We start from the raw sequence: 60,948 nt of genomic DNA, 5'->3' as shown, positions 1-60,948 counted from the left end.
ATCTTCCGACCCATTTTGTTTCACCAAATCTCTGAGATTAAGCAGTAAAGTCACTTGGCAAACTCAGTGGCCAATACAGTTACTGTAGAAAAAACACTGTGAATATTAGCACAAAATCACATTGATGCAACCACACACACATGCTTTATCAGATACTTTACTATTTTGTTTTGACCCATTTGTGAGAACCCGGTATATATTATCTTCAGGTTTTTAGTGCAAATGCGAATATGTGCACCTTGCATACACTTGGATTTTTACCAAGGACTTTGTAGCATTTATTGTCCAAATTTGCTTTCATTACGATGCAGAGATGAATTATTCACAACAGCTTCAAATAGCATATGTGGGTACGATTTAGGAAATAAATCCAACTGATTTTTCCCCTTTATTCATGTCTATGTATTGTATTTATGTTGCGATGCAGTTTAGGCAATTTACGATCCGTCCATTAGCATTATTTTGCTATTATTGTGTACAATATTGAGCCGTTCTTCAAATTCGTTTCAGGAATCCTGCTAGGAAGGCAAAAATGTCCTAGAAAGAGAGGTAGGTGTGTGTGTGTATTGACTGCTGGCAACTGCCTGGACATGTCCCTAGTTTTCTTGGCAAGGATTCTGTCCTTCGTAGGCTGAGAGAAAGAGACTGGCCCAAGGTCAGTCAGTTTCATACCTGCAGTCAGTTTCATACCTTAAGCTCACAACCTCCTGGTTTCTAGTGCTACTTAATCACCACAGGTAACCCTCGACTTACAATTCATTTAATGACCGAAGTTACACTGTCACTGAAAAAGGGGACTTACGACAGTTTTTCCACAGCATCCCTGTGGTCATGTGATCCAAATTCAGAGGCTTGGCAACTGACTTGCATTTGTGACGGTTGCAGGGCCCTTGGGTCACGCGATCCCTTTTGCGGCCTTCCGACAAGCGAAGTCAATGGGGGGAAAGCCGTTCACTTCATGACCATGTTACTCACTTAACAACCACAGCGATTCACTTTAACAACTGTGGCAAGAAAGGTCGCAAAATGGGGCTAAAGCTCAAAACTTAACTGTGTCCCTTAGTGTAAATCTTGAGGCTCAAAATGGTGGTCGTTTTAAGTCGAGGACTGCCTGCATTCCAGACTGGCTCTCCCTAGAGAGGGTTGCAGAGCGGCAAAGGGTAAAAAAACTGCAGCTTTATTCACTCATACAAGTGGCTGGCTATGAGAAACAGAAGTTTGCTGCAGTGCATTCCAGGGTATTGATTTAATAAGCTTCAGCCTGCAATAACTCAGACACCAATCCAATTTCCAATTAAAAATAAGATGGCACATATTTTTTTTGTAGCATCTTACTTTATGCTCCTGTTTCTTTTACACAGCATTGTTGAAACATCGTTTTGTTTTAATATATAAAGTTAAACAAACACTATATAAATTCCTGTCGGTATGGCTTCGTTTCTCTTTCTGAACATGTCTCCACACCATTAAAAAAAATTGCAAGGAGAAGAGGCCTCGGAAAAGCACACACAAGCATTGCATTTTACAAAGGGAGCAAACAGAACAGGCAACCTGCATAGTACACATTTACACACAGCAACAACAATTCCATTGTTCCCTTTCTCCCCCTGTCCCCCCCCTCCCAAACCCAAGTGACAGATGAGGAGCTGCACTAAAGAGTCACATTCAACAGATGCTCTTCCCTTCGCACATCATTCACTTTTCGTGCCCCAGAAATTACAATACAGGAAATCAAGTCGTTAAATAGCTCAAAGGGTAGATCAATTACACACAAGTTATCCTGAGACCATGGAGATTGGAGGCTGTAAGGACCAGAAACACAACACACCAAATTTTAGATTCCTCCCCCGAACACTTACAAGAATTAAGCAAAACAAAAAGATGAAGATTAAATTTATTTCAAAGTTAGCCGGGTGAACAGTGCCTCTTTTTGATAAAATCATTTATAGTGATTTCTATCTGAAAATATGCGTCCAATGCCCTTTTACCTTACTGTTGGGTATACTGACAGGTCCTGGGGACCGGCTGAGGTATTTCTGCATTTCCCTATCTGCCTTAGTTAAAGTACAATGCCAAAAATATGCTACTACTACAGGAAGAAACGAATATACATCCATAAAAATGTAATGATTGTGGGGAGGGAGGGAGACAGAAAGAATATCAAGGAAATACTTAGAAACTCCAGAAAAAGGTCACGGATGAGTTCAAACAGTTCTGCTGTTAATTGAACAAAAGTTTTTAATTAAAGTAAATAACAAGACGACTGCCTTTTGTTTCAAACAAGAGAAAAGGAATGTTTTATAGCCACTCTCTCAATGTAAGCGCGTATGCCGATGTTTGTCAACCATGGCAACCTGAAGATCTGTGGACTTCAACTCCTAGAATTCCCCAGGCTGGCTGGGGAATTCTGGGAATTGGAAGTCCACACATCTTCAAGGCTGCCAAGGCTGAGGAACCCCGGAATAACCCAGCACCCAGGAGAACTTGCAATCTTTAAAAGAAACTAGACCAGGCACTCTCAACTTATATGCAAGACAGACAATCTGTGTTATTTTTGGGGAGATTTCTACAATCAAGAAGGGAATACAGCTTGCAGAATATAAACACACCGAGAAAGCCTGAGTTATATGTTAAAAGAAAAAAAAATCTTGCTCCCCCCCCCCCTGCCATTTCCGAAGACCAATTATAATCCACTTTGCCGTGAGGATGGAAAGCAACAACGTACTTGGTTGGGTGAGCATAGCCCATGGTTATGGATGCAGCAGCTCATCACACAAAAACATTTTTGGTCTCTCTGGTGAAAGTTAAGGGTATCCCCGTGCTGTGAATCTTAACAGGATGTTCTTTCAAGTATCAGTGACAATGAGGAGGGAGCCCATAATGAAACGTTTGTTACCCAAAAGTTTTATTGGCAAAGGAGGGGATCGTGTCGACTAACAGATGCAAATTCAGACATCAGTGCTTTTCCCCAGGTGACGTTTAAGTAAGAAAGGCGATTATTTTTCTCACAACCAAAACGTTATCTTAAAAAAAGGTGAATCCCAACAACCCCCCCCCCCGCCGTTTCCCCAGAACACACTATGAAAATGCTATAATTGAGACAGCAAAGCAACAGAAAATATTACTTGTCTTCATATCTACATGGAGATTATACTGAAAATTTTTACAGAAGGAACTGGACTTCTGTCTCATTTACACAGAAGAGCCTGTCCAGATTCACAAAGGATTTTGTTCTTGGGGGGGTGGGGGGGGGAGGTCTTTGAAAGAGGTTTTTTAAAAACAAAAACAAAAAACAAAATGGCATTCGCTGGACATCTCCCGCTTTTGATAATAATTAAAAAGATATTATTTCTGCCTTTCTGGATTGCCACTGTCGACCGAAAGAAACCAGTGTTTTGAAATACATCATAGGCCATTGTGGGATGACATTAGATTGTAAAGGACATGCCATTTTCTTCTAATAAATTCTGCACAAGAACACTTAAGGGCACTCAAACCTCAATTACAAGAAAAGGAACCTTAGCATAAAATTTTCTCCTTTCAGTCATTACAACATTCAGCCACAATGCATTAGAAACATCTTTTGTTACTCTCTTTTTTTCCCCAATCGGTAGAATTCAGTTACGCTACACCTCACCTAAAATAGCACCCAAACATATAACATCAAGGTAACAAGGGCAGCCATACACGAAGTGTATATAGAAAACCCTGACCTTTTCATACCGTTTCCAAAGCTTTATTCACTCTCCTGGATGACTATAAATAAGTATTTCCACTATGGAAAAGCGAGTTTTAGCACAGTACATTTTCATGACTGGGGAATGGATCTTTTTTTTTTTTCCTTTCCTCTGGAGAATTCTTCCAAAAGGGCAAAAGCTTAGAAAAAACAACAACATTAGAATACAGTTCTTTATAAAGTCCCTTGTAAAAATTAAGAAAAAAAAAATAAGAAAAAAAGAAAAACACAAGGCCCAAAATGATTTATTGCTTTTCTTCAGCCTTTTCCTTGTCTTCTTTCTTCTCCAATTCTTTGCACTCGTCCTTTACAGAAAGGTCTTCTAATTTTTCAGCAATTTTATCAGCGCTATCGTTTTTGTCTGTTTCTGCTAAAAAATGTTGGTGTAGACCATTAGCATTTAATAGGCATTAGCTGGAAACAAGGTTATGGAATGCAGCAGGGAAAACATTGACTTTGTAATAATATATGACTGAGTTCGAACTGTAGGAATAGATATGCCAAAAACGGAACATAACATGAAAACCTTTTGCTACTACGGTTCAAATATAAACATAAAAGAAAATCATTTTCTAATTTGCTTTGCCTGAACATCTAAGAAGAGTTAGGTATATGCAGCATTTTTACAGGTTTCAACAGTTAAAAATCTGTTCAGAATTAAATGTGATGTGCCAAGACAATTGAAACAGAAATCCACAAGGAAGGACATGTTTGTTTTATTCTGGACTGCTACTCTAGCAGACTTTAAAAGCACTGTAACTATTGTAGTCACACGCAGAGTGAGCCTGCCTATACAGATGAAAGCGTAAAGCCTATTGACCAGAATACTGTGGGCCTAAAAATATTGCTTTATCTATAAGGCTCCCAGTCTCGAAACAATTGCTCCATTTCCCCAACGTATTCGACCAGATGGAAAATCATTCTCTCCATTACAACTAAAGGTAACTGATTTCATAGACACAGGTAGTCCTTGACTTACGACTATAATTCTTCCATCATTAAGCAAGGAAGTTAAATGAATCGCACTCAATTTTATGACTGCCTGCTTCAATTGTTAAATGAATCAAAAGACTGTTAAGGGAATACGGCTTCCTTTCATTGACTTTGTCAGAAACCGGCTAAAAAAGTTGCAAATATTGATCATGGGATCCCAGGACACTCATACACACGACTTGCCAAGCACCTTAATTTTTGATGTGTCCATAGGGATGCTGCAATGGTTGCTAGGGTGAAGACTGGTTATAAGTCAAGGACTACTTGTACCATGTTGAATAGCAGCCCACTAACTTTGCATTCCATTTGGCCAATGATACCGGAATATTTTCATAAAGTTGAGCTATCAATCATAAAAGACAACTTGAGATTAAGGACGGATATTTCCCAAGACAAATTCTGAATGTATTTCCTACAATTTATTTTCCAATAAGGAAAAATAAAGAAGCAAAATCAAGAATTGGCACAAAATGAGTATTAAATGGCAGGGCAAGCAAGGGAGAAAGAGAAATTATCTCCTTCAATGGAATGCACGATTCTCCTGCTTACTCCAGGTAATGTGTACGAAGTCTATGCACATCTTACACACTTCTGTAAAATATGGGTGGAGACTTTATCTCTTTCCTACTTGTTTGACTGGTTAGGGACTTCTGCAGAAAAGCTTCAGATCTCTTGAAGGGTAATATTCCTTTTTCAGAGGTAAACGAATACAAACATCTTACCTTTCTTTCCCTTTTTGTCAACTTCACTCCTACATTCTTCAAATTTTGCCTTGAATTTCTGTGCGTCTGTTTGAAAGAAGCAATATCAGAGATATGTTGCAGTGAATTTAAGCAAGCAACTCGAAACGATGTAGGAAAGCATGTGTTTCATTCCCCAGAGGCTAAAATTTGCATGCAATGGATACAATTTCAGCCAAATTTCACCTTCCAGAAGCCCTGTTGTCCTTCTGATGGAAAAAAATAAGTCCCCGAGCAAAGGGTTAAAACAAGCAAGGGTGAGCTCATTGCAGGGAGAGTGAATTTCTATACAACCAAAATTGTGAAATTGGTACGCCAGGAAAAGTTACAGGAATGGCCACTTGAGGTCACTGTAATCTAGCACTAGACAGAAACTGCAAGTACAGGTAGTCCTTGACTTACGACCACAATTGAGCCCAAAATTTATGTTGCTAAGAATTTTGCTCCATTATACAACCTTTCTTGTCACAGTAGTTGAATGAATCACTGCAGCTGTTAAGTTACCAACACAGTTGTTAAGTGAATTTGGTTTCCCCACTGACTGGGACACTGCGACCATCAGAGATACGAACCAGTTGCGAAACCAGATTCACTTAACAATCGTGTTACTAATTTAGCTGCAGCGATTCACTTAGCAGCTAGGGGAAGAAAGGTCGTAAAATGGGGCAAAGCACACTGAACAACTGTCTTCTTAGCAACAGAAATTTTGGGCTCAGTTGTGGTCATTAGTCAAGGACTACCTATGCATCACGCCATCTATATCCCTCTTAATACACTGGACTTTCTGGCTTAACAATGTGACTCTCCTCCTGGCACCTTGAACAGGTTCATGGAACAGTGTGAGGTTTTCCTGTCATTCCTTAAACCACAAGGAGGGGAAAACCACTTTTTTAAAAAAAGACTAATTTCTCCAAAAGAAGTAACTTACTTTCTGCATTTAAAAACCGAATTGCCAGAAGCTCCGGTTTAGGACTCTCATCTGCAAAATCAGCATGTGTGTTCCACACCCAGGCCCGGTCACTCCCCGCGTTGGGCTTCAACTCCATTACAGGTGTGACTAAAGTGAGGAGGGGAGGAGTTAGGCGCAGGTAATGCAACAAGATAATACAAACTATCAAGCAATATTATAAAGCTGTGAAGAACCAGCAAGGAAGATCAAACAGTCTATCTAGAAAAGAACGAATGTCCAATTTTCTATTATCCATATTTAAAATATTGTCGAATATATTTCATAATGTTATCACTGTTATTCAGTTTCTAACAGTCCAACTTATAACTCTGAATACGGTAATTGGGCCCTATATAGTTTCCTAAAATTGTTGAGAGCAGAAGGAAGCTATCAATTTTACTCCAGAGTTTGTTGTTATAAGACCAACATATACAGCAATCTTAAGTAGAAGAATACTAAATTACATACTATAATGGTTTGCACAGATTTTAAGAGTCTTATCTCTCCTCATCAGGAGGCGGATGGTCCCCTTATCTTTGTGCTTCAGGAGTTTTACATCCCCAGTGCCACGTTCTTTCCATTCTGGAAGGTCGTTTTCTGATGCGAATCGGAAAAGTTTTGCTCGCCTTCACGAAAAAATAAAATGCAAAAGAGACAGACAGAGATCAATGGCAATGAATATTCCAGAGAATATAGTGAATTAGGATCTTTTAGCATAACTGAGATAACTAATTTTTTTCAACAGACAACACAAACTTGCAAGTCATAGTTTGGTAAAAGCCTCTAGAGAAACTCCTTTAAAATTTATTTTGAGGATGGTTAATTCAGTTTCAGTCAGGTACAATGGAGTTCAAACACTTTTTAAACAAGTTTAAATTAAATTAAGCTTCATGATGAGATAAAACATAGAAGAAACAAAAGAGGAAAATAAGGAGAAACATGCAAAAAAAGCAGTGATTTCTGACTTTCTTCAGTGCAGCAGATTAAAAAAATAATATACTGACCTTTTACTTTAAATTGCAGAACCTTAAAAGTTACCATCAATTACAAAATCATTTTAATCATCGAAACCTAAGCTCAAAAAAGTTTCATTTTTCCCCCCAGGTTCAAGCAGAAAGTGCAAAAGTGGTTTCCAAGTAGAAACAAAACTAGGTAAATTCTTTAATTCAGAGATTCAATTTCTCCATGTCTGCTAACTCCTTTACCGTCCTAGAGCAGAGTTCCCCAATGTTTCTGGCTCAGGGGCGGGAGGGGTTCTACGAGAGTGGCCAGGAAGTGTGCAGTTCCACTTGCGCGAGTGGCATGTGTGCCTGCCGCTCACTTAAATGGAGTGTACACGCTCGCTGCTTGCACAAGATGTGTGCGCGCGCTTGCATACCCCTCGCAGCCCACTAGTGGGCCGCGACCCACAGGTTGGGAACTCCTGTCCTAGAGTTCCAACACTGAATAGAGTTTAAACAACCCATTTTGTTAAAAGTTAAGCCTGCCACACTATCACATTTCTCACAAAATTGGGGCTTCGGTTTTACACCTGGAAAGTTTACTTCCTGAAAGTTAAGATTGTCTGCTAATTTAATTGCAGAAAGATACAGCTTCAGCTTACATCTTGAAAACCTCCTCCTCGTCTTCCTCCAGAGTTTTGATCTCTTGCTCAGGAAGAGAAACGATGGGCTCAAACTGCGGATCGTGGTTAGAATCATCTGCATTGTCAGTTGCTGAGTCATGCTCCTCATGTGCCTCCTGCAGTTAGAAGAAAAAGCTTGAAATGCATCAAAGGCTTATTAGAGAAGATCATTTCAGAGAGTTAAGGTAGACAATCTCATAAACACACCCATCTGCCTTCCATTAGAAAGCTAATTTAATCCTATTTCATTCTGAAAACAACAGCAGCAGTTTTTTATGGGAGTCAACAGAACTGCAAAATCCAAATCATGTTTTTAGTTATATTACTTTCTAAACTTTAGAATGTTTTAGCTACCTTATCAGTTTCTAAACTTTATAAAAAACCAGTGCCAGCTTGCAACACTTCTAAATATAGGTATATATGGTGCTCAACCTGACATCCAACCTTATTAAACATATACCCTAATTGGGTGGTGAACATACTCCCTCCTCCAAGGAATAAACACTAGCAGATTTGTGAAAAGAGTATATAAAAACATCAATAATAGGATGCTGCCACAAAAAACTGAGGCTCTATTGAGTATTCTTTGGCAATGGTCAGCAGAGAAATAGAGTATAAACAAATTGCACATTCCACTTGTTTGTATTTTAGTCAAAAACCAAGAATGAGAACCAATTAATTGGAATTTGAGAGCTACTATGTAAATGAAGACTTTAAAACCTGAAGATTTTCCTTCTGCAAAATTGAACCTTGTCTGCACTTTATTTTGTACTTGAAAGAAAAATACAAATAAACAAATAAAGATGCCCAAAGTGACTTTTGCACATTGCAACTCTTCTTACAGCAATGTGGTTTACCAAAAGTCTGAAGACCCAAAGACACCTGCTCTTTTCTTTAAAAATTTCAATCATTTGTGGTGGTCGTGCAAGGAAACCCAGAAGTACTGGCAAAAAATTAGGCGCTGGCTAGAGGAAATAACCAAGGAACAAATAGAGTACAAACCAGAGTCCTTCCTTCTAGGAATTTTCGATAAACAAATACCCAAAAAATCGAAGTATATTGTAATTCATATCTTAACCGCAGCCAGACTGGCATTTGCCCAGTGCTGGAAATTATCTTCCATTCCCTCTGAACATATGGTTATTCAGAAAATTTTACAATGCGCCGAAATGGACAAACTAACCCAAGCACTAAAAAATAAAGAATCCTCATCATATTACAACAATTGGAATCCTTTGTATAATTGGCTAAACCAAAGATAGATCATCTCTAGGAAAATTATGGCCGAGGGCCTCCGAAGCAGAGATAAAGAAAAGCACCGCCGATGATACTTTTGAAGAAGAAAGGATCTTACAGAGAGTCACAAAATATGGTTTTATTTTAACTGTTTTCCCTACTCTATCCTTCCCCTCCTTACTCTTCCCTTTCCCCTCTCTTAGGCTTTCCTCTCTTCCCCTCTTGGTCTATGCCAAGGCCTATTTTTCTTTTTGTTGTACATAATTTGTAGTTGTGTTGTTCTTTTAAAGGTAAAACTAATAAAGTATTTTTCCAAAAAAAAAAAAAAAAAAAAAAAATTTCAATCATATAATATAATAAAATAGAAAATATATAAAGCATTGTTAAGATAAGAAATTGAATACAAAAACTGAATATGTAATTATGGTCATATTTGTATGTATGTGTGAAACCTGTAATCATGCTGTTCTCTAAAAAAAGATGTTAAAATGTGGAAAACTGAATAAAACTTGTTTAAAAAAAAATTCCAATCATGGAACCTGAAAACCACTATTTAAGGGAATCACTGCCATTTGCTTAGCCCAACGTTTCTCAAACAGTGGCCTGCGGACCCCTGGGGTATTCATGATATTCACTGCTATTCATGAAATCAAGTAAATTAACATTTTAAGGTTTTCTCCGTTTAAATTTCCAATACAAAACAAATCCATAGATATGAAACCCAGTTCAACCAAACCCACCATTTAAAATAAATTAAACCCCACTTGGGTGGAAATATTTGACAAATCTGGGCTTTAGACAAAAGCTGTCAGGACAGCAGAATATTGTAGGTAAAGTAAAAGCCTACTGAATGAATATTTTGCTATTTTTGCTACTGTTATGCTGCCACAATGCTCTCCTTGAAGGCAAAGGGGTCCTGAGTCCAAAAGATGGGCGAACCTAGGAAGCCACAAAAATGTTTGCCAAAGTTTAAGGCAGGCATAGAAATTTAATATTCTTTTTTTTAATGCACCATCTAAAATAGATCGAAATTTGGATCTTTGGGGGAGGTTTGGGGGGAGGACAGGAGAACACTGGGGCCCAGAGCCACCTCGTAGGGGAGATGAGCACCATTAAAAAACGTAGCAATAATTAATTGATTTAAATAAATTATTATTATTATTGGGGCCAGGCATGGAAGGGAAAACAATAGGCGGGCATCGCTTTGGGGGAGTCAGGGATGGTCGTCCTGATCTCCAGCCAGGGGAAGCCACTCTTCCTCGTGGGGAGAGGCCATTCTTCTCGTGGGGGAGCAATTTGGACGGGGGTGGCTTCGGAATGCCAAGCATGCAACCCCCCACCCCCCGAAAGCCACGGGGCAAGGGAGGCCCCTGGATGGTCTTCCAATCCAGGTGGTCTTTTGCGGGGAGGGGAGGGGGTGCTTGTACTCTTCCCGCCGGAATTCCGCCCACGTCTCTCCCCCGCGAGCACGTGGGCCGCCCCAGAAGGGAGGGGGAGGAAGGAGCGAAGCACGAGGCCGCAGAACCCCGTCCTCGCCGGGACTACAACTCCCCGAAGGCCCGGCCGCAACCGGCAAAGGCAGGGAATGCTGGGAAATGGAGGCCCAAGGCGGCGCTCACGGTGTGTGTGGGGGGGAAATAAGATTCGGTGGGGGGCTAACGGGAGGCCTAGCCCCCCCGGTGAGGGAAGGCCGCCCCGCGCCTGAGGGCCTAGCGGCGGCGCGCGACCCCCTCCTCAGCTCGCCCTCCGCTTCTTCGGCTCGCCTCACCTTCGTCTCGGCCATGGTGGGGCTGCCGCTCCCCCGTTGGGCTCGCTCCCCGTCGCCGCGCGGCTTCCCGCCTCCGCTTCCCGCTCCCGCCGCGAGCTCCGTCGCCGCGCCGCCTTGGCTCCGCCCACGACGCTGTGGCCACGCCCCTCGCGCGGCGCCTGCCGCCGCCGCCGCAAGGGCTGACGGGAATGGAAAAGCGTTTGGGCCGAAACCTCGGCGGCTTGTTTCTATAATAACCCAGCGGGGAGGAACGGCGGGGTTGAAGACCAGCGTGGGGAGGCCTCGCGCGCGCTTCCCGCCCTCCTTCCCGTCGGTCCTCGCGCGACCTCTCTTTCCCCCCCACACTCGAGCCGCGACGCTGCGTGGAGGAGGGGCACGCTCGCCCTTACGTACGCGCGTGCGCGCACGAAGGCATATACGGAATTTCCCCCAAGCCTTGCTTTGGAGGAAAAAAACAAACCCCAAAAGCCCAAGCGAGGCCGAGCGACGCTGCGCACGCGGCGTCATGCCGGCCTAGTCTCCTTAGAGAACCCGGCCTTCTTTCCGCGCCTGCGCTCTGCGAGGTTGGTCTTTGGTGGGGGGCCGCTCGCCTGGTGGGCCCGGCGGCGGGTGAGGTGAGTGGAAAATTCCACGCGGGGCTTGTTCGGGTTTTGGCCGAGCATAAGGCCGCCCCTGCAACCTTCCCCAGCCTGGCGCCCTCTGGATGCGGATGGATTGCAAATTCAGGAAGGCCCTGCTTGTAGGAGGCACGGTTCGAGGGCGCTGGGTTGGAGAACTGCGCAGAGGGTTCTGGGGGATGTAGTCTTAATCCCCTCCCGTTGAACCTTGTTCAATTAGATGCTTTGAGTGGTTGGTTTCTCAACCTTGGGAACTTTAAAATGAATGGACTTCAATTCCCAGAATTCTCCAGCCAGCATTTCAGTACAAATAAAACTTTCAAAATTATACCAGAAATAGCACAACATCAATAAAGCACCATTGAGGCCAGGCTTGCTGAAGCTGAGCATTACAACCACTCAATTTCCCAGCTTTTCAAAAATAGACTGGGGTGGTATGAGGGGTTGGACTAGAAGATCTCCGAGGTCCCTTCCAACTCTATGATTCTGTTTTCTTAGATCTTCCTGCATCAATCCAAGGCTTCTGCTTTCTTGTATTTTCCTGGTTATCTGGTTAATGTTTAGCTAGGCTGAGTTTGTTAAAAGTTGTCTCCTGTTCAACTTAGAGAGTACAGCTGCTAAGAATGGTGCTGTGAGCTAATGCTACATCTTTTTGATGAAAAAGTGCTTCCCGTGAGCTTTCCGGTAGAAAGCTCACCGAGCACGTTTTCTATCAAAAAGACATGGCGCCCAGCTGATACCGGGTGCACTGGCCGCGGCGCCCCAGCTGATGCCGGTACCGGGCGCGGCGTGAAAAGGTTGGGGATCACTGCATAGAGTACAGCTGCTAAGAATGGTGCTGTGGCCTAGAGGTAGAACTCTTGCCTCACAATTGGGTTGGCTGTGAGTTTAATCCTTGGTAGAGGCAGATATTTCTCTCTGGGCACCATGAGAATATATCTGCTGAACAAAACTCCGCATTGGCGACAAGAAAGGCACCTGGCCAGTAAACACTCAGCTCCATTCAGACTCTACCCTGCAAGGGATTATGGGGTTATTAAATGATGATGATGACAGTACAGTTGTTGAGCCACTCCTTGTCTTGCAGTTATTTAAAGCTGATTTTCATTACAGGTATTATTTTTGTTTTTATCGGTTTGAAACACACCGCTCCTAGAGGTGGGATAAGCCAGTATTCTTAATAACCCATCATAACTCTGGTTTAAGAGTCACAAAGGCTCTCTGTAATCCTTGCTATTCAGTTTAATTGTGGTTTGTTACGTTTTCTGAAGACAGTCCATTTAGTTAGTTTTATACCCTCAATGATCTCCCTGTGATTTGGTTCAGGGTTTAGTGCAGAGAGACAAAGAGAGAAGAGAGACGATTCCATTATTTTTCTCCACAGGACCTGAAACAATGGAGGAAAACAAGGATGGCGTCCACTCGGTGGATCCAGAAGGTACCACTCCGGAATCGGCGGTCCAAACCGGAGAAACAAATGCAGAGAACCCTTCCGATACTTCCAACATGTACAGGTACATTAAAGAGGACTTGTTCACTTCAGAGATCTATAAGGTCGAACTTCAGAATCTCCCCAGATACGTCGGCTTTAACGAAGTCAAGAAATTCCTTGCCAAATACGGCCTCAACCCGCACAAGATAAAACTGATGGGGAGGCAGACCTTTGCCTTCGTCACCTTCAAGAGCGAGGAAGAAAGGGACAAAGCGATGAAAGTTCTCCACGGCGTCCGGTGGAAGAACCGGAACCTGAGCGTCCGTTTGGCCAAACCAAAAGCGGATCCCATTTTGAAGAAGAGGAAAAGAGAGGAAGGCGCCGAAGAGGTGCCAGCCAAGCGCCCGACTTCTTCCAAAGACGGCGAGGAGGAACCTCTAAGCAAGCAGATAGCGGATGTGGTGACTCCTTTGTGGACCATTCCCTACGAAGAGCAGCTGGTGAAGAAGAAGCAGCAGTGTGAAGAAGTCTTGGCCAAACTGACCAGGTGATTTGCTTTTCTGGAAGCTTCATTCCCCTGGTAGATATACTTCCCTGGAAATAAGACCTTGTCTTATTTATTTATTTTTGCCGCCAAAAAAGGCACCAGGTCTTATTTTCAGGGGACGTCATCCACTGACTAACCTCACTTGCGTGTGTCGCAAGGCTTTTATAAAGGCCTCTGCAGCCGATAGGATCGATCCAGAGCGTTGTTATCAGCTACAGAGGCCTTCAGGAAAGCCTTGCTAGCCTTTCCCATCACACCTTGGATTTTCCGCTTGGGAAACTGGGGCAGCATCCTCCACTGCTTTAAACAGCTATCAGGGCTTAGCAATGACTAGCTGGATCCCCGTGCTTCGCTACAAAACTATGTGGTCGGGCTTACTTTTGGGGGAGGAAAATAAGGGGGAAAAAAATCTGCCTCTGCCTACCAGCATCCATCGGTATTCATCTGGCTAGCATCCTGTCAGTGTGTGAGAGAGTTGAGGGCTCTTTGGAAACTGAAACAGTATTTGTTGTGTGAGCAAGGAGGAGATAGCAAGGAGCCTGGGCATGCTTATCTCAACTGTTCTGTACTAAAGCTAGTTGCTGCTCTGAAACTGAGACTAAAATTCCTCTCCTCTGCTTGTGTTTTGCATTTGGAACAGATTTCTTTTCAGGTGGGGAGGGGGAGTAGAACTCCTTAGCATCAGAGCATGTTAATAATAATAATACAGGAAATACTAATGCTCTGATGGTCATTTTGAAAAATCCTTTCTTAGCGAGCACCTAGGAGCCAAGAGGTGCGGCTTTGCTCCGCATTAGGAAGCCTTCTCACTGGATGGTCGAATGCATCAAGAAAGACACCAACGCAGGTTCTATCTTGGGTGAGCTGCCCTCTCTCATAAGCTCGGGAAGCTCTTTTTATTAAAAACACAACAGTGATACGTCACAAGCAGTGAAGTCTATCCAATCATTAAGTTACATGAGTAGGAATATTAGTGCACACATAGTAACATCCAATCACAGTTACATGGTCAGTTTAAAAGGTACTAAGTAGCAAATCAGCACTTACATTCCAGTTATTTGCCCATGATGACATGTTTGTTGATTGATGTTCTCTGTTCCTGGTACGCGCTTTCAACCTATGTGAGGCCTAGCCTGTACCGAAGCAGTAGAAACTAATTTATTACTGCAAAGAGGAACATACGTAAATTTAAAGTTTGTAGGCTTTACGGTTCTGGAGATTTTGTGATGATTCGCGAGTGGCCTTTCACTTTTATATACTGTATATAGATGCTTCATGATGGGGCTCCGATTTTGGTTTAGTCTTCTTCCTTCCTTCTCTCCAGTAAACGCTTTTTTTAATCTTTTGATTTCAGGGACATGGGAAACAACAACCGAGCGCTGCTCCCGTGGCTGTTCCTGCAAAAGGAGAAGCACGATGGGCTTTGTTGCTCCTTGGAGGGAGTGAAGCCATCCCCAATACAGGTCATGCATACCGGGAGTTTCGTGCGATATCCGTTTCATCAAACTCTTTAAGAGGAAGCAAAACGCAGCCTTGGTGTTCGCACTGAGTAGCTGCTAAGACGCGTAAAGGGTGGAATGGATAAGAGGTAGTCCTCAACTGGTGGCTTAGTGACCAAAGTACAGGTAGTCCTTTAGTTACAACCATTCATTTAGTGACTGCACTAAATGTTACCACGACACTGTGAAAGGTGGCTTGTGACAGTTTTTCACTCAGACCTGGCTACCACGCGGGCAGTAGCAAAATCCTGTGCTTCCTGCATTCTCACAATGGGTTGTGATTGTTGTCCGTTTCGTAGCACCCCGGGAAAGGCGTGTCCCTGATGGCTCCGATCTGAATGTTGCCTTGCTTTGCATTTAGACCGAGTACCGCAACAAATGTGAATTTTTGATTGGCTTAGGCCCAAATGGAGAAGAAAAAATGGTTGGCTTCCGGCTGGGCAAATACAAGGGGGGTTCCTGTGCTGTTGTGGAACCCTTTGAGACCATCCACGTCCCCGCCGAGGCGAAGAAGGTGGCCAGGGCTTTCCAGGAGTATATACGGTGAGCCATCCGCTGTTAATGGGGTCCCCCCCCCCCCAGAATGTTTCTTCTACCTGAGGTTTCTGCTTTCTGTTTCCCCAACTTTGGCTCTTGCATGATAGACAAATGTAGTCTTAACAATGAAATTCAAGATAGAGAAAAGTAAAGTCTTACACTTAGGCAAAGAAAAACCAAAAGGACACCTGTAGACTGGGTGAAACCAGGCTTAATATTTTGTTTGTTTGTTGATTTATTTATTTAATTTATATTGCCGCCTATTCACCCATGGCTTACACAATGTAAAACCATATATTTAAAACAAAATAAAAGCAATAAAAACTAACAAAAAGAATAAAATAAATTAGTAAAGTACAATAGAACAAAATTTGGGAAAACAAATCAAAAATCAAAAACCAACTCCCACCCCGACGACAGCAGATCACACTAGCCATTGGATGGGCTCCATCCCTCTCTGGGTTCCCCAGGCCCGCTGGCAGAATCAGGTCTTCAGTGCCTTTCGGAAGAATAGTAAGGGGGCCATTCTAATCTCTGGGGGCATGATGTTCCAGAGAGACGGGGCCACCACGGAGCAGGCCCTTCTTCTGGGTCCCACCAGGTGTATCTTCCTCAGGGTGGGACCCACAACATTCCTTTCCTCCCTGCTGTAGTGGTTTGGGTGGATGTGACTGGCAAGAGATGTTTCCTTAGATAACCCGGACTAACCAACTAACAGTAACTGAGAGAGGGATCTTGGAGTCTTAGTGGACAACCAGCTAAATATGAGCCAGCCATGTGCAGCAGCAGCCCAAAAAGCCAATACAATCCTAAATTGCATAAACAAAGGGATACAGTCATGATCAAGGGAGGTACTAATACCACTCTATAAATATATAAAGTCTTAGTAAGACCACACCTAGAGTACTGCGCACAATTTTGGTCACCACACTATAAAAAAGACATTTATTTTATTTTTATTTATCTATTTTGTTTGTCAATTGTTTACAAGATAATAGGTATAAGTAAAAACAGTTATGAATACATGGATACAGAAAGAAAAATAAAAAAATATATAAAAGAAACAACAGGACAGGGACGGTAGGCACGTTGGTGCGCTTATGCATGCCCCCTACAGACCTCTTAGGAAAGGGGCGAGGTCAATAGTAGACAGTCTAAGGTTAAAGTTTTTGGGGTTTGGGGGAAAAAACCACAGAGTCAGGTAGAGTATTCTAGACATAGACCACTCTGTTGCTGAAGTTGTATTTCCTGCAATCAAGTTTGGTGTGATTAACCTTGAGTTTGTATCTATTGTGTGATCTTGTATTGTTATTGTTGAAGCTGAAGTATTCATTGACAGGTAGGACATTGCAATGTATGATTTTATATACTATACTTAGATCGGACCGAAGGCGGCATAGTTCTAGGTTTTCTAGGTCTGGTGGCATAAGGTTGAGGCTCTAGAAATTATCTTCTATCAGTATTTATATAGCGCCCCCCTTAATCTTACAGGGAACACTGGCCGCTGCCTATCAACAGTTGCACTTACAATGTCCTGATTTAGTAATTAAGGATTTGTAAATTACAGGTCAACCTCTTATGGCGTTTATAGCCCAGAAACCTACGAAGGTCACTGGAAACAGCTAACTGTTCGTACTAGCTCGAATGGCCACATCATGGCAATTGCCTATTTTAACCCACAGGTATTATAAAATTTGTTTTCTATAATAAAACACAGGCTTTCGACAGCTTTTTTGATGCCTGTTAATTCTTGGTTTTGACGCATGGTTTCCTCAGAGAAACGTCAACTCTACTTCAGATGCTATTTTCATTTTTTTTCTTAACTTAAACTTAGATGTTTAAAACTTCTAAGCATCTTTCTGGGGTTTTTTTTTGGTTTGTTTTGGGAATCTCTAGAAATTAAGCAAAGAAGAACGTGCTACATTGGAGACCTCAATGGCTACATACTTCACAGAAGGTCCTGGGAAAGACAGCGGAATAACATCTTTATATTTTGTAGAAGAAGGCCAGAGGTAACAACAAAAGATTATTTTTCAGGGTTGTCAGAGATGGGATGCTATCACTGCCTATAAAGGGAGAATCTAAACTGCTATAAAATACAGCTGAAGTTTCAAAATGCTAAGCATTTAGTGGAAAATCTCAAGGTTTATTAAAAAATATTGTAGACTAGGGGCAACCCAGCCTGTTTTCCCCAGATCCAAGAATACTTTTTGCTGAGGTATTCCCTGTTAGGAGAATGAGTGCGCTCAGGGAAACATAGTGAGAGTGGTGATGAATAACACAACCTGCACACAGATACACTAGTAAAATGTAAGTTTTACTTCCTGTAAACGGGTAAACAAAGTCCAACAAACAGTCCAAATCATACATGGTTAAAGCAGTTAGTATTCAAAACAGTCCAGGGCTAATCCAAAAATAAAGTCCTTTTCCTGTATCATAAACAAAGTTCAGTAAACGGAGTTTGTGAACAGTTGCAAGACTCACAGCAATTCAAGCAGAATGACAATGAGGCAAAAGGCAAGAAAAACAAACCAGGTTTCTGGCTCCATCTTATGGCCATTGGAGGAACCTCAGCCAGTCACACTTACAGCATTCTCTTAAAGATACAACAGTATTAAATGACTCTTGTTTTATATATATTGCCAACCCAGCTGTTAGGTGACTATTATTCCTAACACTTTTTATTTTACTGTCACAGTAATTACTTACTGCCAATACAGTCAAGAGGATCTGGAAATACATCAGAATGAAGTGTTAACTAGTGTATTTTTTTCTTCCTGGTTTGTCTATTAGTCCTTTGGGAGCCTTCCTAAATAGCCATCACCCAATAAAATGGGAACATTTTTAGCTCTTCCATTTCATTAATATGTGAACATTATTTGAGATAATTTAATTGTGCTTGTTATAATATTGCAGCTGAAGAATCATTGCATTAATAAGTTCAAGCATCAGCTTAGACCCGTTTTCTGGCCCTAATTTTATCCCTAATCTTAATAGTTGAGTATGATTTGCAGATGCAAGAATGGCTGTCACAAAACCCCTTTTTCTTGCTTCTTCCCTCTCCAGAAAAACCCCGAATCGTGAAGATTTAATTTTGAACAACATCGCTGGTGATAAATACATACAGGAAGATCTTCTGGGGTTAAAATTCCGGATTTCACCTCATGCTTTTTTCCAGGTAATTTTTCACCATGTTGTGCTTTGAACCTGGTTTTGCAGTTGGAATTAATGGCTGTTTTCTCGAAGTGAATTTTTAGGAAAATGGAGGAACTGCCCATTTTCCTGGGTTCCCCCCCAAATAAGGACAATAATTTATGTCAGGATTAATTGTAAACCTTCCAGTGCATTAAAACGTTAAAGGGTAATGTACAAGCTGATAAAGTATCTCTTAAAGGAAAAATTGAAATAAGAGGCATACATTAATCTGTATACAGTGATCTGCATTTTAAAGGCCTGCTGTTCTTTTTGCTAGCTATTAAATAATGTAAAATAAATCAGTGCACTAACATTTTATGCCTAAGTGTTGGTGGGCGACAGAGATAAAAGATATTGTGACATTTTTTTTAAGAAGTCCTGTCATATCTTTGTTTCTCCCTATGGTCCAAATGCGCCTTTTACACTTTTCAATACGCAAAGCTGTATTAAGTGTTTCACTGTAATTTTAATTTGGTATTCTGGTTTGATGGCAAGTCAAACTTCCTTCAACCTGCTGAGATTTTTCTCAGTGGTTTGTCCACTTGTTAGATGAGTTTAACAGCAAGAATAATGTTGGACTTTACAGGTGAACACAAAGGCAGCTGAAGTTCTGTATTCAACTATTCAGGATTGGGCTGACATCAGCCAGGAAACTACAGTGCTGGATGTTTGCTGTGGGACTGGATCAATTGGCATATCTCTTGCACAGGTGAAGGAACAGGTTGGCTTCCTATTTCCATGGGGAAGGGGGAGCAGGGACATCACACACACACACACACACCCTTAGTATGTAGGCCTAGACCAGGGGGGTTCTTCAAACTTGACACCTTTAAGACTTGTGGACTTCAACTCCCAGAATTCCTCCTCCAGTCATGTTAGCTCAGAAATTCTGGCAATTGCCAAGTCTTGAAGACCCTTGGCCTAGACTTATGACCACAATCAAGTACTGGAACTGCCATAGCTAAGCCAGGCGGTTGTGAAATGAGCTGCACCTGATTCTGCAAACTTTTTTTTTTTGCTCATAGTCAGCAAAGTGTTAACCGATTATTGCCTTTTTTTATCGTGCAGAAAGTGAAGAAAGTTATCGGAGTCGAACTCTGCCAAGAAGCAGTTGAAGATGCCAAAGCAAATGCTCAGCTGAATGGTAAAATATAATAAATGCTGAAACCTCTTGCTCACTTTCACCAACTCCAAAGATGATGATTTCTATTTCCTCCTCCTCCTCCTCCTCTCTCCTCCTCCTCCTCTTCTTCTTCTTCTTCTTCTTCTTCTTCTTCCTCCTCCTCCTCCCTTCTTCCTCTTTCTTCTTCTCTCTTCCTCCCCCCCTCCCCCTCCCCTCCTCCCCCTCTTTCCGTCATCAGACATTGGCGGTCCTATTTTTATCAACAGCCATACAAGTGCTGCTGAGCTTTGTCCAAACCAGTCCCTTAGATTTTGAATCCTTGATGTTCTTCTTCTGCCTGGACCTTCTTTGCCTTCAATTTTTCCCTGAAGGATTAAGTGAACGATGCTGTATTTTTCTGGGTGTCACATCCCATGTTCAAAACGTTCTAACTTTTGCCTTTTTATGGTTTTGATGATTTCCCTTGGCTTTCCTAGGCGGCTTATCACCACCTCATTTCTGTTTTTGTCAACCCAACTTATACGTAACAACTGCCTGTAAATCCACATTTCAAATGCTTCTTAGTCTTTTCAAGTGTCTTTCTGTCAGAGACCAACTCTCCAACTCCGTAGAGCAGGATAGAAAAGATGTAGCACCTGAGAAGCCTGATTTTTCAATCCAAAGATTTCTGGCAGAACCAAATGGCATTCTGTTCTTATATGCAATGCACCAGTGATTTTCAACCTGTGGTCCACGGAGACCCCACGGGATCCACAATGTCATCACAGGGGGCTTCACGAAGGCTTGGAAAAAAATGTTTAAATCTTGAGTTGAGTCTTGGCGGTCCGTGGCCACAAAAGGTACTTAAAGGTGTCTGTGGTGAAGAAAAAGGTTGGGAACCATTGCAGTACACAAACTCTGGATATCCAACTGCAGATTGATGTGGGTATTACGATATTTCTTATGTTAAGACATTACCATAAGCATTTTCTTCTCTGCTCCCCTTTCAGGGTTGATGAATGTTGAATTCCACTGTGGGAAAGCTGAGGAGCTTGTTCCTCACCTCGTGAACACGTTAGCGCTGCACAACACAGTTACAATTGTGGATCCTCCACGAGCAGGTCTACGTAAGTTGTGTGCATGGGGAACCTCAGGGGCATTTAAGTAGAATTTTAAATTTACACAATTGTACAGAAAAATGTGGCACAGTAAGACAAAAAAAAGGATTGGGTGTGAGAAGAGAAGCAACCGCCGCTTTCAACGTAGGTTCTTTAGCAACACGGCCAGTTTTCTGCTCTGTGTGATCGGTAAACGGTCTTCTAATTTGCCCCTTATTTCTTTTTGGAGGGGGAAAAAAAATGCCAAATGTGCCTTTTTTGAGTTTTGGGGATGAAATAGATGCTGCAAAGCGAGTAGCTTAGAGTAGCTTTGAACACTGGTGAAAAGGGTCTGGAGAATTTCTGTCGGATCTTTCCTACTTTTCTTTCTCACGGTGAAGTTGAACTTCTCCCTCCATTCGGAGTGACTGTCGTTTTATTTTCATGTGGCCTTTTCTCTTGACGGGGATAAAAAACTGTCGCGGCAGCTAAAAGCCTGATGTTTGTCCAACTGTGTAATTTCCTAGATTCCAAAGTAATCCTCGCAATCCGAAAAGCCGAGCACTTGAAAAAGCTCCTTTACGTCTCCTGCAACCCTCGAGCTGCTATGAACAACTTTGTGGAGTGAGTCTACAAATCATCGTTTCATCACTTTAGCCGTTGTCTTGTCCTCTGTGGAATGAAGGCCTCTTTCCCCATGGTTCCACCCTTCCAACTTGTATCAAGGCCCCCATCCTATGATCGGGTGCCTTGATGGGGTGAAGGGTCTTGTGTGGGTAAACGAAATTGTAGGCTATTTCGTCGGACGTCTATATGTCCAGAAGGGTCTCTCCAAAGGAGAACAGGCCAAGTTGGATACCCCAGACCAGGGGTTTTCAAACTTGACAGCTTTAAGACTTGTGAACTTCAACTCCCAGAATTCCTCATCCAGCTCAGGAATTCTGGGAGTTGAAGTCAACAAGTCTTACACTTACTGAGTTTGAAGACCCTTGCCCCAGACTAATACTGATCACATCTGCCAACCTGCACTGCACCAGCGTGGCAGATTATGGTCTATCCCTTCCACAGGCGATTGCAATCTCAAATACAGCCCTCATTCCCCGGAGGCCCTAGGGCAACTACCCATAGCAGTGGGGAGACCTGGCCAAAGGCAGAGGGTGCGCTCTAGACCGTATAGGTTGGAACAGGGGTGTCAAATTCAAGGCCCGTGGGCTGCTTAGATCTGGCCCATGGGACCGGTCTGCAGTGCCTCTGCTAGCAAAAACGGGGCCCACATGCAGCCCCCCTGCACCCCATTTTGGCCAGCAGAGTGCTGCAGGAGGTGTCCATCCTGTCTGCTGTCCATCCCATCTCCCACCGCTGCAGCCCACGGGAGCCAACTACAATGCTGATCCGGCCCGCCAAGAAATCCAGTTTGACACCTCTGGGTTGGGAGTCTACAAATATTCTCCCCTCCCCCCAGAAAGCCTAATTTGGGCTGTTCCTTCGCTATCACAGGTTGCTATGAGCGAATAATGATTCACGTTAACCCCCCCTCCGGACAGGCGGAACTGAAGCGGCCTCAGATAAAAGGGCAAAGATTCGTAATCTGTTTCCTTTCTCCCGTAGCCTTTGTCGAGCGCCTTCTCATCGCGTGAAGGGCAGCCCTTTCCGGGTTATCAAAGCAACGGCGGTAGATCTTTTCCCCCACACCATGCACTGCGAGATGCTTTTCTTCTTTGAAAGAATAGAGTATCCAGACAGCAAAGCAAGCAACACCCCTGCAGGCTCAGCGGAAATTCCAGATGTGAAACCAGCGGAGATTCCAGATGTGAGACCGGCGGAGATGCCAGATGTGGGAACGGTGGAGATGCCAGATGTGAAGTCCCAAGAGGCTGACACCACAGACACCCTCCTGAGAACAGCGATGGGATGTCCCAGTTAGCGGTTCTTGTGGTCCACCCAGCACAGAAAGGCCCTTGTGTTTTACTTCCTAGTCTTAAAAGGGTCTGTTGCTCCTCCCCTTCCTTTCATTATCCAGCCAGCTTCTGCTTAAATTTTTGAAAAAGTACCAAGTTGAAGTAGGTCAACAATTTAAGGGGACTGTTGGAAGCAAAAGGCCTGAAGATACAATTTCAGACTTTTTTTTTTTTTTTGTAATGGCGCATTTTTGAAATCATGGAGCAAATGGGGATGAGAGTTCTGTGTACTAAACGAATTAAAGCCATTGGGTGGCGTTTCGTGTTACCTTTCTTTCTTTGTTCCTAGCCTATGGTCCAAGTTGTATTTGCCACAATCCAGGCAGTCCTGGATGTACAACCATAATGGAGTCAGCCCATCACGCGCATCATATGGGTTGCAAAGAGAGTGACTAGGCGACAAATAAGTCAAGAACTTCCTGCACTAAATTCTACTAATTCTACTTCATTCAATTGCTGAATCCCCTAGTTTTAATATGGTTTAAAGAACCACAAAATGACAGTGCCTCCAGAATACTTAGAAAACAGGAAACACTTGAAGGCAGGGGTTCTAAACCTTTTCTAAACACCTCAGAGCCCTTTTAAATACCGTTTGTGACCATGGACGCCACAGGGCTCCCCAAGACTTAAGACGTAAATATTTTTCAAGCCTTCGCAAGACCTCCTGCAATGACATTGTGGTCTCCCAGGTGTCCGCAGACCAGAGCCACTGCTTTAAGAGGGTCTCTCTCCTGCCCCAAGCAGATACACTTTTATTTAACTCTTCACTCACATGGGAAACACAGATGGAAGGAAATTTGCTCTGCCCATCACATCACCCTCCTAGATAGGAGAAAATTAAGGCTGCATGATTCATAACTGCTTCTCTTGGTGGTACAACTTCAAAAAAAAAAAAAAGCCGCAATCTTCGGCTTGGTGCCATGCAGGTGCCCTTCCATTAAAGGATTAGGGGAAAGGGGGGGACAAATGGGCAATAACACTGGATGCATTTGTGTATGGAAGTTTGGGGAGGTTGAAGAAAAGAAGATCCATGTGGAACCGATTGTTCAAGACCATTTGCCCGAGAGTGGAAAGTTACCAGCCCAAACACCTCAGTGTTCCCAAAACATCCCACCGGCATCACGTTGGCTGGATTTGGACTAGTCATTGGGTGGGGGGTGGGGAGATAGGACTGAAGGAAATAGTTTGGTATTGATGTGTGGGAAACTCAGATTCCACCTGACTTTATTGCAACCAGCATCTCTCAGTAAAAGTACCTTTCTCTTCAAGGAAATGGAGTTTTCTTCCCTAAGGGATCAAAATGAGACGATGACTGGCAGTAGCAGATGAAAAAAATAATCTGATATAATATCGAACTTTATTGCTGAAAACTAATATTTGGGGGAAACACACAAGTAACCAAAAAGTCGTAACACAGAGGCTCAAAGAATAAGACTTTATAAAGGGAACCAACCAACCACTTGTATTACTCAACTTATACAATTCACCTGGTTAACATTTGAGTTGGTCACATTCATTTTCAAAATACAATACTGCAATCAATCACTGCAAATGGTTCCAAAGGACTGACGGACAGGCCATCTTAAAATCTGGAACACCCCCACTGACATTAGGGATTATTTCAGTTTTCACCATCACCAAGAACACAGATTAGTATAAGTTGGAAAAAGAGCTAGAGTGAAATACTTCTGTAAGTACGGCATGAGCAACGTTAGAACACAGATTTGTTCCCGGGAGTTAATCCCAAGTAACCAGACATAAAATTTCACTGGGGCTGTAAGTGGATAGCGTCTAATTTTTCGGCATCCGTTATTTGACCAATTACGACCATTTCAACAGTCTCCCCACATTTCTCAAGGAAAGAATAAAAGGCAAGAAAGCCTTATTTTCCTGAAGGACGGTGCAACGAAGAACAGGCCCATCCAGAGAAATACACGGATTTAATGAGGGTTAAAATTGGGGGTGGGGGGGAGAGAGAGAGAGAGAAAAAAGAACAGCTATAATTTTAGGCGTCAAAACTAAAATCCCAAGTGATTTGACTAGAAAAACCATAAGTTAATCAAGGACTACGACAAAGTTTTCGAATATCTTATCAGACTGCACACTTCTGCACATTCATGCAGAAGCTGGAATGAATGGATCTGAAGGTGGCTCATTGTAGCTTGTGCTTTGGGGCGAATTATAAAGACAGTTTACACTCCGCAAAGTATCCGCAAAATATCGGCAGGGGTGAGAAATACTTCACAGGGAAAACGACGACGACAAGGGGTTTTGTCCCGGCTGTTATTGCACATGGTTGAAAAACCTTGCCGAAGATGCTGCAGCACTAGTTAAAATACATGTAAGTCCTTGACCTCCAACGGTTCGTTTCGTGACCAAACGGCACTGAAAAATGTGACTTTATGACCATTTTTCAGTTACCTTTCTAGCATCTCCATGATCGTGTGATCAAAGTTCAGATGCGTGGCAACTAGGTCATATTTATGACTGCTGCTGTGTCCCCATGGCATGTAATCATCTTTTATGACTCAATGGAAAAGCCAAATTCACTTAGCAATCATGTGACTAACTTATCAACGGCAGGGATTCACTTAAACAACTGCTGCGAAAAAGACCGTAAAAATGAGGCAAAGCTCACTTGAGAAAATGTTTCACTTAGCAACAGAAATTTGGGGCTCAAAATTAGGGTCAGTCGAGGACTGCCTGCAATGCATAATGTTCTTATACTAGCCTTTGGTTTACAATGACACATCGAAAGGGTGTTTTTATTAAAGGCGGTGGTCACCTCTTCACCAATTCCGACAGGTAAGGCCAAAACCAAATACTCTCAACTTTAAGAAAAACACTTCTGGAAAAGAGGCAACTGTGATACTCAGCAGAGGACCTGCCCCCCCAAAAAAACCATTCTAAGCTTGGGAAAATTTCCCAGCCCCGGTAAGAAATCTTACGTAGAAAAGAAATATCCGACTTCTCCTTGGATCGTTGGTGTTTTTAATACTAGGATAAAAAAATTAGAAACGGGCTGTTTGAAGAACAGAAATCAGACACTTAATGTCATGCTTCATTCTGTGGCAAACTGACCTGAGGGAACATAAAATGGGATAAAATTCTACAGGGCTAAAATGTCATCCAAGGGCCCCAGAAATAGATGCAAGTATCAAGAGGGAATGCAAGTGTTTTAACTGTTACGCAATTGGATTTATTTTTTTATTCCTACCAAGATTTCTGTTGGAATAAGCTTCCAACTGAAGCAATCTACCTCCTGCAGAGATAAATGCTATTGCACAACGTTTTATTCAGAGGTTTCAAATATTGAAAGAGGGGCTCCAGCGTGAGTCAGAAAGCTTGAAAGACAAAATCTGTGGCCCTGGTGACCGACCCAGATTGGATCCTGTAGATACCGCAGCAAGCATATATATATATATGCTTGGAGCAACGGTGTGTGTGTGTGTGTGTGTGTGTGTGTGTGTGTATATATATATATATATATATATATATATATATATATATATATATATATATATATATATATATATATGCACACACACACACACACACGTTTTCTTAAGTTTTCGTGGGTGCTTACATGTATGTTATTCAGCTTTGTTCGGGTATTTTCCCACGTCATTGTAGTTGTGCTTTTAAAGTTGTAGCAACGTTTCGGCAGAATCTCATCTGCCATCATCAGGCTTCTGTATAGTGTTCGTCTGATATATATATATATTGGAGATCCTGGCGCTTTTCTGCATTTCAGTTTAGCGACCCCTTGGATACAAGTCGTGTTGTTAACGAGCATGAAAAGGTTGCTAGCATTGCTTGCTTTAAAGGAACACCAAGGAGCATGAAAAGGTTGCTAGCATTGCTTGCTTTAAAGGAACACCAAGAACTCGTGAAACCACGTATCCACTGCTTATGCAAGATTGGGGATGGGATATTGGATCACCAATCCTTCCTTTTAGTTTTTCTGGGATAGTCTTACTGGGGGAAAAAATGTTCCAAAGGTGCTTTTTCAAAAGGCCACTGGGTTTTGTTTTTCCTTGAAGATGTTTTCCTTCTCATCCAAGAAGCTTCTTCAGTTCTGACTGAATGGATGGATCTATATTGTCTTGCAGCCATCTGGTGGTTAGCACTCCCTCTGAGAGGCCTTCCATCCTCCACCATTCAGTCAGAACTAAAGAAGTATATATGTTATGTAGCCGCTAGGAGATCTTTGTTATTTTTAAGGTGATCATTAAAAATTATGGGGATTTAAAGGGGAATTAATTAAATGATATATGGGGGGGGACAAGGGGCGGCACATTCCAAATTGGTAATTGTAGGGGAAACTTTTTTGAACTGTTTAAACTAAGATGGAATTATTGAAATAATGAAATAAGAATATGCGATGAAATTGCAAACCTGACAGATAAAAGTATAACAAATATGAAGACATGAGAAATATTTAAAGTTAAATAGGTTAAGAAATGAATTGAAAATTTATAAAATAAGCTTGAGGAAAGTATCTAAGAAAACTAATAGAAAATATGCAAAGCAATGATAAGATTAGAATTTAAATGTGAAAGATGAATATGTAATCAAAGTCACGTTTGTATGGAAATGTGAAAACCTGGAATCATGCTGTTCACTAAAAAAAGATGTTTTTAAAATGTGGAAAACTAAATAAACTTTTTACAAAAAAAAAAAAAAAAACTAAAGAAGCTTCTTGGATGAGAAACAAAATGTCTTCAAAGAAGAACAAAGTTTAGTTGCCTCTTGAAAAAGCACCTTTGGGACAACCATGACCTGGATGACTGAGAATCTCCATAAACATTTATTTATTTATTTATTTGGGGGGGGGGTCATAAAATGGTATGGATTTATTTCACAGTAGTTTTTGCTTCTCGAACCTTCTATAACCATGGACCAGAACAGAAAACGTTTATATCTTCACACATATTCTTTACTTCAACAACAGAAATTTACTTCGGTCTTTTTAGAGATACATCTCTGATGCATTTCGCTTTACATTCATATAGTTCCCAAAGCCAGATTTGCGAGTACTAAAACAGGCAATAAAAATGAAAAAGGCAGTCACATAAAAAAAAAGCAAAAATCTTGACTTGAAAGGTATCCAGTGATTTTCCTGGCGGGGAATATAAATGCTAGATGTTGCAACTTTAACTAACGTGATAAAATATGAAACCTTACCGACCACTGCTGCTACATTCACGGTTAATCTGGCAAACTGTGAGGAAACATTATTATGAGCCCTACTAGCATGAAGAAAGGTTTCAGAGCAGTGATGCTTGGCTCACCTTTATGCCAAAAGTTTCGTTGGTTACATCTAAGAGAAACTGAAATGTATCTTACAATCACAGCTTCCTATGTTAGTCTTTGTTTTAAATGGAGCAATTAAAAGAATGGAAACCTCAAGAGCTGCATACAATCAGTTCTTCTCTGATAATCACTGGATCCATGCTAAAAATCCTAAGCCTGCGAAAATTCACTTGAGAAGCAATCCTACTGGCCTAACTCAGCAGGGCATAGAGTGATGCACGTTTTTGTGTCTTTCCTGCAATGTAGCTGTCAAGAGGCTGCAACCAGTGCTTATTTTGTGCGGAAATACAAGAAACCCTTTCAGAAAACAAGTGTCTGCAGTGTTCCTAAAAGCAGGAAGAACTATGCTCTCCTGGGTTACACGTTCGTTCCGCTCTTTAAATGAACACCCTGCATTTAATTCTTAAGCATCTCTATCAAAGGCAACACTCCTTTCTTTTGGAAAGGATGGGGAGTTGAGTTGGCCCAGGGGAACAACCCCGCGTCTGCTTCTCTAAATGTACGGCTGGGGAGATTTTTTTTTGCCCTCTTGAATAACATCATTTTGGGAAGCACACACAAAACTTAGCATTATCACCCTGAGGCAAACGCACAATGCACATTGGAAGCAGCTTTGATGGTTAGGTTGTTTCCCGAAGCAAACCAATTTCTCCTTCAAACTGTTGACAAAGTAAAAACTGAAAAAAGCCATTCCTAACTTTCGCCACTTGTTTTATTGCTCCAGTTCCTAATCTTTCCCGTCACACATCCACAGTACACAGAGGCTCACTGCCAGGCTGAGCCGATTCTACAATTGTCATCTTGGGTTTCTTTCGCGTTTCCTCCTAGGAATATAAAAAAAAAGAACCAACCATAATTATACACATCCTTCATCCTTGCTGGATGCCAACCTTCAAACGTTCCCGGAACAGAACTCTTTTAATATCTGATCTTGCTCCAGGTTATCCTAGTTAGTACTTCCTTGTTGGAAGCATCAAAGTGCTTCCGTGGCGAAAGGATTTGCTGGTGACATCACCGTTGGGGGGGGGAGTGCCCAGTAGTGGGCTCCTTTCATGTATCTTTTGAAGTTGCCCACTGAAGTGGTACCCATTAATCTATTTGTGGTCACCCGCTTTCGAACTGCTGAGTGGGTGGGAGCCAGAGCGTGTGACGGGAGTTCAACCCGCCCTGTGGCAGCAACGGGTCTCCAACGTGAGTCTGCTCATTGTCAGCCCAGCATTCTAACCTCGGGAGCCACCGTGCTTAGTTGCTAGGTAAATTTAAAACCGAAATTGTAACATCTTTTTCTTGAAAACAAAGGTTGCCTAAAGGGACACGGATGAACTGGCTGCTCACGAAAGGGAGTCTGGCTGCTCTCAATACTTTCAGAATTTTGTTTTTGTTAACCTCCGAGTTGGAGAGCTCGGCTTGGGTTTGTAAAGGAAGGAGAAAAGTGGTGTTTTAAAATAAGTGCATCCTAAATAGAGAATCCCTATGAATATAGAATTCTTATGTTCCTATAGTTAAGAGTTTCATATATGGACAAAGACCAGCCTGGTTATCATCATACTTCATGAAAACAAATAAACACTGTGAGATTCTTAGCAGATTATCTGATTATCTAATCCAGAGGTCTCCAAACTTGGCAACTTTAAGACTTGTGGACTTCAACTCCCAGAAGTCCAAAGTCTTAAAGTTGCCAAGTTTGGGGACCCCTGATCTACTCAGAAAACCTTCATGTTTAAGAATCAGGAAAACCATGAACTAAGCAGAACCATGAACCTGTTTTGTATGGTCAAAGCAGGGTTGGGATCCAACCGGTGTAATTACCAGTTCGGTGGCTACGTGTAATTGTGCACGCGTGCAATTAACAAACTGCAGAGCTACCCGGACAGCTGAGTAGCGCTGCCCACAGGTGTGCAGCGCTTGAAAAAGCCCTTTTTTCCTGCTTTTTCAACCGCAGCTGTGCCGCGCAAAGCAGCTGAGGGTGAAAAAGCAGGAAATAAAGGACAGGTAAGAGCTGGGGCAGGCGGGTGGGCCAAAACAGCAGCAGACACAGAACCAGTTCTGTGTCTGCTGCTCTTCAGAGCTACTGGTTCTGCAGAGCCGGACAGACCCGGTAGAATCCCACCCGAGTCAAAGCAGCCAGGGAGCAGCTCACCGAGATGCTACTCACCCGTTCTTGTGCTAATTTTCTCATTTCCTCTTGTAACTTGTTCAGAATGTGCAGATTGGGCTTGTTCTTTTTGGCATATTGTTGAAGTTCTATCACGCTTTTGTCAGATGTTTCCTACCCAAAAGGCATCAAAATTAAAGGGAATTAAAGGATTTTAATACGGTCCTTTTACACCCTACTTTTTTTAAAAAAGCCTCTGAATTCAGTCTAAGCAGCAAATCACAGATAATTTTTCATGTCCATAGAATCTCCTTATTTAGTCCGGAGGCCAGGCAGAACATAAAGACACTTTACCTGCTTAACCATCTTACTGCTTTCTCTGCCGTACATGCGCAATAAAGAACCCCAGTTTTTCACATGTGGGTGAAGAAGCTGAAGGATTTTCTGGGAAGCTAGTTGCTTTCCAACTCTTTTGTTTTTACCTGCAAAATCACCACAAGGCAAGTTTAAATGTCACACTCATGGAGTAAACGTAGGAAATGGACACAGAAATTGGAGAAAAAGCTACTGCATTGAGGAATCATACTTTTAAAAACAATGATTCTACGATGCAGAATGTTTTGTACATTATATATAAAATTTGTAATTTTTAAGGGAATGGCTACCAATTAAATTATCAACTTTGGTCTTTAACAATTATGAGTGTGCAGGAAAGGGAAAGCATTTTATCTTATGTAGCCAAAATGTTGTTCTTTTTCTTTACAAACTTATATTCAAAATATTACAAAAAACTGCAGTTCCAGCTTTGATACCAACGTACTCAGGTATAAATACTTCTGTTTTTGATTGAAAACCGTAACTAAAATGATAGTGTCTTGTGATCAGTATATAGGAAATTCTGACCAGTTAAACAAGAAAACCAACAGCACCAAGAACACTTATGTTCTTAGAGGGAAAGTGGCATATAAATCTAATAGAACTGATTTTCCACAGATTTTCTTAGTAACTGTGATACTTACACCACCCCCGCACAGTATGCTTCCCACAAGTCATAACATATTCGCTCTTCTGATTTTTGCCAGGAATCACTTCAAATTTTATGGATGTATCACCCATGCCATGATTTCTGGAGGACAAAATAAATACTGTTAGAAACACTTCGCGTTTAAAAACTCTGGGTTTATTCATTAAAAACATTAAAATTTTAAAATAAATGTTTGCATCAAATCTGGACACCAACATAAAATGTCTTTCAGCTAAAGCAGTGTTCATGGTTTCGAAGGACAAAAATGTTCTTGGTTTTTACTGCACCTGGTAAGCAAATTGAACAGCTGACAGGGAGTGGGAGTGTGGCTCCGTTGGCTATGGAGGAAACTGGGGAAGGGCAAAGTCCAGCTGGGCAGAGCAGGGAAGAGGTAGAACAAGGGAGAGGGAGTTCAGAGGAAGACCCAGGCCCACCCCTTCTTCATTCTAGGGCATGCAGGGAGAAACAGAGAAGAGAGCAACATGGCTTACGGGGGAGGAAAGGGCCCTGATTCCCTTCATTAGCCACAGCTGGGAAGACAGCTGATAAGAAAGGCAGGCAATGTGCAGCAGGCTGCTGGGAGCAAACATGACTTTATATTGTATAGTTGTTGCTTATCTGCGTTCCTGTCATCTTCCCAACCATGTGAGTTTTGCTGTGCCTTCAGGTCTAGAATTCTTGCTCCTGCCCTGCCAAACTAATTACCTCAGTTTGGCTTGATTGGACTTATAGTTACAGTTTGTATTGACCATGTTTTGGACTTATCCTCTGCAGTCAAAATCTGTTCCTGGGAAAGTTTTTCTCCAGCTAGAAGGTAACCTGGACATTGGGGGCAAAGTTGGAGCTAATAAAGGGACTCTTATTGATTAACTGACTGTGTTGCCTTTGTGCCACGCCCTGGGTCATCACTGCATGTCTTTTAAACCTGCACATTGGTACAGACAATCATAATGTTCACACAGCGGAGTTAAGACCACAACAGCCACATGGGGGGACTCTGTCCCAAGTGGACTAATTTTCAAAGCAGTTATCACGCTTTAGGAACCATTTCTAGGTTCTCCCAGATTAAAGGGAGAAAAAAAGAACAGGCGAGGCTATTCCATAAAAAGAACGAAACCTTCCTCCAAGGATAAATCACACACGCCATGCAAAACTCACCTTTTAAGGCACTCGTGAAGGATCTGATATGGAGACAGGAGTCCAGCTTTACTGGTCAGTTCGTACACCCGTGAATCCTCGATACTGATATGGTTAAAATACTACAAACAAAATCGGTAAAACGGTCATTTAACGGTAGAAAGGACTTTTTGAACTTTTGCGGGGAGGGCTCTAGTGGTTCTGCGGTGGTAGTATTAAGAGAGAAACTAACAAGGAAAGATTTAAGAGAACAAAATAAGTGAACGTTCTTTGCAGAAGGCAAAGATGTTTTGAAACTCCAGCCTCGTGGACATTCCAGTATCCTGAATTTGTATTTGAAGATTCTTGTATTGCAAATTATTTCTTGTCTGTTATCTTTTGGCAAGTCTCGCAGTTTGGCAAGGTTTGTGCTTATTACAGCTAATTATTTTGCAGAAGCCTTACAAGGTTTCTGTTCCCTTTTGGATTGTGTTTGATTTGTTGGAAAAGAGTGTGGGTCAGAACACTTAGCAACATAAATTTCGGGCTCAATCGTTGTTAACTTGAGGACTACCTGGACTCAGAAGCTCAGAAAGGTTATATTTGACATTGGGGTTAGAGGAAGCCACTGTCTGAACAGGGTCCCAATTTTTTAGTCTATATGGTCACCATTTCCAGGTATTTCAGTAACGAAGGAAAATATGTTCTTGAAGAGATAGAAAGGTAATTTATAACTTAGCTTATTAAGCCAGGGTCTATGACTTATAATAAAGTTTGTCTTGCCTTATTAATCTAAGACATTATCATCCAAATATGGCCATCAGCTCAGCTATTCCCAGAATTGTGTCAAATTCAGTTCAGGTCCACCAAACACAAGATAGAAAGAAAAGGAGACTTCATTATTTCTCTTTCCAGAGGCTGCCTCCTTTAGTTAACTCCTTCCAAGGAGTCAAAGGATAAATACAATAAATTACAATGGCAGTTCTTCTTCAAAGAAGCTGAAGGTTTAAAGGAATTTAACATGCGAAGACTCAGCCCTGAACGTACCTCTAATTCCTCACTATCTTTGGGCTTCTCCTCAGAGGTCTGCTTCACAAAATCGGGGATGAGGATTTCCAGAGTAGCTCGGGCTGAAAAAAACAAATAACTGGCATGAACAGAGGCCTCTGAAAATCACATGCATTTTGTCAAGAATGCCAACATGCATCGAACAATATTTTCCTTCGTTTTTAATATGGTGAAAAGGTTCCCAAGTTGGGAAGTTTATTTATTACTCGTATTTTGTATTTCATAACTGCCCTTCTCTCTCAGAGAGTGGACTCTTGGGTGGTGAAGTTGCAGAAACATCTTTTGAGAGGAAAGCCTGTGGAAAATAAATCCCAGATATATCTGTGCTAAATTCTCTCAGCTCTTCTGCCAATTCTACACACACTTCCCTTAGTTGCTACCCAGTCCCAGAATGGAATAGCTTAAGTGCCACAGTCTTGCTGCAAATTGTAGTATTACTTGTCACTTAAATCGCAGAGATTTAAACAGCAAGCAATAGTTGGGTTCTTTTCATCCAAAATCACAATCTTGAGTGGAACAAGTAAAACAAAAACAAAATTCTGCACTTCAGAGAACATGGTACAGGTACTCCTCGAGTTACGGCACCATTGAGTCCAACGTTTCTGTTGCTTAGCAGTTGTTAAGGAAATTTTGCTCCATTTTAAGACCTTCCTTTCCACCATTAAGTGAAGCACCGCAGTTGTGAATTTAGTAACACAGCTGTTAAGGGAATCTGGCTCTGCCGTTGACTGTCAGTAGGTTGCAAAAGGGGACCACATGACCCTCGGGACATCACAATCACCAAGCACTTGAATTTTGATCAGGTGACCATGGGGATGCTGCAGCAGTCGCTAAGTGAGAAAAACATCTATAAGTCACTTTTTTCAGTGCGATTGAAGAGTCACTATATGAACTGTTGTAGGTCGAGGGCTACCTGTACTGCATTGCAGTCACGTGTCTTAATTGCACGCATCAGGGTGTGTTAATTTCTCTCTATGCTAGCCCAGCAAGCATTGACGAAAGCACAAATCGCATGTAGAATCAGAAATGATGCGCCCATTATTCTGAGAATGCTAATTTTCTTGACTCCACTAATCATCCATAGTTCTAGATCAGGGCCCCCCCCGTCTGCAAAGCCAGAAAGGTTGGGGAACTCTGATCTAGACAGCTTTACTTACCAGCTTTATTCTTGGCAAGTTTTTTGCTACTGGCAGTCCCTGCTCCGTAAGTCACTCCATCAATAATAACTGATGCTCCAAAAGGCTCACTTGGGTTCTCTTTAAAGAGAGGAGAGAAAAATCAAAATATCTGAAGTCCCATCTCATCCTGTCAAGAAGACCGAGAGGCTCATGTTTAGCAGACCTGGCGGTTTACAAAGCCTACTCAGTTAAAGAGTAAGCCAGGAATAGGTTTCCTTTATATTGAACCATCCCATGCTACCGTTTCTTTATTCCACTCCCACAGTGCTATCCCATTAACATTCTGGAATGTAAATGTATTCAGAACAGGAAGTTTTATAGTGTTTCCCAAAAAAAACCCCAAACAAACGTAGCTCAAGAAGGAAGGCAAATATATATACGTGTCCTGGGATAATGTTTCAGGACCCAATCTGGATAAGTCATGGGGACCAGAGCAAGCATTCGGACCCGTGCTGGAGCCCATCCTCAGGGAAGTTCTCTCTACCAGAATGTGTGCTTTGGGCTATTCTATGCTAGTATTGCTACTAAGATTGTTGGCTGAGCAGGGACAAAAATAGCCAGGGAAAATTTTTGAAGCCTGGGAAAGGCTTCAACAGGATTGCGGGTTTCCCACCAGTTTATCAGATGCTTAGGAGCTGAGGAAACAACAGCCAATGACTTAATACTTGGCCATCAACACCCAAAGAACAAAAGGCCACATACAACCAGGCACCACATAAATATCACATGTAGAACAGCCCAAAGCACAAATTCTGGTAGAGAGAAGTTCCTTGAGGATGAGCTTCAACACGAATTTGAAAGCTCGGAAGACTAAACCTCTGGTCTCGGTGACCGAACCCAGATTGGATCCTGAAACATGGCTCAAGCTTAGATCTTTAGATCTACTGCAGCTTCTCTCGGTAATCGTCATTTAGATGAATGAATCATCCCTTTAGATAAATATTAGAAGACTTACCACATTCAAAGAAATTGTAAACAGGCCGTACTTTCAGCACTCGTTGCATATATTCATGAAGTATACAAACTTCAGACTTCCCATTGGGATTAATAACAAACTCTGGAAAATAAGGATATTGCACAGATGTGGCTTTGAATCTTTGAAATGTTCACTAGTAACAGCTACAGGATGAGAACAGCTTTCATTAAGAATTCCCACAGGATAAATACAACTCCTTGATACCAATCCCAGTACTTGTACTACCCTGACAATGAGTCGAAAATAAAATTAGCATTTTCCCAACATTCGGTGTAGGTAGTCCTCCCTTGGCGACAATGGATTCTCCCTGTAAATCATGACGATCGCAGAGTGGATTGTCATGAGACCTATCTGATTTTACAATATTTTTTTTGCAGCGGTCATTAAATAAACATGGCAGTCACCATGGCTGTTAAAGCAAACCAACTGTTTGGTTTTTTTTGCATTTTGCCAACTGTTTTTTGCATTTTTTGCAAAAAAAAAAAATGTAAATCCTTTCTTTTTCCTTTGGCAAAAAACATTGTACAATGTGGTCACATGACTGGGGATCCTGCAAATAGCCATAAGTGGCTGCTAGACCTGGGTTGTAAGTATCTCTGGGGATAACTTTGAATGGAAGAGACAAAACTCTGAATGGGAAGGACAAACAAATAAACGACAGTTCCATATAGAACTCTGGCTAATTCTCAGGGCTTTAAATCCATTCACAATCCTTACAACCAGCCTACCCTTCTTTGTGGGTGCATCTTGGACAGACAGCGTAATGAGTTTCTGATTGGCTGGCAAAATGGGCCTCTCAGACTCCGCCTGCTTCCTCTTCATCTCCCGGTTGAACTGCCGCCGCTCGGCCCAGGTTCGGAACTTCTTCACCGTGACTTGCTCGAAATCGAAACATTTTTCCAGGTAGTGTCGGAAATCCTCAATATCTGAGGAAACAAAGCAACCGTCATCGTGCCGTGCTCCTTCCAACTGAGCGCAACTGGGTTCGGTCAGGGGAGCGACCTGATTTACAGGACATTAGGGCTTATGGTCATAATAAGGTCGTAAGTCAAGGATTACCTGTAGATGGAAATATCTGAGAAAGATTTGTGCTTATGTCCCTTTGCATCATACTGCAAACAAGCAGTTACACAAAAAAGAAAATTAACTGAGTAACTGAGCTGGAAGGGACCTCGGACGTTTCTAGTCCGACCCCGTTTAAACAGGAGATCCTACACCAATCTGGAGAAGTGGACATTCACAATTTCTGGAGGCAAGACGTTCCACTGATTAATCGTTCTCACTGTCCAAAAATCTCTCCCTACTTCTAGCTTGGATCTCTCTTTGAGGTGCTTCCATCCGTTGCTTCTTGCTCTACTTATAATGTACATCAAAGTGACATTTAATGTACAGCAAGAGGATCTCTGGATGACTGATCCCCAACTTGAGTTGGCAGGATGGGGCCCACCTGGAAACGGTAAACGACAGGTCCTCACCTACTGATTCATCTTTGCACACTTCCACCTTGGCCTTCACTTGTCCCAAAGCTCCTTGGGCTGCGTCTCCCCCAGTTGGATCTTTCTCATCCAACATTCCGGAATCGGCTGCAGTAGAGTCCGGCTCCTCCGTTTGAGAATCCAGTTCCAGGGATTTCTCCGTCAGCTTTACGGGTGAAACCTCCCTGCTTGGGGTGATGTCATTGCTTTGTTCCCTTTCCTCGTTTTCTCTCATTTTTTTATAATGCAAACAAGGAATGCTACTCAGAGGAGGGTCGTGTTTCTGCAACAGAGTTTGCAAGTTCAAAGGTGAGAGCAGGACTACAAAACCAACATGTAACTTCCCTCATAGATAATGCCCTAGCTTTTACCAGCAATGCTTCAGACCCGTGAGTATCGTCGTTATACAAAACAAAACACAGCAGGGAAGTCAAATGCAATATGCTTTCTACAAGTGTTTTTATATGCTTGTTAGACAATCATCTGGCTCTCTAGCAACTTACACCCCTTTAAAGTTATTTTCTGTACTATCAGAATAAAAATCTTGTGAGAAGCAATTCATTTTAAAAGTGCACCTTGGAAGTATCAAAGTATAAAGGGGTCCTAATTACTTCAATGTATTTTTAGTAATTTTTAAAATGAACTTTTAAAGGTCAACGCCTGGAACGCCCTACTTGACTCTGTTGTTACAGCCTCAACCCCTCAGAGCTTCAACCTCAAACTGTCTACCATGGACTTCACTCCATTCAAGGGCCCCTAAAGCAGGCAGCCCTCTAAAACCCCCAAAAAACCCCCCCACCCCCCCCCCCCCCCCCCGCGCCCAGCTCCTCCTGCCGCTCCACCTCCGCCCCCGCCTGCCCGCCCGGGCCTCAGGATCCAGCCGGCCCTCACGGTCCCCCGTTGCCTCGGGAGGAAAGCAAAACCGAGGCCCTTAAAGTAGCGCCGGCCCTTTGCCTTCCTTCCTGAGGCACGGACTGACCCCGACCGCGCCAGCGGCCTCCTGACTCGGGGCCTCCGAGGAGGGAAGGGAAGAGGGGGTGGGGGGGGAGTCCCCCAACAAACTCCCAAACCCCTCTTTAAGGAAGAACAGTCTGTTAAAGGGGGCGGGCATAAACGCACCAGCATGCCTACCATCCCTGTCTTACTGTCCCCATGTATCTGTATTTACTCCCTTGTTGTTTATGTTCATACTTATCTTGTACATGTTTGACAAACAAACAAATAAACTTAAAAAGTGCACCTTGGAAGTATCAAAATGGAAAGTGTTCCTAATGGTTCCAATGTATTTTCAGTAATTTTTAAAATCAAAGTCATCCACCGTATGTTACCGTTGTACACAGGGTGCTCACAAGTCCCCAACTTTCCTCTGTAAATGTTTCCCCATAAAAGAAGTGGAGAGGAACGTATTTCCACCTGCTTTAAGATCTCACTTTTCTCTGCAGCCAGATGCCTCCAAGAAGGCTAGAATAGCAGAAACTTATCCAAGAACAGCTTTCTATGCTCTTTGACTTTATTTCAGCTAGAGGCCTTCACTCCCTCTTGCAGAAGAGGACTCTATAAATCAGTTATGCATAATGCTTAAGGAAAGGAGACCAATAAGAAAATACCAATCCTCTTAAATTACTAATGAGCCAAGTGTTTTAGTGTTAAGTAACCTATAAGGCAATTATGATTTTGTAATGTAATGACAATTCAAAATAGATCTTTTAGTCAAAGGGCAGGAAGGCATTTTTTTTCATATTATTCTGAGTGATGCTGACAGTTTCATAATTAGCTTGGCTCCAGCATGCAGATAATCACCGACTTATGACCACAACCGAGACCTGAATTTCCATAGTTAAGAAGGCTAGCAGTTGTTAAGTGAATTAGGTTGTTAAGTGAATCCAACTTGAAGTTTAAGGACCGATGTTAATCACGCTTTTCAGAACTATTGTAACTTCACACAGTCCTCAAATGAATGGTTTCTATGGAGATTCTCAGTCATCCAGGTCATGGTTGTCCCAAAGGTGCTTTTTCAACAACTTTAAAAAAAGAGTGCAAATGACCAGCTGTCTGCAAGGAGTATAAATCCTTCCATTCCTCACCATCCAGTCAGAGCTGAAGAAGTTTCTTGGAGAAGCGAAACGTCTTCAAAGAATAAACAAGAAAGGTCCAGTTGCTTCTTGAGAAAAGCACCTTTGGGATAAATGAACGGTTATAAGTCAAGGAATACCTGTAGCACCTCATGTCTTAAATAAGATGACATCGGATTTTACAGAATCAAATCCAGTGAGAGTCAGCCACGCTCCTAACAATGGCAGAACGCCTAACGTTGATTCATATTTCTAAAAGACATACCCTGATGCTTCCTGTTCCCAAGAAATAAGGTCTGGACCAGGTGACCACGCGAGACTCTCTGTGTAGGTAGACTGGGATACCCGAGTTGTGGAATGTCATGATCCATCCGTCAGGCAACGGTTCTGTAGGAGGGCGACCACGACCTGGGAAAGAGAAACACACCAAGGCACTGCTTAGTGCCCAGACCCCTCAATTATTATTTTGAAACAGAAGTGCCTCCCACTTCCCTGGTTAACTATCAAGCTAGCCAGAGGCTTGAGGTTCTTCAAATGCTGGCTGAAGAAACCCTCTTAACACGCAAGTTGAAGTTTATCAACACTTCCTTTTTCTCCAAAGCGGGAGTCTTCAACCTTGACAAGTTTAACTCCCAGAATTCCCCAGCAGGCATGGCTGGCTGAGGAATTCTGGGAGTTGGAAATCCGCAAGTCATAAAATTGCCATGGTTGGAAATCCATGCTGGCTTTGCTCACACCTGGAACAACTCTTGTGTTCTGCGTGTGGACCAAAATTTATTTTTATTTATTTTTCACACTCTTTAACCGCCCATCTCCCTCACAGAAATACAGTTGTTCTGGGCAAGATGTGAGAGCCAGCCTCTTAGCGAAACTGAGATGGTCAAAGCAATTAGGTGCGGGATTAGTTGCGACAGCTTACTTTTAAGAACAGTTTTTATTTTGGTCATCATGGGCTGCACAGTGGTCTCTCCGTCAGACTGATGGTCGCTTTCCCCTCCGTATTTCTCATCCATCCTCCTTTTTTTGGGAACGCAAAGGCCCTCTTCCAGCAGAGCGTCCACGTCATTATCAAATTCATCCTGAAAAACATACTGTCAGGTAGATACCACGCCCCATATTCTCCTCATTCCCTGAGAAGGCAGGTATGGCTGCAGAGACCTATAAATTGTCCAAGTGACTCGGACTATATCAAGGTGGAAGGTTTCACGGTGGTAAGTAGCTCAGCAGTTCTGTAATAATTCAGGAAGATTTGATGATTTTTTTATGCAGCTACTTCGATGAGCTCTACAGATAGTCCTCATTTAAGCAACCACAACTGGGACAGACAACTCAGTGGTTAAGCGAAGCAGATACTAGGTGAATCTGCAACTTGGCTTATGGTCTTCCTTCAGCTTTCCTTTGCTTTACAGGCCTGTGAAGGCTGCAATTGTGAGAATCGGTCAAGTTACTTTTTTCACCTTTGTTGCGACTGAAAATGGTTGCCAACCAAGAACTACTTGTACAGTTAAGTCCTCGGCTTACCATTTGTCCAGTGATCATTTGAAATCACAACAGCACTAAAAAAAGCAACTTATGATTTTTTTTCACACTTACGACCATTTCAGAATCTTCATGGTCACACAGTCAAAATTTGGATACTTGACAACTGGTTCATATTTATGACTTGCAGTGTCCCACGGTCATGTGATCCCCTTTTGCGACATTCCGACAAGCAAAGGTAATGACAAAACCAGATTCACTTAACAACTGGGTTACTAACAAAACAACTGCAGTGATTCACTTAAAAACTGTGACGAGAAAGGTCATAAAACTTGCCTCCAAATTTCTCAAGATAAATTTTAGTCTCAATTGTGGTTGTATGTTGAGGACTAGCTGTATCTTCTCTGCAATTAAGCCTCAAGCCCAAATTTTGTTCCACCAAGATTTTCTTCCTATACCTCATTTCCCCCTCCCTTCTCAGTTCATATAAATGCTGCAGAAATGCTGTATATTCGCAAATTTCCTTCCTGAACCCAAACTCTGGAAAACAAAACAAAACCATAGTTACCTCGTAAGAATAGTGCAAGGTTTCTTCGTCCGCTTTGTCTTGCTGAACGATCGCCTTAGATGCAAACCCTCCTTCTTCATCTATTTCCATCAAATTGTCTGTAAAGTCTTCTAAATCATCCAACACTGCATATTCCACTCGCTTTTCCTGATCTACCTCGTTGTCCTCATCCTTGGCCTCCTCCTTTTCGCTGGCTACCTGAGCCGCAGGGCCACTACCCGCACCGAGAGGGCAAGCATGCAAATCCCCATTGACACCGCGAAACCCTAACTCTACCCCTGCCTCATAATCTGGCTCAGCTCCAGTGTATAGCACTTTTCTGTCTTTGCTTTTGCAGCTCTCGGTAAAGTTAACGCTAATCTTTACATCCTTAAGCAACTTAAGACTGGGAATGAACTTCCTAACGGAGGGCGCGTGGCGAGCAGTTCTTGGGCTTTGGCCACTATAAGGATCTATGATAAGACGACTTTGGTAGCACGGAGATCCCTTGGTGAGGAGCTGCGTCCCGTTGCCAGCGTGGGCGTCCCCAGCAGGGGTATCTGACTGTCCATCACCACCGGAGCTAACGTCCATTACCTCTGCGTCACTGGACGTTTGCAGGGGAGGTGGTGGAGGCTGTTCGTTGGGCGGCAGTGGTGGGGGACAAGAAGGGCTCTCCATGTTCACTTCAGTGCTGGCTGGCTCTTTTGGAAGGGGAGGTGTGTTCTCACAATTCTCCATCGCTAAAACTTACCCAGAGGGGAAGGGGGGGGGGGAAATAATAACAAACCCACCAAGTTTTAAAGGAAAGGGTTGTAGGAATCTATGATCCTCACATGCAGAAGTCCCTCCAGAGAGGATGGGTCGTGCTTTATTCAAAAGGCAACACTGATGATTCAGTTAAGCTGACTACATTGCTCTTTTCATTAATGTGGACAGCTTTCAGAATCACTGTCTCAATTACTGGAAATCACAATGCATTCAGCTTAAATAGCTGATGTCCAAGCTAAGAGCTTCTTCCGTGGGTGTTGTAGATCTCCTTCATTTCTTTCATCCTGCAAAGAAAAATAAGCCAACTATCAATCACTAGGATTAGGAAGTACAGTCCAATTATCCAATCCTGAGAATAACATACAGGTAGTCCTCTACTTACAAGAGTTTAGTGTACGTTTGAAGTTACGATGGGACTGAAAAAAAAATGATGGGGAGCTGCTCTTCCGGTTTCCGGCGCTCCCATGCACGCGTCCAGCTGACAGACATGCATGCGCACGCTGGAACTTAGAAGAGCAATGGGCGATGGCTGGCATGCCTGGAGAGATGGCTCTGTGTGCCACTTCCGGCACATCTGCCATAGATTCGCCATCACGGTTCTAAGTTAACAATGGATTATAGGCAACCCATCCTTGGTAAAATTATGATGATGTACGGAGTATGGTTATGAAGACTTGTTTTCATTTTATCTATAAGTACAGCTTCCATATGTGTCATTTTGTATTTTCAGGTTCTGGAGTGATAGATGCAAGTGGCAGGCAAGGATCATGGTCTTTAAGGGAAATACCATCTTCAACTTTGATAAGCCTCCTTTGAGAATTCAAAGGAGTTAGAACAGCTAGATAGAACCAAGTAGATGAACAAGTAGATTTATTTCAGATTCTGTTCAATCAAAAATTTAGGGTAAGGTGTTACACTGTTATGAAACAACACCAAGCTGGACCAAGTTAAGATTTGCCAGAATAAATATGTGAACTTTGTTGCCACAAGACTCACTTGCTTATACAGGCTGTCTGCTTTAATAAAAGAAAAAAATGGTCAGAACTGAACTTGGTCACCTGGCATGCTCCCAAAAAAGCATCATGAACTACAGAAACAAAACAAAAAGGATCCCTTGCTTTGAAAGGCAGCGAATTTCACACGACTGAAAAAGCTGGTGCTTTTTTTACGAATTACTCACAGTCATTGCTCTGCAGTTACCAGAAATGTATTGTACTAGCTCCCCACTCCCACCTTCATTCAATTGTGTTCAATTCTCAATACTGCCTGGGCAAGTATTTAATAATGCACCTAAGAGGGCCACAAAAACTAGAACACCTACAACTCCAAAGGAGAAAATGGTGGCATTCCCTTTGAAGTCTGATTTTTATTAGACAGAGGTGTCTCGTCTCTCCAGCACTCAGACAGCAATTGTACAGTTGAGGTAATGCGAAAAGGTTTATTTCCCTCCCCTTCTTTTATGAGAATCTTGCAATGACTCAAATTAATATCATACACCATGATTTAACCCTAATTACAAGGAATCGGGAAAAAGGCACAAACACCAATAACTTTTATACGTGTATACATGTATATCATCTATGTATCTATCTATCATTTATGTCATCTATCTTTATCATCACATAGATACATGTCTACATATCTATCTATCTCTATCTATCTATCATCTATCTATCTATCTATCTATCTATCTATCTATCTATCTATCTATCTATCTATCTATCTGGAAGGATGGAGAGCAATGTAGATAGTCCTTGACTTATGACAACTGAGCCCAAAATGTATGATGCTAAGAAATTTGTTGTGAGTTTTGCCCCATTTTATGACTTTTCTTGCCACATTTGTTACGTGGATCACTGCAGTCATTAAATTAGTAACATGGGTTATTAAGTGAATCCGGTTTTCCCTGTTGACTTTGCTCGTCAGGAGGTCACATAAGGGGTTTCCCATGACTCCAGGACACTGAAACCATCATAAATATGTGTCAGTTGTCAAGCATCCGAAGGTAAATCACAAGAACACGGGATGCTGCAATGGTCATAAGTGCAAAAAATAGATCCTAAGTAACTTTTCCCCCGTGCTGTTTTCACTTTGGTTACTAAACAAACTGTCGTAAGTCAAGGACCACCTGTAAAAAAATAAGATTGTGTGCCACCCAGGGTAAGATGGGCAGCCAATAAATCTTACAAAACAAAAATAACAGCAGAACAATAAACAATCAACCTCCAGTTGGTTGCTTCATCACTGGAGGTTTTTAAGAAGAGATTGGGCAACTATTAGTCTGAAATGGTATAGGATCTCTTGCTTGAGCAGGGGGGGTTGGACTAGAAGACCTCCAAGGTCCCTTCCAACCCCGTTTTTGTGTTAATTACCTCCTCACCTGTATTGTGTGTTCTCTTTCATGTTACCCACCCGAGAAGAAGGTTCCCCCCCACCCAAAAACCAGGAAGGCAGCTGTATCCCTCCCTCCCCGATGCCCATTTTGACCACGAAGTGTTATCCTGGATGGGGACTCCCCAAAACCCCTTGACTCGGGGTGACTTTTGGGCCAAGCCCAACTGACCTTATAGAGTTGTGGCCCTTAAAAGGAAAGAACCCACCATACACCTAAGGCATCTAAAGATCTCACACGATTTAAACGCCATTAAAATAAATACACCCCAAGTTTTCATCCCCCTCCCCAAATTCGGGGGAGGGGCGTAATGGAGTCCGGGCCATGTCACGTGGCCCACTGAGCCCTCCCCCCCGGCCGTCAATCAAACGAGGGAGTGGGGGAATCAGTGCTTCTCGGCCTACCAGGGCCACGGGGCCTAGTCAAAGAGGCTTCGGCGGGCAGCCCCCTCCTCTAAGCGGAGGCGGCCAGGCCCGGCACCCACCTGAGCCATGCCCGCCCGGTCTCAGCTGCTCCTCCGGGTCTCTTCCGCGTCCGCCTAGCTCCGAGCCGGCGTGAGGGAGGGAAAGCGGCCGCCTCTTCAGCCGCGGCTTTTCACTCACTGTCTCCCCGCCTCAGCGAAACCCTCTTCACGCGGAGGCCACCATCTTTAAACGTCTCCTTACGCCGCTGCAGGAGAAGCCGCCCAGCTCTCCCGGCCAATCGGCTGTCGAGGAGAGCTCGCGCGCTTCCCGCCCATTGGGGGACGCGGAGGCGCCCTCCCCCGCCTCTCTTGCGCGCCGCCAATAGAAGCCACGGGCGAGGAAGAGCGGCCAATAGGAGCGGTGGAAAGGCGGGGCCCGAAAGGGGTAAGGGGGGGCCCAATGGTGACGGGGCGGGCTTTCGGGCTGTCGGTCAAGCAGCTGACTCGGCAATAGGAAATAAGTCTTCATAAATAAAAATAATAGCAAAGATTGTATGAAGCGTGCAAGGATGCACGTACGAATCTGTCCAGTTGGAGCACTCTAACCTTGGGATTGCGGAAAATATAAGCAGATTGCTTAGAGTGGAGCAGATGGGAGTGAAAAAGCATTGCCAATATAGCCCTTAGACTTATATCCCGCTTCACAGTGCTTCTACAGCCATATCTAAGCGGTTTACAGAGTCAGCCTATGGCCCCCCAACAATCTGGGTCCTCATTTTACCCACCTTAGAAGGATGGAAGGCTGAGTCAACCTTGAGCTGGTCAGGATCGAACTCCTGGCAGTGGGCAGAATTAGTCTGCAATATTGCATTCAAACTATTGTGCACCATGGATGGATGGAAGGAAGGAAGAGCAGTAGGAGGAGAAGTAGCCCTTAGACTTATGTAGCACTTCACAATATTTTCCAGCCCTCTCTAAGCGGTTTACAGAGTCAGCCTATTGCCCCCAACCATCTGGGTCCTCATTTTATCCACCTTAGAAGGATGGAAGGATGAATCAACTTTGAGCTGGTCAGGATTGAACTGCTGACAGTGGACAGAGATAGCCTGAAATGCTGCATTCTAACCACTGCGCTACCATGGCTTAATGATGCATTCACTTATTAAGTAAGGTTGATGAGCCAGATTTCCACCTCTCATTAATTAATTACTATTGTTTCTTGGAAGACCACTGAAGGAGAAAAACTGGACAGACACTTATCTGAAATGGCATAGGGTCTCCAGCCCCCTCCAGCAGGGGCTTGGGCTAGAAGATCTCCTAGATGCCTTCCAACTCTGTAATTCTATTAAGATTTTGTTAGGTAGTCCTCAATTTACAATCATTCATTTAATGACCATTTGAAGATACAACAGCCCTTTGTTCTGACCCAAACCTGGTTCCAAGAGACCAAACACAGGACAAAGGTAGCAGCACAACCTTTTAATGCTTCATTTATGAATCCTGTTTCTTCACAGATAAAAGGCTGCTTCCAACTAATTAGCTCCGATAAGAAAGAGCCTTGCCAACTTTTTGCAAGGCTGCCAAGAACAACAGATAAAATTCCTGAAGAATAAATCAAAGAGTCTCCAAACACAAACTCAGATATTCCTAATGTCCACCAGGCTCGAGTACAAAACTTCTTTGCCTTCTGCAAAGAAGTGCAGTTTCTCAGCTGGCTTTTATTTTCTCAGGGAGGGGGGCCATTTCCTTGCAGCCTTACTCCCGAGTCGTCGGTGCTGCTGCAGCTGCTCTTTCCTTCAAGCAGCCCTGTGCGCATGCGCACTGGGCACAGGCTCCTCGGGGACCTCTTCATCACTGCTTGCAGCCTCCACAATCTCCGAAGGCAGCATTCTACTCCCTGATGGTCCTGGCCCCATCCCTGCATCACACGCAGGCCCCTCATCTGAGTCCTCGCTCTCCGAGACCTCAGCCGTCCACACCTGCTGCCGGTGAACCACAACACCCTTACGACCATTTTTCACACCTACGACCATTGTAGCATCCCCATAGTCACGGGATCAAAATTCTGATGCTTGACAACTGATTCATATTTATGACGGTTGCAGTGTCCTGGCAACCTTCAAGCAAAGTCAACGGAGAAGGCAGATTCACTGAACTGTGCTACTAACGTTAACAACTGCAGTGATTCATTTAAAGAACTGGCAAGAAGGGTCATAAAATGGAGCAAAACTCACTTAGCCACTGTTTTGCTTAGCCATGGAAATTTTGGACTCAATTGTGGTCATTAGTCAAGGACTACCTGTACAGCAAGAAAATAGCCAGGAAGAAACAAAATAATACATTACCTTCTTACACACTAGAACCAAAAATAAGAGGCAGTATATGAAAATGCCTAATCGATTTAATTTTGACAAGGAGCCTGGACCTATTTCCCCTTTTTATTTTCAAAGGCTGTGCCTCCGTAGTAAAATTGATGCTAGAGCCTATAGGTTTCTACCAGTGGGTATGAAAATTGTATTCATCACCTCCTTGGAACCAGATGTATGCTGAACAGCAGCAAGCAAGCATGTATTTACAAGACTGATCTGGCTTCTTAACCGCATTATAAGGCGAAAGAACAGCTTGTTTATGTTGTTTTATTAAAAATACCTTGGCTGCTGGAGGAAGGGGCACCAATATTTTTTCCCCCGCCAGCAGCCCTTTAAACAGAGGCATTGTGCTTAATCTGGTTTATAAATGGGTTTAATTCTACCTTCGGGGCGGCGTATACCTACAAGCTGCTTGCAACAGAATGCCATCAGTAAATACATAATTGCAATTTAAAAACCCCTTCCTGCCTCCAAATTTTAAAATCTAGTAACGAAAGGACAGCATAATGTTGTTGCTGCTGGCCGAGATGAAATGTGGTTTAAATAAAACCCAGAGTCTCTGTTTGCATTCCAATGAACAAAGCACCCTCTTAAAACACCGATTAACTACTAGTTTATAGCTGTTCAATCTGTGTGGTCTTTTTGCTCCAGTGGTTAGAAACGGGTAAAGGAATTTGTGGGTGTTCTCACAAAATGACTGTCATGGTGGGTGTAGCCATACTGTTTCCTTGCAACAAGAAGCAGGTAGTTCCCCACTGAATTTTTTTTCGGGATGGACTTTTGGGTCTAAATTATGCTCTTAAAGTTTGCAACGTGGTATCATGTCTTCAGAGTTGACCAAGTTAGGAAACAGACACTGGATGGATGAGTTGAAGTCCACATTATTGTTATGGAATATAAGAAGAGAAAGTTGAAAGCCTGAGAAAGATACAGACCAGTTCGAGACCTGGGAAGATCCTGGAAAAGATAAGCAACAGATGTGAGAACACCAAGAAGCAAGCAAAGTTATAACCAGAAATCAACATGGGCTTGTCAAAAGCACATGACGGTTTCATCATCAAAGAATTTCTGAAATAGTATAGGATCTCCTGCCATGAGCAGAAGGTTGGATTAGAAGACTTCCGAGGTTCCTTCCAACTCTTATTATTCTATAATTCTCTCTCGCCACTCTTACACCAAAGAAGATCAAGGCCAGGAAATCTTGAGTTCCTTCCTCACCTTCTCCTATCTATCCAGGTCCAGCCGATGTTTTTGTTACAGTCATTAAATATATCTTCAAGACTATCTTCACACCCTTTAACAATTGGCATTAAGGTGTCCTAGATTCACATATCCTTAAACACTGATGGAATTGGAATTATGCCCACCATTGCTACTGTCAGGTTGTCCAAAAACCAAGACAGACACCTTGAGGTTCTTCTGGCTACTTGCACCATTAAATACATACTTTGAGAATTACTAAAGGAGAAGTTGTCTTCATTCATCTCAGCCAAACTATCTCAGCCAAACTTTGCTATCTTGTCTTGGTCCTCTGAAATACAGCCTGTCAGCCTTGGAAGCCATTTTTTACTTGGAAGCTTCGAGGCTGCCACATTCAGTGCCTGGGAATTTGGGAGGGGGGATTTCATAGTGAGGTAGAAGACACAACAACATCCTTTCTCAGAGAGTCAAGGACATGTTGCCTTGCACCTGGAGGGGAGTGACTGGAGGGATGTCTACAGTTGGGACAAAGATTTGATCGGGTCATGTGATGGACTGATGGATGCAGGGGATGGATCTTGGATTTCTCTTTTGGGAAGGGAAAACCTGGAACTCTCAGATTCAGATTTTCCCAGATGTGCCAATAGGACAACTCTCATCAAATGAAACTTTGAGGAACTGTTTTGTCTTGGAGTTTATTGCTTTGGAGTTGGTTAGTTGGAACGCTGACACGGCCCCTCCTGCAAGTCCAGACTTCATTCTATCCCAGCTACAAACTCCCCTGTTTAAATGCTACTTAGCATTGATTCTTCAGAGTAAGGGTATACAACCTTGACCACCTGAAGACCCGTGGACTTCAACTCCCACAATTCCCCTGCCAGCACGATGACCTCGATAGGCTTCAGGCAGGAAGTTAAAACCTGACACTTCCAGCAAGCTTTGTTTTTATTCATAGTCCCACTAGGCAGCAGACATGGAGTTTTACATTTGATTTGTCCTTTCCAAGCATGCTTCTTTTCCATGGTTTTCAAAAATTATGGCTTTTACCGTAAATTACCATGGCTGGCTGAGGAATTCTGGGAGTTGAAGTCCACAAATCTTAAAGTTACCTACATTAGGCAATCATGCTTCAGAGTAGGGGTGTCCAACCTTGGCAACTTTAAGCCTGGAGGACTTCAACTCCCAGGAATTCTGGGAGTTGAAGTCCTCCAGGCTTAAAGTTGCCAAGGTTGGACACCCCTGCTTTAGAGCATTATCTGACATACCCTGGTTATTAAAAAAGTGACCAGGGAAGCAAAGCTCCAGGAACATCCAAGTTTCTCAACATTCATCCCTGAGTTTTTTAGATATTCCACTACTGCCATCTCAAAGGGTATTAAATCTACCAAGATTGATGATCCATTACCTCGGAAGGAAATCAGGGGTCTGCAGCCAGCCAGCAAAGCCACTGAGATGGGAAGAATAGGTAAATCAGATTCCAGGATGTCCCAAAGGTGCTTCCCCCCGCCCAAGAGGCAATTGGACTTTCTTGTTTTTCTTTTGCAGATGTTTCGCTTCTCATTCAAGAAGCTTCTTGAGTTCTGGATGATGTATAGTTTTCGATCAATGGAAGGATGGGTGGGTGGGAAACCTGCTTCATGGGACAGAAGGGAAACTCAGACCCACCAAATCATCTTTCAGGTAAATTAATGCAGCAGCAGCAAAAAAAAAAGTTATCGATCGGTTTATTGGCTACATTTGCATAGAGGCGAACGTGACAATATCAAACAAGCTTCAAAAAGGAGTGGATTTTTTTTTTTGTTTTGTTAAAAAAGTCATATTTCAGTGACCCTGAGCAACCCCAAAATTTCAGTTTAAACTGAACTGAGTTTAAAGGCTAAGCTACCCTTTAGCACAGCGGTCTCCAAACTTGGCAACTTTTAAGACCTGTGGACTTGTGAGGTATGCCAGCTGGAGAATTCTAGAAGTTGAAGTCCACAAGTCTTAAAGTTGCCAAGTTTGGGGACCCCTGCTTTAACAAATTCCTCAAAAGCTTCTTCAACCGCACAAAGATAGCCCTCGGTTTACGATAATTTGGAGCAAAATGTCTGTCGCTAAGCAAGGAGGCTGTTCAGTAAATGGCAATTGATTTTATGACCTCCCCCCCCCCCAATGGTTGTTAAGCGAAGCAATGCAGTGGTTAAGCAAATCTGGCTTCCACTTCCATCTGACTTTGCTTGTTGGAAGCTGCCTGGGAAAGTCACCAATGGCGCTCAATTTTGATGACACGATTGTGGAGATGCGCCCGGATGTTTGTAAGTTCGTAAGTCACTTTTCTTTTGAGCGCCGTCGTAACTTCAAACAGTCGCTAAGATCAGGGGTTGCCAACCTTTTGGACCTCAGGGACCACCAAACTCATCATTTTAAATCCCACGGACCAGAGACCCTGGGAAAATCCCCCCCAAAAGTCTGCAGGAAAATTCCCCACCCCGTTTTCCTACCGATCGATCGTTCTTTATTTGGGATCGCAGGATACTGTCTCCAGCTCCGTTCTCAGGGGGAGAGGGAGAGAGAGACTTTTGGCTTCATGCAAGGAAAGCAGCAAAAGTCTTTCTTTCTCTCTCCCAAACTCCAACCAGAAATGAGTCTTTGTGAGACTTGTTGTGTCTGGAGCAGGAGGCCTTGCAGGGTCCCAAAGACTCATTTCTGGCAGAGTTTGGGGGAGAGAAAGAAAGACTTTTGCTGCTTTCCTTGCGTGCAGCCAAAAGCAGAAGAAGAAAGAAGCAGCCCGCTGGCCAGGTCAGGCGCATGGGCAAGTTCCCCCCCTCTGCCTCCCCCCCCACTACCTCGTGTTGTTCGCAATGCAAGCGATGCAAGCCTTGTGTTCCCACGGGTCATGCGGGCAGTGCAGCCTTCTGTTCCCGCACAGCCTGGATTAATTGCTTTGGGGGTGACATTTCTCTGCGGCCCACTGGTTGGCAACCACTGGCTTTAGAGAATGGTTGTAAATCGAGGACTACCTGTTTTCCAGGCTAACACTAAGCTGGCTTCCGTTTTTACACGTGGAACAAAAAATATAAAATCTCAAATGCTATTTCCCTGGGTACGATTTGCACGTTGCGCCAATTTGTGCCCCTATAAATAAATCACGCGCAAGGCACATCAGATCAAATCATGCACTACAACTCCAGTCTGTAGTTTACGCTTGAGCGAACCAGGCCAGATTGAAGATTTGGGTGGTGTCCCCTAAAATATCTGAATTGTCCCCTCACGTTCTAACAATCCCCATCCTAAATTAGCTCCCCTGAAGGTTAGCTTAGGATTAAACACTTATACCTCAGAGGTGGTTTTATTTGGTTTGGTTTCTGAATGTGAGGTAGCATTGAGACTTTTACTCATAACCCTGTGTTGTGGGGTGCTACACAGTGACATCCTTTCCAATCAAGCCATGATTTAGCTCTCCACATCTTCCCCCTCAACTTTGAGAAGGATCTTGAGAGTCTTAGTGCACAACCAATTAAATATGAGCCAGCAGTGTGCTGCAGCAGCCAAAAAAGCCAATGCAGTCCTAAATTGCATTAACAGAGGGATACAATCAAAATCACATGAAGTACTAGTAACACTCTATAAAGCCTTAGTAAGGCCATACCTAGAATACTGCATCCAGTTTTGGTCACCACACTATAAAAAAAGATGCTGAGAAAGAGTGCAGAAAAGAGCAACCAGGATGATGAGGGGACTGGAGGCTAAAACATACGATGAACGGTTGCAGGAACTGGGCCTGGCTAGTCTAGGGAAGAGAAGGACCAGGGGAGACAGGATAGCAGTCTTCCAATATTTGAGGGGCTGCCACAGAGAGGAGGAAGGGGTCACGCTATTTTCCAAAGCACACAAAGGCTGCTAGGAATAATGGATGGAAACTGACCAAGGAGAGATTCAACCTGGAAATGAGGAGGAATTTTCTGACAGTGAGAACAATCAACCTATGGAAGACAAATTGCCTTCAGATGTTGTGGGAGCTTCATCCCTGGAAGCTTTCAAGAAGAGACTGTCAGAAATGGTGTAGGGTCTCCTGCTTGGGCAGGGGGGTTGGACTAGATGACCTACAAGGTCCCTTCCAACTCTGTTAATCTGCTAAAGAAGACAGATGAGATTTGCCCATCAGGCTAATCCTTATTTGGCTTTGGCATGGGTGCCATTATGGCTTGTAAAACATAGTTTATCCCTTAGAAAAACCTGCAATTCCATCTAGGGTTCATTCAACAAAGCAAAGTTATACAAACAAGGACTCCGCTGACAGAAGAGCCATTTTCCAACTGGTTTGTAGATAATGCATGGTCTGCAAACTCAAGCGCAAGAATGCAATACATCAGACAAATTGTGTGACCCTCATCGGATATGGTTTAGAATCCAGAAAAGGATGTCTGGAATATTTGTTAGCAACACCTGAAAAATATTTTGATTAGAGGGAGAAGGGAAGAATTAATTAAGCAACCTATCTGGTCAGTGATTTCACTTGTTCCCAAGTTACAAAAGGTAGAGTCAGTTGCCAAGTGTTTGAATTTTGATCAAGTCATCTTGGGGATGCTGCAACGGTTGTGAGTGTGAAAAACGGTCATAAATCCCTTTTTCCAGTGCCGTTGTAACTTTGAAAGGTCACTAAATGAACTGTTGTAAGTCGAGGAAAGAGGGGTGAGTCAAAGAGGTCTTGAGGTGTTGATGGTTGCATGTTACATTCAGACTGGTGGGTTTTCTTTCTTTTTTTCCTAAGACAGGTTTGTCTCCAATGATAATCAGTTGTTAAAACTCTGGGCAAGATCCATTTAACTTGCACATATTTTGATCTTGTTATTTTATATTTTAAGTGATATGGTATGCCTTGTTTCATTTGTGACGCTTCTAACACAAATAAATGAAACTAAAATTTGTCTTTACCTAACTCAAACCTTCACCTCACTAATGGGTGACCCTGATTTCAAGGCAAGGAAAGGAGGATCAAATCTCAAACCATTTGTGATTTGTGCGTCTGTGTGTGTTTTTTCATTTTTCCAGCTCTTTTGGCTACACACACACACACACACACACACACAAAAGGAGAAGAAAAAAAACCACTCTCAGATGATAAAAGCTTTTCCCTTGGCTGAATCTGTGAGGCTCTTACGACCTCCTTCGTTTTCATCTTGAACGTGAGCCCAAGGCCCAGTTCTTTTAACAATTTAAAAGGAATCCTTCGGCAGTATTTTAGGTATATCAATTATGCATTTTGAAAACAATGGATCACACAAGCTCACGCTGTGCCAAGGGGGGAGCTGTCATTTAGAGCTAAACAGGGGAAGCACCAGCAAAGATAAAAGGCCTCAAGAGGGCTAAAAGCCAATTGTTTATATCACCTGTTGACAAGGTCCTGCCTGGATGGCATTCCAAATAATTAATTAGATCCAGAAAGATCCCTGGTAAATCATTACACGGGACTTTCCTTATATATATTTAGAGGGGAAGCCCTCTCACAGGAAAATTGAGACATGATCAGGTAGAATGATTGGTTTTCTACAAATTCACCGGCTGCAAAGATTAAAAAAAATTATTATTTTTTTCACATCCGCCCTTATTCTTGGGAGGGTAACATAGGGCATCAGAATAGACTGACTATAGGTCAACTTGGAGGGGGGAGCAGTACGGCAGCTTGCAACCCGAAAGTGCATTCCTTAAAATGTTTCCAAAGATAGTAATTAGGGGACTGAAGTTTCTCCCACGCAAAATTCTAACCGGAGTACATGATTGACGACTCTTGACTATGGATGTGTCCCATTGGAGGATATGAATTAGGATACACCCGGAGGGGGTGGGGGGAAAACCAGGGTCAAGGGTGACCATGAATGATGTGTCTCAGAGTCGGCTACACCCAGGCAGTGCCAGACATGTTAACTCCTTTTGAAGTTTTGGAAGTTTGACTTGAGACTCGGGATTTAAATGGGGGTAACTGCCAGAATCCTGACACTCAATGTATCATGTCCTAGTTGGGGTCTGTATTGATAAGAAACTGAGAATTGGGGAGGTTTTCCAAGGAAAGCCTTGACATGCATCCCATCAGTGAAAAGTGGAGTGCTCTTTTAAATGACACCCCCTACAACTCTGAGAGGGATGTTCTCCTATTGGAGGAGGTGCACTTAGGGTAGTGTAAGGACATTTTACACCTGTTTGCAAGACTGCTGTTCGACGTGGCTGTTAACAGCAAGCACTTGCGTCTTTTTTCTTGTGGGGTCCTTGGTGCTCTCTGAACTTGGCTGCTTTGTTTGCAAACCCCTCTCCCTTCTAGCACGGATGATGTTACCTAGTTGGGTCGTGAAATGTCTGCATGAAAACAGCCAAGCATGGAGCGCACCAAACTCTCTGAGAAGAGCCTGTGGCTTAGAGGTTAATGCATCTACCTAATATGCACTGGAACTGGGTATGTCTAGTTCTGGAACTGGGTATGTCTAGATTCATGAAAAGAAGGTCTAGGGGTGACATGAGAGCAGTGTTCTAGTATCTCAGGGGCTGCCCCAAAGGAGAGGGAGTCAAGCTATTCTCCAAAGCACCTGAAAGCAGGACAAGAAACAATGGATGGTAACTAAACAAAGCAGAGAAGCAGACTAGAACTCAGGAGAAATTTCCTGACAGTCAGAACAATAAATCAGTGGAACAATTGGCCTCCAGAAGTTGTAAATGCTCCAACACTGGAAGTTTTTTAAGCAGAGATTGGACAGCCATTTGTCTGAAGTGGTAGAGGGTTTCCTGCCTTAGCAGGGGGTTGGACTAGAGGACCTCCAAGGTCCCTTCCAATTCTGTCATTCTATCACTAAATACCCCACAGTTGAACCCTGAGCTGCAAAGATTCTCTTTTCTTAGAACCTTTTTTTTCTTGAACGCTGGATTTGCACCTTTTTATTTTACACAGAATTTGGCCCCTGAATAATATGTGCTTTGAAATTGTCGTCCCTCCCTGCCTGCTAGGCTGCAAAGCTTAATCCTAATTTCCCATCCTGTATGTATTCTTTCGCCCAGTTGCCACCCGGGCCCTGAAGACAGAGGCTAAGCCATTGATTAAATCTTCAAGAACTGCAAGGAAAGCAAAAATTAAAAATTAAAAACAAAAAAATCTGGATGGTTTCAGCCATTTGTGTAATGCTAACTTGGAAAAATATATATCATGGGGTTTAAACTGCAGAAAAATTGGCTGGGATTTTAATATTTCTTGACACAAGCGCGCTTCAGCTGTGGACTGACAACTGGCAAGCAATCTAACATTTGAGGAATAAACGTTAAGCCCTCTGAGGCTGCAAGGGAGCGTATTAAACCGCCGGCCGGTGCCTTCTCCATTTTAAATTGGCCATCTTGCCACATAGCCTCACCCAGGGTGGCTGCATTTTCTGCAAGAGCCACCTTGGTAGCCGGCTTTCCGGCTCAAGAAGCTAATTCAGGGAAGCCAAACTAACGGCGTCAACCTTGAATGTGTTGGTTCGGAAGTCCTGCCGAGATCAACTAGACTGGCTTCAGAGACAAGGGGATAGAACTGCAGCCTGGGAAGGTGTTGAGGTTAAAACAACGGAAGAATGCGCATTTCTCTCCTTGCCTAGAGGACAAAGTGGCTCCAATTATGAATCGTGACTCTTCCATGGGGGGAAGGAAAGAAGAAAGGAATCAAACCAAGAAGCAAAAGGGTGACACGACAGCAGTGCTGCAATATTGAAGGGGCTCCTACAAAGACGGTGTGTGTATGTGTGTGTGTGGTGTGTCAACTTATTCTCCAAAGCACCAGAAGGCAAGACAAGAAGCAACCGGTGGAAACTAACTAAGGAGAGAAGCAACTTAGAACTAAGGAGACATTTCCTGACAGAACAATTAATCCGTGGAACGACTTCCCTCCGGAAGTTGTGAATGCTCCAACACTGAAAGTTTTAAAGAAGAGATTGGATAACAATTTGTGTGAAGTGGTGTAGGGTTTCTGCTAGGCAGGGGGTTGGATTAGAAGACCCTTCCAACTCTGTTATTCTGTATGCATAGCTACTCCAAGGAAGAGCCTTGATTGACTTTCACAGAATTTACTCCCTCCTAGGCGGACGTAAAAAACAGGCATTAAAAAAAAGGTCCTTTGGGGAGTGTAAGAAGAATTTAAGTCTTAGACAAGCATGATCAGCTTTCCACAGGGCATGAGGATGACACCGCTGTCATTTCCACAAATGTCGTAACACCAAAACGCGCACATATTCCACACTCCCGAAAACAGCAAAGGGAGGTGGTTTAGCTAAATCAGAGTTCTCTCCAGCTGTAACTCCTTTTATTATGTTTTCCCCCCTTTTTTCCTGCTTCAAGACTTCCAGATAGAACATCGCTCAATCTTTAAAGTAATTTTTAAAAGAAACCCCAAGGAATTTGGAATAAACGAGATTCTTGATGAATCAGTCCAGGGCATATAACAAAACCTGGCTTCACACCAGGTTTTGTTATATGGCCAGGGAAAGGAAGGAAGAAACAATGATCTGATTTTAAGGATTTTTCCATAGGTCCAGTAACTGCGAGGACACAGAATTCTCCCAGGCACCTCTGTAAAAAAAACAACCCCACATTCCACACAATTGCAAATGCTTACAAATAGCTAATGCTGCCCTATTAAAAGATAGCACAGCATGGCGGATACTGAATTATGACTTTTTTTTCACTCTGTCATTTCATCGCTTGGCCTTCCAACTCTCTGCGGGTCAAAGGAAAGGTGGAAAAATAGGAGTGTTTTACCATACATGATTCTCCAAAGTTCTCTGCGGTTTTCATTAGCGAGTCAAATAATTGTGGGGTTTTCCGCTCAGTGAGATACGGGATTTCCCTCAACCCCCCTGCAAAACCAGCACAAAAACGAGCTTGTTTTTAGATAAAGAGTCTGCTTTTTCGATTCAAATGCTTCTGTTCTGGATTTTTGTGCAGACACACACATAAAAATAGTTTTGTTTCAGTTTTTTTTTTTTCTTCCATGAATGCTACAGTGATCTAGGCAACGTTAAAAGAGAAGCCGCTCTCTCGAAATGCTGACTGGGTTCTTGCCCGGCAGGCCGGCTATTCTTTTTCTTCTTCTTACTTCATCTTTCCAATTTATGCGTAGGAAAGTGTGATTATATCTGCAGCTGAAACTGGTATGTGCTGGTTTTCCATTGGGTGATATCGGCATTCAGCATGGTCCGTTCGGTGAAGGTGACATGTCCTTCCCCGTCGACGAGAATGACTGTGTTAGCTCTGAAAAAGGGGGAAGAGAAGAAAAGACACAGGTACAGGTGGTCTTTGACTTACCGGGGCGTGGCACAAAGGCAACACAGCCAGTTAACAGGTATGAGTCCCTTTATTTGTTCCAACTTTACCCCCAACGTCCCGATTACTCTCCGGCCTGGATAAAAACTCTCCCACAAACCTGCAACAGCCTTTGGCTGCAGATACTCCAGTTCAAATGCTGTAAGCAGAATGACGGCAATCAATCACTCCAGCAGGGCAAGATAACGAGTCCAATAATTTCAGCAAGGCAAGATAAGCACACAGAAGCACGGCAATAATTCACACAATCAGGAGGAATGCCAGGAATGCAGGCCACAACTCTTAACACTAGATGAATTCAGCATTTGTTCCCGACAAACGGCCCTCTCAACTGCCTCTCCTTTAAACTCCATCCGCAGGTGTGCCTTGTGAAGGGAATCGGGGCCCTTTCCTTCCTCGGAAGCCACGCCACCCATGAGGGGATGAGGGGTGGGCGGGCCTTGGTCTTTATCTGAATCCTCTCTCCCTTGTTCTACCTCTCCCCTGCTCTGCCGAGTCTGACTTTGCCCTTTCCCCGTTACCTCTACAGCCAATGCAGCCAATCCCCTGCTCCCTGACGGCTGTTCGTCTTCCTCCTAGGATTCAGACGCTGATGGGAGCATAACACTTACAACAGTTCATGTAGTGACCATTTGAAGTTACAGTGGCCCTGAAAAAAGTGACTTATGACCCGTTTTTCACACGTACATCCCCACCGTCATGTGGTCAAAATATCAAAAGCTAGGTGTCATGCCCTTGTTGGAGTCTGATTCTGAGGGGGAGATTGAGCAGCTGACAGGGAGTGAGGGTGAGGCTCTGGTGGCTGTGGAAGACACGGGGGATGGGCACAGTCTGGCTGGGCACTCAGAGGAAGACCCAGGGCCATCCCCTCTTCATCCAAGGGCACGCAGAGAGGAACGGAGAAGGGAGCAACATGTCTTATGGGAGAGGAAAAGGCCCTGATCCCTTTCATTAGTTGCAGCTGGGAGAACAGGATATAAGAAGGGCGTTTGCACACACAGCACCTTGCTGGAAGCAAAGCGTGCATTATCTTTGTCGAGGCTTATCTGTGTTTTGGCATCCACCCAACTATGTGTGCTTCATTCTCTTTTGGAAGCCTGCAATTTATTATGCTGGCCTGTCATGTTAATTACTTCAGCGTGGTTTGTGTTGGTTTCTTTAATTTCTAATTTATCTGTACTTTGGGTTCGGACTGCATTTCTTCCCTTTGTAGACTGTTTTTGGAAGAGTTTGATCTCCATCCGAGGATAACTGGACATTGGGGGCCAAGTTGGAGGCGTTAAAGGGAATTTATCTGTTTTTGTGACTTTGTTATTTTTGTGCCACGCCTCGGGTCATCACACTAGGCAACTGGCATGTACTTATGACGGTTGCAGTGTCCCGAGGTCCTTTTGTGACCTTCCTATAAGCAAAGTCTTACAGAATAACAGAGCTGGAAGGGACCTTGGAGGTCATCTAGCCCCTCCCCCCCCCCCCAAGCAGGAGACCCTACGCCATTTCTGACAGATGGCAGTCCAGATTCTTCTTGAAAGCTTCCAAGGATGGAGGTCAATGGGGAAGCCAGATTCACTTAACGACTAACTTAACAACTGCAGCGATTCATTTAACAATGGCGGCGAGAGAGGTCATAAAATGGGGCAAAATTCACAAGCGTTTTGCTTAGCCACAGAAATCTGGGGCTCCATTGTGGTAGTAAGTGGAAGACTACCTGTATTATGCTCTGCCTTTAGGACCCAAAGCAGTCCACCCCAAGAGGGAAGAAAAAAAAAACATGAGTCACACTAATGCAACAAATTCGATTGCAGTTTAAAAGCTAAAAGGATATAAAAGAGGCATTAGGGTTCAAAACCACCCCGAGCGTTATTAACAATTTTTCAATGCTCTCCCTAAACAGTCAGGATTTGCTCCACCGAAGGCCAGAGGGAGAGGGTAGATGATTTATTTCAAGCAGAGACAGATGGAGACAGATGAATATGGGGTTGAGAAAAAAAAAAACGGGGGGGCAATTTAAAATCTTGCCTCCATCCATTTTACATCGTAGAATTCTGGACCTTTGGACCGATTTTACTAGAGACTAGCTCGATGCCCGTGCTCCACTACAAAACTATGTGGTCGGGCTTAGTTTTTTGGGAGGAAAATAAGGGGACAAGATTGTGCCTACCAGCATCCTGTCAGTATGTGGGAGAGCTGAGGGCTGTTTGGAGGCATGGATGTGGCCAGGGCTGTCTGACAGTTATCAGCTGCCTTCGGAGTCGGAGATCAGTGGGGCAGAAGAACAGCTGGAGCCTGTTCCCAGTGTGCGCATGTGCAGAGCTGCCAGGAGAAGGGAATAGCTAAGGAACAAGGTTCGACTTGGGAGTAAAACCACAGGTGGATGGCCCCTCCGATAGGGAACAAAAGAGGAGCGGAAAGGGAGCGGTGTTTGGAAGAGACAATTAGTCCAATTCATTAGGGTGAAGATCTGTTCCTGACTCCTGGCCAAGTATTGTCTGCTACAGCATGGTGTTTGGGAGATATCGGCCTGGCGAATCTCCCAGCCTGATAAAGGTCTGTAGTTGTGCAATCTCTTGAAAGGCTGTTGGCTGGGACTGTGCTGGAAAGTGAATGAGAGGAATTCACTTTAACCTAAATAAAAGGGGTTTTATCAGGACGAGGAGTCGGCTTCCTGCTTTTGGGAGCCTAGGTAAGAACAACCACTGCCAGAATCGGCCACTTCCAGAAAGAGGTAAAATGAAAGTCCCGGATAAAATTCTTGTGTTCTGGCAAACTTGGAAATAAATTCTACTTGGCACAAACTCAGTTAACGTAAGAGACCTCTCCTGCTGTTTTATATTAACTCAGTTTTCCAATCTTTGCAGAACCTGTGCCAGTTCTATCACCTGGGTACCAAAGAATGCTCTTTTCTCCTTTTTTGCTGGCACTTCCATCCACTCTCCCCGCCCCACCAAATCAATTCCCAACGGAGAAAGCTCAACTTTGTCCTTGTTTGTGTCTTTATATCGGGCCAAATCCAGGATTTATGACACCTTCCTGGAACAAAGAAGAGGGGAGGAAGGAAGACAGATTAAACCAAAGCAAAGGTTTGCCTCTTTGCTTCCAGATAATATTGGGTTTTGATTTAT

General features: G+C 43.2%; 4 protein-coding genes across 6 annotated transcripts in view; 1 reads left to right on the top strand and 3 right to left on the bottom strand.

The window, feature by feature from the left end:
* Positions 1-1,876: 1,876 nt before the first annotated feature.
* On the bottom strand, positions 1,877-11,168 carry RANBP1 (RAN binding protein 1). Of its 2 annotated transcripts, none has more exons than XM_026684931.2 (6): positions 11,047-11,168; positions 8,022-8,158; positions 6,887-7,044; positions 6,398-6,526; positions 5,452-5,517; positions 1,877-4,106 (listed from the first exon to the last, which is right to left on the bottom strand). In XM_026684931.2, exons 1-6 carry the CDS (start codon positions 11,059-11,061, stop codon positions 3,982-3,984), a joined length of 630 nt encoding a protein of 209 aa, XP_026540716.1. In that variant the 5' UTR covers positions 11,062-11,168; the 3' UTR covers positions 1,877-3,981. The 2 variants fall into 2 exon arrangements, with proteins under 2 accessions (XP_026540716.1, XP_026540718.1); XM_026684933.2 differs by having other exon boundaries at positions 1,877-4,103.
* Positions 11,169-11,324: 156 nt separating this feature from the next.
* Positions 11,325-23,287, top strand: TRMT2A (tRNA methyltransferase 2A). 2 transcript variants are annotated; one of them, XM_087942900.1, is made up of 12 exons: positions 11,325-11,660; positions 13,048-13,642; positions 14,997-15,105; positions 15,503-15,684; positions 17,246-17,360; positions 17,575-17,690; positions 18,745-18,856; positions 19,460-19,582; positions 19,942-20,017; positions 20,986-21,102; positions 21,600-21,696; positions 22,681-23,287. In XM_087942900.1, exons 2-12 carry the CDS (start codon positions 13,059-13,061, stop codon positions 22,994-22,996), a joined length of 1,947 nt encoding a protein of 648 aa, XP_087799026.1. In that variant the 5' UTR covers positions 11,325-11,660; positions 13,048-13,058; the 3' UTR covers positions 22,997-23,287. The 2 variants fall into 2 exon arrangements, with proteins under 2 accessions (XP_087799026.1, XP_087799027.1); XM_087942901.1 differs by having other exon boundaries at positions 11,428-11,609.
* A 5,753-nt stretch (positions 23,288-29,040) lies between these two features.
* On the bottom strand, positions 29,041-45,226 carry DGCR8 (DGCR8 microprocessor complex subunit). Its single transcript, XM_026684925.2, has 14 exons — positions 45,024-45,226; positions 41,398-42,431; positions 40,270-40,429; positions 39,616-39,758; positions 37,279-37,561; positions 36,532-36,729; positions 35,783-35,884; positions 34,807-34,905; positions 33,629-33,711; positions 32,624-32,724; positions 31,461-31,567; positions 30,796-30,923; positions 30,502-30,615; positions 29,041-29,170 (listed from the first exon to the last, which is right to left on the bottom strand). The coding sequence occupies exons 2-14, from the start codon at positions 42,115-42,117 to the stop codon at positions 29,087-29,089; spliced, it is 2,322 nt and encodes a 773-aa protein (XP_026540710.1). The 5' UTR covers positions 42,118-42,431; positions 45,024-45,226; the 3' UTR covers positions 29,041-29,086.
* An 11,938-nt stretch (positions 45,227-57,164) lies between these two features.
* TANGO2 (transport and golgi organization 2 homolog) overlaps positions 57,165-60,948 on the bottom strand; it is a 52,562-nt gene continuing 48,778 nt past the window's right edge. The window contains exon 10 of the mRNA XM_087942902.1: positions 57,165-57,754. Coding sequence (XP_087799028.1) covers positions 57,634-57,754 — 121 coding nt within the window. The 3' untranslated portion in view covers positions 57,165-57,633. The remainder of the gene's footprint in view (positions 57,755-60,948) is intronic.

The sequence above is a fragment of the Notechis scutatus genome, chromosome 13 (assembly GCF_049901735.1).
Source record: "Notechis scutatus isolate UNSWTSFEM ecotype Mainland chromosome 13, rNotScu1.2, whole genome shotgun sequence".
Lineage (NCBI taxonomy): Eukaryota > Metazoa > Chordata > Lepidosauria > Squamata > Elapidae > Notechis > Notechis scutatus.
Note: the sequence above shows the minus strand (reverse complement) of the source record. Positions and strands in the feature narration are given on the sequence as shown.

What these genes read in the sequence shown, in the direction of transcription:
- RANBP1 (XM_026684931.2), bottom strand. An exon ending in GAGGAGGAGGTTTTCAAGAT is followed by an intron (nt 7,045 to 8,021) that starts GTAAGCTGAAGC and finishes TTTTTCGTGAAG; the next exon opens with GCGAGCAAAACTTTTCCGAT. An exon ending in TGACAAAAAGGGAAAGAAAG is followed by an intron (nt 4,107 to 5,451) that starts GTAAGATGTTTG and finishes AACATTTTTTAG; the next exon opens with CAGAAACAGACAAAAACGAT.
- TRMT2A (XM_087942900.1), top strand. Translation starts at nt 13,059, where the DNA reads ATGGAGGAAAACAAGGATGGCGTCCACTCGGTGGATCCAGAAGGTACC. An exon ending in TTTGTAGAAGAAGGCCAGAG is followed by an intron (nt 17,691 to 18,744) that starts GTAACAACAAAA and finishes TTCCCTCTCCAG; the next exon opens with AAAAACCCCGAATCGTGAAG. An exon ending in CACCTCATGCTTTTTTCCAG is followed by an intron (nt 18,857 to 19,459) that starts GTAATTTTTCAC and finishes TGGACTTTACAG; the next exon opens with GTGAACACAAAGGCAGCTGA.
- DGCR8 (XM_026684925.2), bottom strand. Translation starts at nt 42,117, where the DNA reads ATGGAGAATTGTGAGAACACACCTCCCCTTCCAAAAGAGCCAGCCAGC. An exon ending in AATAAAAACTGTTCTTAAAA is followed by an intron (nt 39,759 to 40,269) that starts GTAAGCTGTCGC and finishes TCTCTTTCCCAG; the next exon opens with GTCGTGGTCGCCCTCCTACA. An exon ending in AAGATAGTGAGGAATTAGAG is followed by an intron (nt 32,725 to 33,628) that starts GTACGTTCAGGG and finishes TTTTGTTTGTAG; the next exon opens with TATTTTAACCATATCAGTAT.